Source organism: Grus americana, chromosome 3 (genome assembly GCF_028858705.1).
Source record: "Grus americana isolate bGruAme1 chromosome 3, bGruAme1.mat, whole genome shotgun sequence".
Lineage (NCBI taxonomy): Eukaryota > Metazoa > Chordata > Aves > Gruiformes > Gruidae > Grus > Grus americana.
In genome coordinates this window covers 53,172,856-53,244,944 of record NC_072854.1, presented here as the reverse complement: position 1 = coordinate 53,244,944, position 72,089 = coordinate 53,172,856, and the positions used below count along the sequence as shown (strand labels likewise).

The 72,089-nt window shown below is 40.5% G+C and overlaps 1 protein-coding gene across 1 annotated transcript; it reads left to right on the top strand.

Annotated features, from left to right (window-relative positions):
- The first annotated feature begins 39,248 nt into the window (after window positions 1-39,248).
- On the top strand, window positions 39,249-64,005 carry HDAC2 (histone deacetylase 2). The gene is made up of 14 exons (XM_054821466.1): window positions 39,249-39,446; window positions 46,793-46,905; window positions 47,383-47,500; window positions 48,470-48,544; window positions 48,847-48,985; window positions 50,991-51,132; window positions 54,803-54,895; window positions 55,010-55,118; window positions 56,522-56,662; window positions 59,217-59,325; window positions 61,461-61,591; window positions 62,490-62,645; window positions 63,394-63,451; window positions 63,667-64,005. Exons 1-14 carry the CDS (start codon window positions 39,395-39,397, stop codon window positions 63,695-63,697), a joined length of 1,467 nt encoding a protein of 488 aa, XP_054677441.1. The 5' UTR covers window positions 39,249-39,394; the 3' UTR covers window positions 63,698-64,005.
- The last annotated feature ends 8,084 nt before the right edge of the window (window positions 64,006-72,089 follow it).

Here is a 72,089-nt window from a genome sequence, read left to right as displayed (position 1 = left end):
CTTTTATCCTCACACTCCACTGCAGAAATGCACTGTAATGCTCTAGGATAAAGAGAAACTTGTTTGACCCATTAGCTGCCACAGAGCTTCAGATCATTCCTTGTCATGCAAACTTGAATACTTTGAAAGTTAGAATTTCAGTTAGCAACATAAATCCTAAGAACAGTAGCTGTGATGGGGTACTGCTGTGTATCTGCTTCAAGCCATCAAATCTACCTAGAGAAAAGGATGGATGTCTCCTTAAATATCGGTCCAAAAATTATAAGAAGGCAAAGTAGCATGGCAGCTGATGGTTTTGTCCAAGGGCATTTCTGCTGGAAAACTCATAAAATTGAAACATAACTTCAGTGGTGCATCTTTTTAATACGATATTTTAAATACACTGTTATTTAATAATGAATTACATTTTTAAACACAGAAAGTTCAATGGCTCCTTGATATTTAATATTTTACCAACATTGATGAGCACAGAAGTCTTTCCCCAGCCATTTCCAGATAACATAAAAATTGGTGAGAGAGTAAATAATCAGGAAGTCAGCTACTGTTACCCAATGATTGTATTTTATTGTCATTTTGACCAAAAATATATCATTGGTTTATTGAACCTGACAAAAAAAGAAGATCAAGATCAGTTTCTATGCAGAATTGCTCCATCAGTGTCAAGACCATTTACATTATGTCTCCTTCAGTATCACCGTCCCTCCTTCCAATTTTGTTATCCGATAGCGCACGAGTCCCTTTTGTGTCATCTGCAGGATGAGTTATCAGGATGCAAGGTAGTTTTCATAGCTGTCTGGGGGTTACTATATTTCTGTTCTTTTGCAAATGTCTTCAGTGTATGAGATATCTCCATTGTGCACAGCAGTTATGCTGACAAGGCTAGGATTTCCAAACATCTGGCGGCTCAACTGGCTTAGGAACAACAGTTCCACTTGAAATGCTGGGTATCCAGAAACCCCGACCCAATGGGCAGGGCCCTTAAATCTTGGCTGGGTCAGAATTGCTTGCACTGGGTTGAAATTTCTAGGCCAAAAAAAAAAGTGCATATGCTCTAGGATAATAGCGAGTTCATCTTTTTTCATGAAGAAGCCTCAGAATTTATCCAACAGTGCACGAGAGAAGTTTTTTTGACAGCCCCGTTGACTGAAAGCTGCCATGAATATCCCCAAATAGCCAAGAGCAGCATGAATTTCTCTATAGTTACCACTAAGTGCAGGACAAAGCAGGACAAGAGGAGAGAGACTGATCCAGTCTTCATGCCAATTTCAGTCCTTTGCTTTTCAGCTGATTCATGTGACAGGGTCTCCTGTTCATAGACAATAAAACTTTAGATTCTCAAACAATGTATTTCAGTAAAATGAGCCCAGGGATAAGGGCACAAGCTGTCATAGCCCAGGTTTCTACAGGTAATGGTAGCTACTAACTGGTGAAAATCTGAGTGGTAGTTTTCAGAAAAAGATAGCTGAATAAAAGTTCAACAGAGACCCCTGAAGACTGGAAATGGACCAGTTTAATGTCATAATTAAGACAAAATCCTATGGGTATTCCAGAGATTACAGAACAGTTAGTCTAACTTCTTTTTTAGTAAAGCATTAGATACCATTTTTTAGAGATCAGATGGGAACACTTTAAAAAAAACCAAAAATGTCTTGATTTAAGGGTAGGTAACCTTCCTGAAGAGAAGCATAATCATGTTTCACTTAGAAAGGTAATAAGAGGCAGTTGACTCCCATTAATCCTAAGTAGATCAAAAGGATACAGATAGCATAATTAAAATTTCAGAGAGTGCATAAAGAAGTTTCACAGTGGTTGTGAAGGGCTAAGAGTTGTGAGAAAAATGAAAGAAATTTGTCTGGAATTAATGTAGTATAAGCTTTTGGCAACAGTGATACTTCTATCAATACCCGTATGGGTTTGCCTATTTAAAGCTAGAAAACAAACCGTTCCACAAGATTAATATTAGTGCCAGTTTCTAAATTGCAAATGAAAATATAGGAGGACTATTTTTACAGGTGGCTTTCCCGCTTTCAAGAATACATTTTACAACTTAGAGCAAACATCAACAAAAATCTCTAAAGAAGCAGCAAGTCAGCAGCTGAAGAAGCAGCTGAAAGCAAGATATTTATGAAAGTACACACAAATATAGATTTATGTTTCTAACCTTAGGCATTCAAGCTAGAAATTATTGGCTTTTGAGAAACGTGTATGATCTGATAAAAAGGAAGGCTCATCTTACTATTAAGGCTCTGCCTGAAAATGCGGGTGCTCTGGGTTGAATTTCTGGCTCTGCCTCACTCTCCCTGGATGACCTTTGGCAGGTCACTTGTGTCTCGATTTCTTCTCAACAAAGTGGGAATCACGTTTCTCTGCTGTGCAGAGGTTATACCAGGTATATTTATTAACATCTGAGCCTGACAATGCACAGCAATAAGGAGCAAATAAATTAGACGTGTATCAGAGAAGTCAGCAGCAAGAAAAATCTGTGTTCATGTGACAGAAGAACAATTTCACAAATAAATTTTATGAATTTTTTTTCCCTTGACATTTAGAGTTGCTGGACTTTTACCAAGCTGCAAAACGTCTTCAAGCTTCAGTAGCTTAGCTTCAGCCTGATAAGGTAGCAGATGCCACATGAGAGAAGGCACCTGTTCTGCACCCTTGCTGCATTAGGTAATTATGTGCAAAACAACTTAGATATACAATCTCTAAAAGTCAAACCATTGCGTCTATCAACATCTTGATCTACTCATGGAGGCAGTGAGAGTGTGTTGAATGAATTTACAGCGAAGTGCACCTCCCCAATTAAATTTGTGCGTGTGTCTACAAGTGTGTGCATATGTTTCTGTGTGAATCTATAGATACATAGATACAATTTTTTTCCTCAAGAAACTGGTGGATAAAGCATAACAGAAAGCTCATGTTTGTGTAAATGGATTGGAGCCAGATGGTGAAATATTATAAACTGAAAAGTTCACAAGGTCAAACAGACATATGGTTGAAAGGCCAAAATGTCACATTAGGTCAGAAAGTGTCACCACAAAAAGAAATACGCAGGAGCATTTCTGCTACTTTGGAAAAGGGATAGGAAAGAGATAATGATCCATCACTGATACCTTCTGCTTTCTGTTCTTACAGGTCCCAAATTACAATGATAGCATTGATTTAGCTAGTGGGTGTGACTGGGACAGCTCATGCCTCAGAATGGAGAAGTTAACACTTCTATTTTTTAGCTGAGCATTTACACTCCTGCTAACTTCGTAGTAGCCTCAACTTTCCTTCTTATCAGTTTGTTTTACTAATGGCAACTTTTCAGTCACTTGTCTATCAAATGCATCTGGCTTCCCCGAGGTAGCATGCCATAAACTACACGAATGTCATGATTTCCTCTGCAGGTGATTCTACTTTAAAAATTGAGGAACATATTCTTGTATTCTCAGTCACGGTGGTCAGTGCTTTAGAAGAATGAGATCTGAAGTGTATCAGGGTCAAGAGAAACTCCACTGGTGCTAAGAGGTCTCTTCCCCACCAGGCTCCTTTTCCATGTATAACTAACTGCAAATGCAACAGAGTTTTTTTCTATGGTAACTCTACAACCACATCAGTAGTAGGGGAAAGTAAGGAATGACAATATAAAGTTTTCATATCTGCAACTAAGAACTTGAAAATTCTTTCAGATTCCAAAGATTTTATGGCTCCTCCCAAGCAAAGATGACTTTGTCATTATTGTGCCATTTAAAGCAGATAACTTGAACCAAAGCAATGAGCAAGGTGATACATGACAAAACATGAATGAAAGGAAATCTGGAGAACAGAGTATAATCATTAGCAAAAGAACATGCAGAATGCAAAGTGTTGCTCTGATACAGCAAAAACATTTTAGCAGTTGCAATTGTGAGATCTATCCCGATATCTTCTTCCATAATGAAAGGAATGAAGGAAAATGCCTGGAAACCATTCTGTGGACCAAACTGGGAGAAATACAAGAGTAAAGGTACGAATGTCTCAGTAAAAGGATGCCAAAGTCAAATGTTGACAAAAATCAACAGTAGAACTGGTCAAAATGGGGTTTTTTATTCTAAAATAAAAGGGTTTGTAACAAACATAAAAACACAGTAATAAAAAAATCCAACCCAGAAGTGTTCTAGCTTAAGTTATAGCATAGGTAATCTCTGCAAAGTGGGTCTGGGAAGAAATAACTAACATACATTATAAAGAAAGTTGCACATATATTCTAAAAAATAAGTGATCTTTTTATTGAATGAATCATGTCTGAATATACTGGCATCACCTACCTGAACCACAATAATGCATCCAGAAGTATCAGGAAAATCAAGCTAAACGTTTCCACTCTATTCTGTGTACCATTATGAAACCTGCTGTTTCCACTCATTTTTGAACAGCATGCTAATAGATAAATCTGAAGACTGGCAGCAGTCATAACACATGGAAAAACAGCTCAAATATTGTTAGAAGTCTTCTGCAGTATGACCAGTGCTTATTTTCAGGAGGAAAGTACTAATCCACAGAAAGAATATACGTTTATACTGAAAGTAAAAGCAAAGAAGTATTTAAGTTTTTCGTATTTGCACATTTAAATCTAATTTGTACAGTATGCCTAATAAACCATACATTTGCAGAGAAAAGCAACAATTTGCTGCCTTTTGTTTCCATTTGATTTATGTTTGTTTGCAAGTGATGCTAGATTCCCAATTGCTAGGTTTATTGTTTATTGATTTTCAGTATTATTGGGCTCTACATACGTACAGAAATTCATAGTCCAGAGATTTTTACTAATTGTGCAGCGAGAACTGTGCACAGGGACCTTTTTCGTCAAAGTCAGTGAAATACCAAGGAGGTAGGGCCAGATCCTAGGTACGCCTTGCACTCTGGGACTGAAGGTGCTCAAAGGTCTCACAGGTCGGGTTGTCAAGGTATAATTATACAGAAGCATGGAAATGAAGCTGAAATCTTGTCCATGCAGCATATGTGCCATAGGATAAAAGCTCGCAGATTTCTGAACGCTGTAGCCAGCCCTACTAGTCTGAGCACTTAGTCAGCATTAACATGCTATTCTGTCTTCCAGTCTGTACCGCAGACAGCCAGGAGCAGACTAGGTCTGGCTTTGTGTTGCAAGGACAGTAGCGCTGTCATCACAGAATGATTTCGTGCTTTTACTTGTAGAGAGCTGTCAGGAAACTTTTCTGGCCTGTTATAGTTGTGGAAAGAAATGTCCTAAGCCTGCAAAACGTATCCCCAGTATAAGGGCTCTCAAGGGCATGGTTCTCAAGATCTTTCATTAAAACTTGATACTTTCAACAGAGCTCATGTTACTTCTCCAATAACCTGCAGAAAAGGCATTGAGGATTTTGAGGCTGGAGAAGACTAACTTGTCGGTTTTTACAGCCTAGTAGTCAAATGAAAAGTCTCGGAAAGATTCATAAGTGAGGAACATGGAAAGATTTAGGTTACTGATAATAAAGTCTTCAAGAGTTGTATCACGCACCTACTTAAGATGATAGTTATAGAGCAAGCTCGACAAGCAATTTATCATTTCTGAGTTGTTCGTCAAGGTAATAACTGATGCCAGGAAATACTGACAAATGTAGAAGAGCACCAGGTTCAGCAAGATACATCCTTTACAAGCAACATCCTATCCTTGTGTGAAGTAAAGGGCAGTTATCAGAAAAAGTCATATAGGAAAAGGTGAAAAACAACCAAGACAGACTGAATACCATTTAAATACAGTTTAAGGAAATAATAAACCATTATACCTTTATACTTTATTTTTTTTTTTGTATCCTATAAATCTAAAGAATAAGACTGGGGAACTAGAATGCCTCATTTAAACAAGGATATTGACACTATAATAGGTGTGTCAGGAATTTGTTAGAAGGAAAACAACCTATTGAGCACTTATGGCTACATCTCTGTCAGTAATCTAATCAGGGTCAGGTCTTAGTCTAGAGCACTGCCTCACCGTGGTCCATACTGCTACCACTCCTCATGGCAAGGCAGTTATTTGTGGTGACAAGCACTCTCCAGACACCTTATTTATTAGTATATATGTAGCCTCTAATACCAGGATATGAAGCATATAAAAAAGCTAGAACATGCTTAAGTTAAGATATATGTCACATATACAAGTAAGGACATGTCACATATACAAGTAAGGACACTCTCGGGCCATTTTCTCAGGTCTAAGCCAAACGGATTATCCCTTTGCTTTTGCTAACTGTAACTTTGCCACTTTACATTCCCTAAGAGATGAAGTAGAGAGGTCTCAGCCTTCTTCCACACTCCAGACACAGGAGTCTGTTGGGTATGCCCAGAGGGAACATCAGAAGCCTCTTTGTAATTAAGAGAAGTTCAACATAAAACAGATGGCAGAGCTAATGGAAGGAGCTGCTTTGGAGATGGGAAAACAAGAATCCCTTGGTGGAGCCATCCTGTGCTGAAAAACTGGGATAAGCAACAATAAGGCTACCTTCATTTAATACCACGTTCACAGATCTGTGAGAGCCACTTTGTCCCAGATTTCAAGCCTCAGCACTTTACTAAGAGATGAACAAAGCCTAGAAACATGCTGATATTTATTACTCAATGCAAAACATCAAGCCCAGGCAGCTACAGATCAGTCTGGGGCTATAAAATCTACACAAAGCTGTCTTCAAGGTTTTCATTTCAATTAATGCTGTGCTGTCCCTCTACTTGTCAACACTGGCAATATCCATCACACTTGGAGCGTGTGCTGTCCCTTAGCTGCATGGGTACAACTGGCCAAGACTTACCTTCTGAAAGCAAACGGCTGCGTTCAAAACACTTGCAGGACCTCGGCAGCAACCATTGCCACCACTGCAGCAAGGAACTGATGATGAGCTGTTCTCCTTTGGGCAGTGGCTTCTGCTCCCACCAAGCTCTGGCTGGCAGGAGGAGGTGAGCTGCAAGCTTGTCCAGAGAGGAAATTCTTGCTGTAGTACAGGGCAGCCTGCTCCATGATGAACTTCACAAATCCAGTGGGAGCTGGAAACTGCTGCCCTGGCTATACGTGGTGCCTGTGAAAGGCTGCCGCTGAGCAGGTGGGTAGCTTTTGATTTGCACATAGGCAAAAGAGCATTTTGCTTTTCTTTTTCTCCTCTTTTTGAGAACGTTTGCCTGAGACGCAAGATTCATGATGCTGGGTAGTCCTGTAAGTCTGGCCTGTTTCAGCCCTCTGTCCTTCGTGGTAAAGTCTTCCTCATGGTGGTGAACAATGGCTGTGTCTGACTATGTGCTCTGCAATGAAAGAATGGTGGTGAAGCACATCTTTAGATTAATGACTCGCCTATCACTGCACAACTTCCTTATGTTTGTATATGGAAAGCAAGTGAAAAAGGATAAGAGAGTAATACAGCATATTCAGGTTGTCATAAGGTAAATTCATCTTGTTGCTTTTATTCACATAGGAATAGGTATATCTCAAAGAAATAAAGATTCCTTTCTTCCCAGCTTTACTGAAGCTCACTGATGCCTAAAGACTGTCCAAAACAATATTACAGCAACCATGTGACTAAACAAGGCCATAAAATTATTAAAATACTTGTTGCTTCTGTTGTATTGCAGAGGATGTAGAAGCAAGTCAATGGTATGGTGGTTCATGGTTTTCTTATCCAAATACTAGGATTTTTTGTTATTTTGAAATACAGGATAAAAAGGATGGGAATGTTGGAGATCTCAATTTTTAGCAAATTAATATTTCTGGTGCCTGTTCCTAAGCATAAAAGGTAAAATTGATGCCCAGGCATACCTATGAGGGTAGTATATTTTCATTTGGCAAATGCAGTAAGCTTTCTTTAATTATCTTGGATGTCAATAATTTTGTAGCAGTTAACTCTTAGAGTGCAATTATAATTCCATGTTAAAATGAATCTTAAAGTAGAAAACAAAAAGAAAGGGGGGGAGGGGGGGAGCAGAAAATCTCCCTCAGTAAAAGAGAAATACGTTCCATGAAGAAAAGTCACAGCTGGAAAATTCTACCTTACTATGAGAACCTCTGAACCTGCAGCTTAAAATGCAGTACTACATTCAAAAAGAAGGGTGTTAATACTGCATACAGAATTTGTAGCACTTTTGTACCTTTTTCTCAAGGGCTGAGAATAATAACATTCCTTAAAATATAAAAGATTTAACTGATTTCTCTTTGTGTGCCATAAAATAATTTTTTTTTTTTTTTAAATTTAACTTAGTGGAAACTTTTATTCCCTGGAGAATAGCTGGGAACTCACAGAAATAGTAATATATTTGCTCTGGGTTGGGAGAGGCTGAGAAATTCTGTGCACACAAGGATGAGCTGAGAGCACAGGAGCTGATTGCACCACTGTTCTCCCCTGAAGATGACACAGAAATCCTGGTTACAAAACTTTACTGCATACTAAATGAAGGGGGTCAGCTGGAAAAGCAGTGTATCAGCTAGAAAATTAAGCTTGTTACATCCGAGTGAGAGATTCGTTCCATCAATTGGCTTATTAGCATCCTTAGAAAATATTCCTTTACTTTGTAGGTTTTTTTCTTCAGTGGATTTCACCGAGTCGTTTTCATTAACTGGAGCTCCCCCTCAAGGAATACAACGGGAAACTAGTTTTGCAATAAAAGAGACAGATTTCTCTTTTTGACTAAAACAATCCTGATATCCTAACCTACAAAATCTTAGAGATTTTCTTCAGGGTATTCCCTCGCTTACGGCTGATATATAGTTTGCTAAGCAATTTCATGTAGAAGTGAGGCTGTTCTTAAATAAAGAAACCTACGCCAGAAAAGATCAGAACATTGATCTGAGTGACTTTGGGGACTTAGGTATGATTCTACTCAAACTACAATTTTTGTACCATAAAATGGCTGATACCCACATTCTGCTGTAGTACAAAAAGCCTGTGTTTTGGCTCAGCCCTATCCCTCATACTTCAGCAAAACTTAAATGAGACCTTCTAGATGGGTCACAGCACGGAGCTCTCAGCAGAGCACCCTTCCAACACTGCCCACTGTCTGCCAACGCAATACATGACGAAGAGATGATGGGCCAGAAAACATCCAGTGGTAAAAAGGGAGGACACGGGAGAACAAGTCACTCACGATCTGTCAGGAAGGTCTAGGCCATGGTGTCCAGAAATATAACCTAGGTTTGCTCAAAGCCATGGAAGGAATTCTTCCCAAGACATGAAGACCCTCATAAATCTTACAGCCTTAAGTTTTGCATCTTGACTTCTCTGATGTAGACATTTTGCAGTGTAGATAAAAAAGCGCAAATTCTATCAAAACAATGGTATATATCAAACAAAACACAGCAAATAATAATTATTTTGGGGTGGAGGAGAGGAATGAGTCATATATGACAAATGTGTTCACTTGGCTGAATTCATTATATAGTGTGATGAGACCCGAACAGGGAGGGCTGAGGGAGAGAAGAATGAATACCCAGTACCAACCAGCTACTAGTGTCCTTAGTACTAAGCAGGTGAGCATGGGTGAGAAGATCATCAGCATCAGCAGGAATGGAACTTTACTTTGTTCCCTTCTCAGCGCCTTTAGTATCTCCACTGTCCCCTTGCCTTGACCCATTATAGGACTAGTCACACACCTATATAACTACCTTAGATGGGAAAAGGTGTCCACGCTTCTCAGGATTCGAAAAAAATACCATCTGCAATGGTTTTGGTGGCACTACAGCTTTTTCTGCCTGTCCACATTCAGTCATACTGTGGTGGTAAAACTATTAACATTTAAGAGGTTTGGCTAAGAACTTTATCTTAACTAAAAGAACACTCCTTTCAACTAAAAGCAAACAGTCTGCGATTGTCCACCTGCCTACCCTGAGCTAAGATAATACTGGGTGTGCCACTCCTATAGGCTCCACCAAGATCCATCTCTCCATATTGTCCCATTATTTACTAATTCCTTCTTCAAATTGCAGCAGTTAGCAAGATGCTTAAGGAGTCCATCCCTCCCAGGGATGGATACCTGGCTTTATTAACTTTATTTTCCTCACCTCTCTTTTTTCTTTTTTTTTCTTTTTTTCTTTTTTTCTTTTTTTTTTCTTTTTTCTGAAACAGCATATAGATTGCGTCTCTGCAACCACTTGGCAGAGAACAGGGGAGCAGAGGGGGAGATGTTGGCCAAATGTTCGCTCACTATGGTCAGACTTAAAGCTTCTGTCTGATCTGTGCATTATTATGCACTTGGAGACCCCCAGATCTATGACAACACCTTAGGAATTATCATTTTTCAGGTTCTCCGGGGACCCCATCCCACTCTTAGTACTCTGTTGGACAGAGCTCAGCACAGCATCATTAGCTGCTCCAGAATGTGTTTTTAGTTTCACTTCCTCCAGAAAGTGGATGAAGTCACAAAGCTTCACCTGACGCAGTATCTAGCACTTGTTTTTCTTTTCAACGTTATACAGTAGACAGAGAGCAAAACGCCACATGCTATTTGCCCCAGTACTGTCGCTCTGCCATTCATCCCACAAACCCCTTAAACGCTACAGCTCCACGTTATGTTTATTGCACAATAATTAGATTTTGCATTTTGCAGGCCCTCACAGTTTTGCTGCAGCTGCACATACAGCCATGCCGAGAGAGAGGTGGCCGCCTGTCCCCTGCCCTGGTTGCTCAATACGGAACCCTTGCTGTAGGGTGGTAGCCCCTTATATCTCCTCAGCAGCCAGAGAGAACGCTCACTCATTCAAGAGCCAGGTTGCCAGAGATCCAACAGTTAATCCTGGTAAGTTATGCTTTATTCAACCGAAACAGCAGGGAGGACACAGCCAGTGTAACCAGAGGGTTTCCTGGGACCTGCTGTACCTGCCTACCTGTAAATACGATACAGCTGTAGGGCCTGCAGAGACAGACAAGTTGCTTTTGCTCAGTTTAAAAAAACATGAGTAGCAACTGTTTGAAAGTGAAATAAGCGGCAGTTAAGTGGACAGAAGGGATTTAATTGACTTAATTATGTCAAATTTAGTTAATTATTGTTCAGCTGGTGCAAACAAAGCTACTGTTCTATCTTACTACAACAAAGTCTTTAGAACTTAAATACATTTCCCAACTCTTCCAAGAATTAACTTAATGCTTAATATGACTCTCCACCAAAGTCAAGGCCCCAGTCTATTTTCCAGCTGTAATGTTAGCCCTTTTCTATAATCACCCAGCACAAAAACCTCTTGCCCAGTCCTTCAGCAACTCTTTCTCTTTGTGGTAGTATGGACCTACAGGCTCCTGGTTAAATTTTAAGTGGCAAATATACCACTTTGAGGGGACAGTAGAAGCTATACCTCTCCAGAGCTGATAGTCTGCTCCTGCCCACCCACACTTTTCTGAGCAAAAATCAGTGTTGCGTGGCTTTTCTCAATGCTATGACCTCCGGGACATGACCTGAGAAGTCCCAATGCTTCAACCTGTGCAAGGAGAGCCGGAGGGAACGCTCAGCAGCCAGGCATGTCTCTACTCACAGCCGCATGAAGCCATACGTCATACTTTGCAAACAGTGCAATTGCAGCAGGATTTTTTTTTTTTTTAATGTAAATAAATTTCCTCAAGTAAAGGGATCCATGTCTGGTCTTAAAACAGTAGAAATAGCCTATACACAGCAACACTATATATATATATGTACACATTTTTTTTCTAGAGAATATTTGCTCTGATTCTTCTTACTATCTTCCTGTTAGCTAACTAAACCTTTCCTTCATGACCTACAGCTTTATTCCCATGGATATGCAACACACAGGCTTTGCAAAGAGTTCAGTTACGCTGTCATTATATTTATCCCATCTCCTCATTACTGCTAGCCTCTTTGATTTGTCACAAACAATGTGCGATGAAGCAAATGCAAGCTTGTAACATCCAGGCTGCATCACCAATTTCTGTTCACGCAAGAAGGAATAATTCTGTGCCCCGTGTCAGCTGGCGCTGTGGTTTGCAAAGGCTGTGGTATCACGGGTTGGTCAGAGAAGAAAGGAAGAATGCAGAAAGTGCGATTGGTTTTGCTGCTGCTACCCCTGCTGAAGCGAGCACTTTTCATCTGTCTCTGTAATGAGAGGGAGCCTTCCCCAGCCCCGGGTACATTAAGAAAGAATGTGTGCATAGGGGGTCCCCACCGTGCGGTTAACCTCATGTTTTCAGGATTCTTCAGATGGCTCCTGCTGAATTAGACGCATAAAGGAAGAACTAATACTGCTGAATCAGGAAATGAGACGATGGGGATATTTCACATGATTCCCATTCCCTTTATATTATAGTCTGCAAAGGCTACAGGTTTGAATATATTTTATTTGTCTAATTCCCACTGAGTCAATAGGATTTTGGGGTACAACTTCAAATAAACTGCATGGGGAATGTGGAGGACCCTGGTGACCAGAAAAGGAACATTTTCTGTATCATTCAAGTATTTATAGTGTCTGTATCAGTGCTTTGAGTCTCATCTATAAAATGAGATTATCTAGGCTTCAGAATAAAACTGAGAAACAATTTACAACCTTGTTCCCTAATATGCCTTAAGCTTCTTGCGGTGTACCATTAAAATTAAGAAACACAAGGAAAAAGTTCCATTATAGAGCAACAAAGTTCATTTTAACTGCAGACCATATGTTCCAATATCACCTATCTTTCCATATTGTTAACTAAACTACTGGCATCAGCTTGATTTGTTGAATAAATAGATTAATTAATCTAAGAGAGACATGGTACACATCCCCATTATCTTCCATTCTGTGAACAAAAAAGAGCAATCATGATGTGCACTTACATTAAATTTTGTCAGTAAAATATGCTTGCTTGATATTGCAGGCATTTGCATTTTATATACTTCAGTTACCATCTGCTAATGGCAATTTAATCATTCAATAAATAACACTAAAGAGAGCAACATTAATGAAGATTGGAGAATTTTTTAATATAATGAATAATTTTTGGTTTATTTCTGAGAACTGCAACTGCAGCCAGCAATAAAAAGGATAATCCATTAAAACTAGAGCAGAATAATGAAAGCTGTTGTTATGGTTCTGGCATAGTGGACGACCAAAGGGGATTGTAAATTCCCAGAGTGATGACTTTCCCTACCCTTTACTAAGGAACAATGCGTGAATCATTATGCTATAGACAGATGGGACTACTCCAGAGAGGCTGTGATTGCACGCCAGCCTAGCAGAAGTTCCAGGAGGCATTCACAGCTTAGATAACCACAATGTCTCCAGCAGGGCAGGAGGAACCTGGGTATGGCCAAACCCCTTTAAAGAGTGCAGGCTTTAGATCCCAGCTCAAGAAAGAACGCCTCTTAGGGAGGGCACTTCAGGCCTGCTGAATAGTTAAGTCAGCTTGACTAACACACAAGTTGAAATATAAACATTTGTTTATAGGCTTTTCTTAATAAATGTATGTTGAGATATGCTTATAGGCATTTCTATGCTACCTAAAATTTTAATTCTATTCTTAGCTCAACCCACCAAAGCATGAAAAACCTTTTGCAAAGTTTTAAATGTACATTGATTTTGATCCTGTTTTGTGGCTCAGGACAGAGGTAGAGCCCAGAGTTCTTCTTAACTAAGACTGCAAGCTATTTTCTTATTAAGATGGACACAGGTTTAATCCCAAAATACTGAGCTTCGATGTCCTCCAGTAAGTTCCGGTCTGCCTGTATCTCCATGCTCACATCTTCTGCACTGAACATCATTTGTAATTCTGCATGTGATGAGTTCATATTGTAGGTCTCTATTGCATAGGGCCTCCTCCATTTCTGCATTCAAATAGCTCAAATGTAGCTTTCTGGCAGCTTCATATCTGAGTACATTGATAACCAGCAGAGGCCCATAGTGAAGTATCTTGGATACTTTGGTGTGATGTCAGATGAGTCCATGATTCAAAATCATCCTCAGAGTCACAACCAGTACCATAATATTTCCAGAGCACTAGCAGAGGGCAGTAAGTGTGTGGTGGTTTAACCTCAGCTGGATGCCAGGTTCCCACCAAGCCGCTCTATCACTCCCCTCATCAGCAGGACAGGGAGGAGAGAAAAATAAGATGGAAAAAACAATCCCAAACTCATGGGTCAAGATAAAGGCAGTTTAATGCAGCTAAAGGCTCTGCATGGAAGCAGAGCAAAACCTAAAGATTATTCTCTACTTCCCATCAGCAGGCGATGTCTGGCCACTTCCCAGGAAGCAGGGCTTCAGTACGCATAGTGGTTGCTCCAGAAGACAAACGTTGTAAAAACGAATGCGCCTGCTTCCTCCCGCTTTCTCTCAGCTTCTGATTGCTGAGCAGACGTCATATGGTACGGAATATCCCTTTGGTCAGTGTGGGTCAGCTGTCCTGGCTGTGTCCCCTCCCAAGACCTTGCCCACCCCCAGCCTGCTGCTGAGGGGAAAAAATGTTGGCGAGACAGCCTTGATGTGTGCCAGCACCGCTCAGCACTAGCCACAGCACCGGTGTGTTATCGACAGTTTGCTGGCTACCAATACACAGCACAGCACCATGAGGGCTGCCATGGGGAAAATTAACCCCATCTCAGCCAGACCCAATACAAAGTGGTAGTTATTCAATGCAAGGAGAAGTTGGTTTTAAAAAAAAAAGGCACCTTGATTATCATGAGACCAAAGACAGCACAGATGAATCCGTCAGCTCTCCTTTTTCTGTGACAAATTTTTCAATATAGTCAGATTTTATAGGCTTTTTAAGACACTTGGGCCTAGTTTTCATTAGAGGTTTTTGGGAAAACTGGAAGAGATTTAGGAAACAGAGGGATCAAAGGACTTAAAACAAGTCATAGGAGCTGAAGGACTACCGTGAAGGATACAGGAAATGTATCAGACACACAGCAGCAGTAGTGTTGCAGCCAAGAAATAAGTTAAACAAGAATTACTGTTAAAAAGATATGTCCTGTGGATCAGACCAACTGTTCATTTGTCAAGTATTTTCCCCTTGGCTGTGTCAGTAGGAGGTGATACTTAGGGAGACATCATGAGCATAGTGTTATCCACTATTCCCTTCCTTCACACCCAGCATCCGTAATCATCAGGGATGTTAGAGGGCACTTCCCTGCCTGTTTCTTTACTATCTGTTTTGGACACACTGTCAATGGATTTGTCTAATCCCCTTTTGAATTTGCTGATATGGTCTGCATCCCTCAACCCCCTTCAGCAACAAATTCCAGAATCAGAGAGTGTTGCAGATGGGTCAGGATGTCTGGAGGTTACCTAGTCCAACATCCTGCTCGTTGTAGGGTTAACTCCAATGTTAGATCAGGTTGCTGAGGCCCTTGTCCACCTGAGCTTTGGAAATCTCCAAGGATGGAGATTCTGCAGCCTCTCTGGGTAACATATTCCTAGATTGAGCCACACTTACTGTGAAAAATACTTTCCTAATTGGAATTTCTTGTTTCCCTTTCCTCACTCCAGTTTGTCAACCTTCCTCTTATATTTTTCTATCCAATGTGTAAAAACTACTTATTTAATTTATTTGAAAACAATCTCCTCCTAATTTCAGAGTTGCCCCCTAGTTATAGTATTGCCATGTGGTGAGAGGTGCCATTAGTCTTTTTTTTTTTTACATTATGAGTGAAATTTCCGCAAAAGTGAGAGGATTTTCTGTCTTATGAATATTAAATACAGTGAAGTGGTCTTTGCTTCCACTGAGGTGGACTGTATCTTAGCTTTGGGATTATCTACAATCCAAGATGAACTATGACAGTAAAATTAAATATGTAACCAGTGATTTATTCTTGATTGAATGTGACTGATTACTGCTAAATAATTTATTCAAAATCAAGTTTGCAGATTGAGCAATGTCTGCAGGTACAGGAATATGTAACATTAGCAAACATTTTGTATGAGTGTCCTTCTTTTGTACAATTCCTGAACAACCTGTGGTTGTAGCAAGTACAGAATACTCAAAAAAGACCTTGGGTCTGGTCAGTATGTTCAGTACTGATGGTCAGTTGTCTCAGACTGGAGTGGCTATGCCCATGACAGGTGATTCTAGCTCAGCATCCTACCTATGCCAGTCCCACCTGCTTTATTTTGTTTGAAATGTTTTCATACAAATAAGCTTTCTCGGGGGAAGGTTATATTTTCTCTGTAACTTTTTGGTTTTTCATCAAAGACCTGCTAAGTAATTGCTTGTCAATGAAATGACTCTTTCCCATTGATTGATGCCAGTCTTCTATAAACCCTGAAAACGATTCCTCATCCATTCTGGAATCTTCAGAGGTAAATAATTTCCTGCATCAACTACTGCACTAAATAATCCATGGTTTATGAACTTGAAGCACCTCTGGGCTGAGGCACCATTTCTTCGTTATAATTTTAAAATAAAACACAATAAAATATTTTATCATTGTCTTGAGTAAATTATGACCTCTCAGACATGTGTTTCTGAGACACAGCAGAGAAAAGATACAGACAATAAATATAGACAATAGTAGGTAGTTTAGAGTGCAATGATAATGCCAAATGCTGTTGAAGAGAACCTTGCCATTCTTTCCAGTGGCAAAGACAAAAGAAACAAGAAAAAAAAAGAAAAAAAAAAAAGATATGAAATTATATGGTGCAGGAAGCATGCTTAGGTTTTGGCTCACATGTCAGACCAGAGGTGGACAAGGATGGAAAGAGCAATTGCATTAATGGCCAAGAAATTCTGCCTGGGTGCACGTAGCACGGTCAGGTACCTGAAGGCCTGAGGCTACTCAGGATAACTGTGTCTGTGGTGGGTGAAGGGGGGTGTTGAGGGAGGAGCAGCTGCAGGAATTGTACAACTCCTCACTGCAGTCTGTGCTGGTAGCAAAATCCAAGTCCATCCTGGACTGCCTTGGGCAGACGTGCGATGGCTGTGGTGACACACTGACTTCTCAGGGCTCATTGCTGTGGTGTTCCTGCTTTTGACCCCATGATCCTTGCTGTAGCTGCAGCGTCTGGTTTCTCCTTGGCTTCAGGTGATTGTGGTGGGTTGACCCTGGCTGGAGACCAGGTGCCCACCAAAGCTGCTCTATCACTGCCCTTTCTCAGCTGGACAGGGGAGAGAAAATATAACGAGAGGCTCGTGGGTTGAGATAAGGACAGGGAGAGATCACTCGCCGATTACCATCATGGGCAAAACAGACTCAACTTAGTAAAAATTCATCTAATTTATTACCAAGAAAACAGAGTAGAGGAATGAGAAATAAAATCAAATCTTAAAAACACCTCCCCCACCCCTCCCTGCTCCCCAGGCTCAACTTCACTCCCAATTTCTCTCCCTCCTCCCCACCAGAGAGCAGAGGGACGGGAAATGGGGGTTGTGGTCAGTTCATCACACATTGTGTCTGCTGCTCCTTCCTCCTCAGGGGGAGGGCTCCTCACGCTCTTCCCTACTCCAACATGGGGTCCCTCTCACAGGAGACAGTCCTCCATAAACTTCTCCAATGTGAGTCCTTCCCACAGGCTGCAGTTCTTCACAAACTGCTCCAGCGTGGGTCTCTCCCACGGGGTGCAGACCTTCAGGAGCAAACTGCTCCAGCATGGGTCCCCCATGGGGTCACAAGTCCTGTCAGCAAACCTGCTCCAGTGTGGACTCCTCTCTCCACAGGTCCACAGGTCCTGCCAGGAACTTGTTCCAGCATGGGCTTCCCACAGGGTCACAGCCTCCTTCAGGTGCCTCCACCTGCTCCGGCGTGGGGTCCTCCACGGGCTGCAGGTGGAATCTCTGCTCCCCATCATCCTCCATGGGCTGCAGGGGGACAGCCTGCCTCACCATGGCCTTCACCATGGGCTGCAGGGGGATCTCTGCTCTGGTGCCTGGAGCACCTCCTCCCACTCATTCTGCACTGACCTTGGTGTCTGCAAAGTTTCTCACATCTTCTCATTCTGGCTGCAAAAGCTGCTGCTAGTTTTGTTTTTTTTCTTCCTTCTTAAATATGTTATCACAGAGGCCCTACCACTGTTGCTGATGGGCTCGGTCTTGGCCAGCGGCAGGTCCGTCTTGGAGCCGGCTGGCATTGGCTCTGTCAGACATGGGGTAAGCTTCTAGCAGCTTCTCGCAGAAGCCACCCCTGTAGCCCCCCTGCTACCAAAACTTTGCCACACAAACCCAAACCAGTGTTGTTCGGTACCTGACACCTAAAGCCTCCTGCTCTAGTGTTGGCTACTGGCCAGTTCAGAGGGTCCTGCTGGACGTGCAGACCTCCAGCCTAGTGCTGCTGCCCCTTCCTTTTGCATGGCTCAGCTCGCAGTCTGGTTGTTATGCGTGTGGATCAGTGGCACTAGTGTACGTGGGGTGAACACACGCATCTCCATCCAGTGTGCTTTGTCTCCTGTGCTAGCATCCAGGTGAACCCAGAGGGCTGCACTCAGGATATCCTGAATTTCCTTCTTCTGAATTCAGGCCAGAGGCATTTTGGAGACAAAAAGAGCTCCACTGGACAATGCCTCCCTCTTATAATTTTTTAGCCTATTTCCCAGTCTTTTAGCTCCCACAGAACTGCTTTGGCAGTAAATGGCCTCTGCAGTTTTCACGACTTCTAAACAAAACGGATTTAAAGTTTTTCCCAGTAGGCTGAAGAGAAGATGGTGGTTGCCCTCAACAGGCTAATTTGCCTGAACCCAGCAGAGGAGTGAAGCCAGCTATTCAGACATAGGTGAAAAGAAGCAGAGCCACCCCTGCTATTTCTTACAGTCCATTTTAGTGAATTTAGTTCTCATTGGAGGCAGAAAGCAGGTGACAGCAGCTATAGCCTGCTTTGTTCTGATTGCTTCTGGCTTGCTCTAAAAGTAATTTACTATAGAATAACCCACATTAGAAGCTGTGGCTCTGCAGTTTTACACAAAGCAAGTATAGCTTGAGCATCCTTCCTACATTGTCCTGACAAAGAAGAGCCCTCTCCCATGTTGAGAGGGTGGTTTGCTCACCCCGCTCCTCCAGCACCTGGTCTGTCTGCTAAAACAGCCAATGAGGTTGCCACTGGTAACTGTGTTATTTTGGATACAGAATGGCATTTTTTTTTCTAGGTCTAAATGTCTGGCAAAACTATTAATTGTGCCTGTTCCAGCAAGAAGCTGCAGAGATGTAATTGTAACACTTTACATCCAAATAGCCATTAATTTAAAAAAAAAAAAAAAACAAACCAAAAAACCCCAACCAACCAACCAAAAAAAAAAGAAAAAACAATCCTTGAAAAATCAGTTTTATGCTTAGCACTAGAATCGTGCTTAGTTCTTTCAAATCCATTAGACTGGAATATTGATAGACTGAGAAAATGCAATTTGGAGCTACACAGGCAGCCTGAATGTAGGGTAAGTATTGGACAGTTTGTCACTTTACCATTATTCTCCTAAAATCAAAGGGGCTGTATCAGTTTAGGATGAGTCAAGGATTTGCCTCATGGCCCTATCAGAATGCCAAGCCATAAACCAGGTAGGGAAGTATTGGTGATGCTTGAGCTACCCAAGCAGCCATGTGAATGCTGAAATCACCCGAAATAATCCAACAGGCTCCCTTAGCCCTGTGGAGCTGGACTCAGCCATCTCAAGCAGAATCCCAGTGGTGCTGGAAGGCTAATCTACGCATAAGCTGTCCAAACCACTTACCAGGAAGAGAGAAGGAAATATTCTATTACACCTACTTCAGGAGTTCATTTGGATGATGAACAATCCTTGGAGAGTCAAGAGCGAACAATAAGCAAAAGCAAATGCATAACCTGAACAACCTAAGGGACTATGTATTTTAAGTTCTGAGGATAAGGTGCATACTGCTGGGCAGATCATTTCACTCTTTGAATTAAACCTGGAGACATTTAACAGGCAGATGCCTTCCTTACATTCCCAAGGGCAACGCTGAACATTTATTCCTTATGCCCTCTTCATTGCAAACTGCTCAAACAATTGCAGCAGGCCTCCACCGCAGAGCCAGCTGAACCAAAAGATGATAAAAAGCAATTTTTCTGGACATCCATTCAGAGACCCAGGAGTTCTCCTGCTGGCGAAAATAGCCGTGTGTGGCATTTGGACTCTGCCAAGCTGGTGCTCCGTGAAAAGACAACAGGCGACAAACTCGGAGCTTGTGAACGACGAGGAGACAAAGGCAAGAAAACAGCACCCACTGCCCTCCTCAAAAGCCGGGGAGGAAGTGTTGCCTTCACCATTTTTTGCTGTCTGCACTTTATGCTATTGGAGTTTTTTTGTTACTTAGTAACATAAATGCAGGGTTAGCCTATATGGGGAAAAATGTTAGGCTAGGATTGCTGCCTCAGCCAGCGTGAATCAAATACTTGTTTCATCTTCTGAGAATAAAGGAAAGCGTGTAGTGATAGGGAACCTTTTAGAGGCCAAACACAGAAAGAAAAAGAGCTGCTGCATTTACTAGTGCTGCAAAAGATACAAAAGTAATTCATCAGCTCAGACCGAGCGTTGTATACACACCTTGCATGGAAAGAAAAGGATTCAAATGTGATCAAATTAGGTTTATTACAAAGTAATAATGTATTTCTGCCATGGAATTGGCCAGTTATAGATACTCAGTAATTTCTCCTGTTGGTTCAAGGTTTGCCTTTGACAAAACTCATTTCTCATGACAGTCAACAACATTTCACCTGAGATTAATGCAAGCCATTTTATTTCTGTTTTCCTGACTTTACAAATGTCCAGCTCTGTATTCTGGCATATTCATGCATTAAGGAACAGAAAATTCCCTAAGAGAACTGGGGTTTTGTTTGTTTCTTTGATTGGGAGGTGGTGAAGAAATTCACAGCAAAGTCACAGGTAAGAAGAAATGACATGTCTCTTGGTAAGCATGCAGGTAAACTGAAACGCTACCACAGCTTCCTCCACAGAAAGTCTGTGAAATTGTAATTTTGTGTTTTGTAATTATCCCAAATACTACTGGATAAGATGGCCTTTGAACATCATCATCTTTGTAGGGTATTGACGTGGCCTCCCTCCCAGGAGGCCTGACGTGGGGCTGTCTGTACGTACCGCTTGTCCCAGGGAATAGCTGGGTGATGGGAGAACATCGCACCTGATTCGCAGCTGCACGAACTACATCAGCTCATGAAGCTGAAAGGTATTACACTGGCAGAGAATGGCCATGATGTAGGTTGCAGAAGAAGTGGTGATCTAAAGGACTACATCCAAATCCTTAGGATTAAGGATCATAATTGAATCCTTTTCATGTAAGATGTACATAAAGTGCCCAGTCTGACCTGACGAATTACTTACATCTTTTAAAACACTAGTAAATGCATTTACTAGCAAATATATTGTTATCCGGGGATGCCAAAATGCCTCAGCTCACTTTCTCCCCTCCCTACGGTTCTCATGGGGAAGAAGCCCAGACACCCAGACCTCCAGTACCTGGTATCACGCTGCTGGCTGCTGCGATGGGAGACGTGCCAGCGCTCTGTGCCGTGCACTCCCTGCTTGGGCAAAATGCAGTTGCAGTGATCCCTCAGCTTCGGGTGTCCCTTCCTTCACTAAAAGCTTGAGCTTTCTCTATTTCTCACTGAAATAACTCCAATGAGGCTCAACTTTTGTGAAAAGATTGTGTACAGGAATAAAGAATCCAATCTAGACGTTAAGTCAGTGAAATTGCTGCAGACTTAGTTCGATGTAAGTGGGAGCAGAAATTGGGGTATAATAATTTGACAACATTTTTGAGAGTATCATTTTCCCCAGAACTCCTTTATCAATGTCACTTGGTGCGTTATTTATTCACCACACATTATACTGCAGTTTCCTGACCAGACTGTGACACTTTCCAACATCCTTTCAGCATTATTGTCAAAATTGTCTAAACTAAAAGCTAAAACTTTAAAATAATCGATTTTTGCCAGTTTGTTTTAGTCCTATCTTTGCCTCTGGAATCTTTCCAAAATCTATAAGAGACTGAAATCAGTCCAAATTGCCTTCTCTGAATTCCAAAAGAAAGGGAGAAGAAAAGAAGCTTTTGGAAGAAAGCTTAGCAAGTCAATTAAAAAGAAGTACAGTCTAAAGAAGTGGTTGCATGGTCTAGGGAAAAAAATCATTAGCGGAGTCTTATGGAAGACAGTGACTTTAAAGTCAGAATTGACACTAAGGACAACAAAGAGAATAAAAAATAATGAAATAATGTTTCTTCCTCCTAGTGAAAAACAACGGAGAGAGCTTTAACATTTTCTGGTTTGTATGGCTTTCAAAAAAAAATCCCCAAAATACACCATTTTGTGCCCCACTGTCATGAAACTTTTTGCTCAATTGTGTTGTCAAGTCAATTAAAAAACGTCCCTTGTAGTGCATGAAGCAGCAACATACTAAACTTTCAGTGTGACTCTTCTGAAACAAAACCTGCAAACGGATAGACTTCATGCATGAGTGTGGTGGGTTGAGCCTGGCTGGGGGCCAGGTGCCCACCAGAGCCGCTCTCTCACTCCCCTTATTCACCAAACAGGGGAGAAAAGGCATAATGAAATGCTTGCGGGTCGAGATAAGGACAGGGAGAGATCACTCTCTAATTGTTGTCACGAGCAAAACAGACCAAACTTAGAGAGGGAATTCATCTAATTTATTACTAGGCAAAACAGAGTAGAGGAAAGAGAAAATAAAATCAACTCTTAAAACACCTCCCCCCACCCCTCCCATCTTCCCGGGCTCAACTTCACTCCCGGCTTCAACCTTCCCCCCCTCAGCGGCACAGGGGGACGGGGAATGGGGGTTACGGTCAGTTCAGCACACATTGTCTCTGCCGCTTCTTTGTCCTCAGGGGGAGGACTCCTCTCATCGTTCCCCTGCTCCAGCATGGAGTCCCTCTCACGGGGTGCAGACCTTCAGGAGCAAACTGCTCCAGCGTGGGGTCCCCCACGGGGCCACAAGTCCTGCCAGCAAACCTGCCCTGGCGTGGGCTCCCCTCTTCACGGGTCCACCGGTCCGGCCAGGAGCTTGCTCCAGCATGGGCTTCCCACGGGCCACAGCCTCCTTCAGGTGCCTCCACCTGCTCCGGCGTGGGGTCCTCCACGGGCTGCAGGTGGAATCTCTACACCCCCTCATCCTTCCTCCATGGGCTGCAGGGGGACAGCCTGCTTCACCATGGCCTTCACCACGGGCTGCAGGGGGATCTCTGCTCCGGCGCCTGGAGCTCCTCCTCCCCCTCCATCTGCACTGACCTTGGTGTCTGCAGAGTTTCTTACATCTTCTCACTCCTCTCTCCGGCTGCAAAAGCTCTCTCTCTCTAAGTGTTTTTCTACTTCTTAAATATGTTATCACAGAGGCGCTGATTGGCTTGGCCTTGGCCAGCGGCGGGCCCGTCTTAGAGCCACCTGGCATTGGCTCTGTCAGACACAGGGGGAGCTTCTAGCAGCTTCTCACAGAAGCCACCCCTGTAGCCCCCCCGCTACCAAAACCCTGCCACGCAAACCCAACACAATGAGGGACCTTTATTTAGGCTTGGTTCAGTCCAAATTAGGCACTAATACTAAACACTGTGCATTAACACAGGCAGCCCAAAACACACTCAATTTTTTCCCGTGTCTCTCTGCTAGTCAGTTAAACCAGCCCAGGACAGCTCTGTGACATGGAAGTCAACTGGAACAGTACAGCCCACGTTCATAACATAAAATTACTTTACCCTTCCAAACTGGACAGCTTCATCCAAACTGCCTATTGGAAATGGTCCATAACCATATTAACTTCTGACCCATGCCCAAGGCCTATGTTTGGAAGACTGATGACCAGCCTGGGTCAAAAACAGCAACCACTGGCAGTCATACAGCACAGACACTTGAGCTGCAGTGTCTGCGAACACACCCTTGAACTGTTGAGTTCGCTGCCACAGACGCAGACTTTGCAGACATTAATCCTATAGCAAACACAAAAGGCTTGCCATGCAGTTCCGGTGTGTCTACAACACAGCTCAGAAGCTCAGAAGAGGTTTGGAAAACCAGAACCTTGAGTAAGTCTTGCTTCACTGTGAGTCAGGGAAATAAGGTAGCTGGGATGGGGATTAATATTAGGTTGTATCGTGAACGGGGGCTGTCTCTAAGGCATGTCTGGAGCTGCCTTTCTCCGTCTGTATGATAGCTTAGCAGGTAGAATGCTTACAGGGGAGAAAATTTTTTATGGCAATGCAAATGTAAGCTGCTCTTGCCCCTGATTGTTTGCCCAACAATGCTCCCTTACAGAGTTCAGCTTTGTGATTTCTTCTTTCATCCCAGAAATGGTGAAATTAGAAACAGATTCTGCAGCAGCTGGTCATGGTCGGTGGTGAGCTGTGCCACAGGGTATTATCTCCTTGCTGGGAACCTATAATTCACTGCATGTGGACAGGCAGAGAAGGCTCTAACACCACTAAAAATCACTGAAGAGGGTACCTGGCTCAAATCCTGAGACATAAAACTTTTCCTATGCAAGACAGATTTACAGGTGTGCGACCATTCCTGAAATTAGTAAAGGCGAGGGAGCACTTGGGATACTGGAGACATTGATAAGGGAAGGCAGTAAGGTCCCATTCCTGATGATCGTCTTACCCATGCTGACCTGTTTAGTAGTTAGCACACTAACTTGTCACTAGGTCTCACAACCTCTCCCTTTCTCCTTCCTCTTCTATCTCCTGATCTCCTCCATTACTCTCTTCTCATGCCACCTGACCGTGCTCCTCTCCCCATTCATGGGCACGTGGTGTGACCCCACCTTTTGTGTCAGTTCAGACACAGGAGTGTCCTATGAGTGAATTCAATTCACAAATCCAACACGAAATTACCCGCTGCCTTTGCAAGCTTGCTTTTCTGCTAAGCGATTTGACTCAGCTTGTGGAGGAGTCCAGGGGCAGCTCAAGACAATCAGCATGTCCTGAGGCTGTGAGGAGAAGGAGGAGGAGGTGGTGGCCGCAGCCTTTGGTAGGGGTGACCTGTCTTTGGAGCTGTATGAAGTAGAAGGCTTCTCTCCCACGTCTTCCCAGCCACCTAAATTATAGACACAGGAAGGGTCTGGAGGAGAGAAAAGCAACATTGTTCAAGTCTTTTGTTGTGGCTCTGCAGAAGGCAAGTCAGGATTTCCCGAACCTGAAAGAGCGAGTACAAGGAGGAGCCCTGTGCTGTGCCTATTCTTGTCTCTGTAGTCCAATCTCCCTTTTTTAGATTTAATTGCTTGCTTTCTTGGTGTTCATACCTTGCTTTAAAGGAATTAAACAGGGAGGTATTGCTCAGTGTGTAAATATGAAATAAGCGTTCCCTTCCCCAGGCTCTCCTGGGTCCCCTGACTCCTAACAGAGCTTCTTGGGGACTTTTATAACAGATTCTCTGATATTTGGCACTTAAGTAACTGTCTGTAAACACTGTGCTGATTTTATTCCATTGGCTGCAACACAGAATTTATTCTGTTGGGATTTACTGTAGTATCAATGCTACGAAAGGAAAAAGAGAGAACTTGTGCAGCCATTGAAAATTATTGCCTTGATAAATCAACATCAGCAACAGAACTTAAATATTACTTTAAATTATGATTCACAGCTCTTAGGCCCTAATTCTGTATGTTCTAAGCATATGATGATGATAAGAACAATGCTATTAACAGATATATAGAAATAGTTCAAAGCCAGGAAAATGAATTCAACATGCTAAACAAATATATATGTAAAAAATGGCTGAATTACTTCTACAAAATAAATAACAAAGCACACATAACATTTCTGGTTATGAATGACCTATAACTATTCCATAATTGCGAGCAGTATTATGAAGAAATGCTGCTTCCTATTTAGTCATTTACTGCTTGTTTTCTTTGCTATTCTCTTTGTGAAACTGGGCATATAAACCATGTAATGCATTTTGTCCCTTATGTTTCTCACGTAGGAGAACAGCTTTTTCCTTAGGTCTCTCAGCCACATTGTTGTCAGCACATACATTTTCAGCCATTTACCCAAAATGTATTAAAATAAGTTTCTCCTGCATTACCTGTGTAAATACTAATAGTTAACATACGCGGTTTGGATTTGGCAAGTAAGCTGTAAGGTATATTGGCATCTTTTAAATGCTATTTCTTTTTTTTTTCCAGATCCTAAAGGCTTGGAAAGGGAAATATCTGTGTTTGTTGCTGTTTTCCTCAGACTGAAATCTCCAGATAACATGGGTGGAGAGATGCGCTCAAACACGGGAAGAGGATGTAACAGATGTAGTGGCATCTGCTTGCACTTTCAGAACCTTAACTAAAAATGTTCTGAGGAACGATTTCCTGCATCCTTCTCAGTGAGAACCAACTTAGCTACCCATTGATAATGCTTTAAATGTCAACACCCTTCTATCACTGCTTATCAGAGATAGAAAAGGAATGACTGCAATATACCATCAAATTTCCCCAACCCCCAGCCCAGAAAGAACCGTAATATATTTACCAATGATATTCTGTCTTTGCAAGCTGAAGCTGAGACAAGGACAAATGAAGCTTAGACAGCAGGACTGGGCTCAGGAACCCCAACATTGGAGGGTGGGGGTGTATTCACAAGACCATGCATGCATCGTTCACATGCCTAGTCATCTGATCATCAGACACTACTGTGTCTGGGGAACTATTTTTTAATGAAAGCTTTTTTGTGTTATAAGTAACAAATACTATCAATTATTAGCATAGCTATTTCTCACATAAGGACAAATTCTCTCAAGCAGAGCTGTGGAGGCAAATATTTAGCAACTATTGTTACGGGTAGAAGAAAAAATACGGACTGTTTTGTTTTGGTATTTTTTAATGATTTTTTAATTTGGGGGTATTTTCTAATTTCCTCTCTTTTTTATTCCTTCTTTCTCTCACTCTCGGAAGAACCAGGAATCCAATAAATTTGCAACCTCAGGTTTTGTATGAAACACAAACAAATGTCCTTTGTTTCTATTCTACATGTCTGTTAACAGCAAAAGTACTGCCAGAAGTTTACTTCAAAGACTCTCTTGCAATAGCTTCTTTCAGAGCTTTTCCTTCTTACTCCAAGGGTATTATCGAAATCAAGAAACTATGTTAGACAGGAGAGTTGTGGTGGTTAATCTAATGATGAATACAGCTCTCTAAAAGTCCCCTTATGATGGCTTCAAGACTAAATATCTAACTTCTGGAAAACAATTTGGGAAAATCATAGAGTTTTTCTTTATTATATTTTATTATCCATTTATTATCCATTTATTATCTGCAGGGCAAACTTGATGGTCACCTAGTCCTCACAGTGCTTTTAGAAACCCCTAGATATGTTCTGAAAGTATAGTCTCCTTCTCCAGAAAGGCCTCAAATTCACCATTATAAATCTCACAAGGCACTGTAATGCGGTCACTGCATCCTCACACCCAGCTCCACTGCGAGCATAAGACATTGCTCTTAAAAAAAACCCACACCTCACTTGGTATTGAGCCACATGTGCGGAAAGTCTTCAGCCTGCTGCTCAGATTGAAATGCTCTAACAGGAGCCTCTTTCTAGAGGAGATTTTTATAAGACCCTGGCTGTCCCAAAGTAGACCTGAGTTGGTTCATTCCTGAGTTTATGGATGTGTAGATGTCCCAGTCAGGTATACACAAACGTGGAGGTAGTGCTCATGGAAGGAGAAAAAGGCTGTAATGAGACTAAGGACAAAAATAGCTGCTCAGGGTACTTCAGATGAAGTCTTTCAGGAGAGCCACAACAGACAGCAATTTGTGCAGCCTCTGAGTGAGCATGAGAGCAGGGAAAAAGAAGGAAAAGTGTCAGTGATAAACTCTGGGCTGGGTGGCAGAGAAAATCACTTGGCGTTGCTACAGAGCAGTGGATGGGGCACTAAATTTATACCATAGGGACCTTCCCGAGCCATGGCCTTAACCACAGAAACCCTAAAGATGACAACAGGGAGCAAGCAATGAGATCCCTTTCCCCAGAGAGCCCAATCCTCCAAGTTCTTCTCCATGAGAGTCAGCAGGCAACACTGTGTCTCCTGCCACCAGCTGTCCTGCATCATCTCCTCCCACCCAGTTATCAGCCAGGCTTCTTGACTTAGCAGTAAGTCAAGACCATCTGGAAATTAACTCTTGTTGGTCATCACGCAGTATGTACTTTCAGAAACATCAAAGATAGTGAACCAAGTCTTGACAGCAAGGACTTCATTATATTCTTATTATGTCAGAGCAGCTGACCTGAGAGTATGACTGGTATCTGACAGGGTGACATGGTCCTTGAAATGAGCTTGAGTAGTTTGGGTGTGAGTATGCTGCTCCCTCCTTTGAGGTTTTTGAATTCTTTTGTTCCTTTCTCATCTTTCCCACCATCATGTGTGTCGTGGTTTTACCCCAGCCAGCAGCTGAGCACCACGCAGCTGCTCGCTCACTCCCCACTGTCAGGATGGGGGAGAGAATCGGAAGAATGAAAATGAGAAAACTCGTGGGTTGAGATACTGACAGTTTAATAGGTAAAGCAAAAGCCGTGCACACAAGCAAAGTGAATCAAGGAATTCATTCCCCACTCCCCATGGGCAGGCAGGTGTTCAGCCATCTCCAGGAAAGCAGGGCTCCGTCATGCGTAACAGTTACTTGGGAAGACAAATGTCATCACTTTGAACACTGCTGCCCCCCATCCTTCCTCTTCCCCAAGCCCCGTATAAACTGAGCATGACGTCATATGGTATGGAATATCCCTGTTGTCAGTTTGGGTCAGCTGTCCTGGCTGTGTCCCCTCCCAACTCCTTGTGCACCCCCAGCCACCCCCCTGGCAGGGCCATGCAAGAAGCAGAAAAGGCCTTGACTGTGTAAGCACTGCTCAACAACAACAAAAACATGTCTATATAACGAAAACATCTGTGTATTATCAACACTGTTTCCAGCACAAATCCAAAATATAGCCCCATACTAGCTACTATGAAGAAAATTAACTCTCTCTCAGCTGAAACCAGGACAATGTGCTACCACACATATCATATCAGTGTGCTTGCTAGAAGATATTAATGCATTGAGACTGGAGTAGGTGCTGAGGAGCTGCATGAAGGGGAGGCACTGTACAGAGGGGTCACAGTGCATGTGTGGGAAAAGAAGGGCTGAGGAAAGTCTTTCCAGACACATTGATAGAGCTCCTCTCTCACGATACCTGTACACTAAGTTACCTACTCATAAATAAAGTGTTTTGTACCATCCGTTGGGGCTACAGCATGGAAGCAAGCAAGGTTTTATGGCCTGTAGCACTCTCATTTGGACATGCCCCAGGAGCAATCTAGCAAAGGAGTCCAAACGTGTCAACATTTTATCTGCTCATGATGCTATGGTATTAAGTAAAAGGAAACATAATTTGTAGAGACCATATCACAACCACCACTTTTTACTCATCAGAGCAGTAAGGCAGGGATTTGAAAAAAAGGCATGAATTAGTTCACACGGCTCCTTGGGCAAATTCTAACACAAAATATAATTTTCCAGATCTCTCTAAATAGAAAGAAGAAGGTTAGTGGAGTGGATAATCTTCATGAAGCCTACTGGCCTTTCATCCTGTCTTCTGACTCTGAGAAACTATAAGTCTCTACCAGTAGTTTCCTTCTCTCTCCTTTTTCAGCCGCAGACTTTTGGGGGAACATCTATCAAATTTGCTTAGTAGCACCTAACTGGTGACTGCATTTTCTCTTTTTTGGAAGATGACTCAGCTAGTTGTCTATACTGCTTCAAGAGTTGGCAGGGACAGAAGTACAGCGAGTTCTTCCTGTACTTCAGAATGCACATTGAACACTGAAACAGACTTCACCATGGCTAAAAACAGCACAATAATTAAAACCCCCAACACTTCCCACCGATAAAATTTCAGTTATGTATATATTCACTTGATGTGAAATATATCCCCCTGAGAAAGTAACTTCAAAGCTTAGAGTAACAGCTTAAAATGAGACTGGACTTGTCTTCAGATGCAAAGGCAGTAAATATTTTTCTTCTACAAAAGCACAAAGAAATGTGACTTGACTTGGTTTTCTTCTCTTGAAAAACATCAGGTTTTGGCCTAAGTCTTTATCAGTCTTCGGAAACTCCTTGAACATTAGACAATGTAGAGAATCTGCCAGTTGTCCAAAACACAGCAACTGCAGTGGGTGGATTCTCCTAACTAGCAAATTCACTATTTCGTCTTTTTAAGTTGCAAATTTGAAAACACTTGTTTCCTTTGCCTTTTGCTAAACAAATCTGTAGGTACTTCTTTCCCGTCCCTGGAATAGATGGGCAGGCATATGCAGCTTCGTATGTTTATCCTATGGTTCAATAATACGGTTCACAACATTGTGAAGGCTGCATATCAATACCTCAGGAAGCTTAATCATTGCCACTTGAAAATCTGAATCAAGGGACACTTCTTGGTCAGTATCAAATCCTGCTTTAATTCAGGACTCTGCAACAAGCAAAGTTGTGGAGAATTAGGCCATTAAGTTACGTATGACAGAGTAACCTCAAGTTTTCATACTGTCCATGACAGAGTATTAAATACCTGAGGTGAAAAAAAGATATAAGATTTAGTTCTGCTATTTGCTTTTCATGTCAGAACATGTCAGAAGTTATTTGATTTCTGCTATATTTTGCTTTTAAAACCTAAGTCTCTTGCGAGACTGAAGATATATTTAGAATTGTTAAAACTTTTGACATAAATACAGTAGCGGAAATAAGTACTCAGTGCTCTCAAAATAGGTTTGGCTATTTAAGTAAGCTGCAGTGAAAGTAAGTAGTCTGGGAATCACTTGGAATGTTACTTGTCCAGATCCTCAGCTGGTATAATTAGCTTAGGTGCTAAACTAGCTGTTTGTGTAGACATTTAGGCTTAAGTAAATGACATTTGAAGAAAAGGAGAAAAAACATGCTTGATATAAGCTAGCTAAAGCTTGGAATTTACTAATTCATTCTCAGGCCCTGAATCACCTTTCTCCCTCTGTGTCTCTCATCTTATAAATGCATCTTTTTGAAATGTCTCATCTCTTCAGGCAGAAAGTATCACAGAAAACCTAAAATACAGAAGTGACTGGCTACCAGGAGACTTTTGAAATCGTGATGCTGGGAAAAGAGTGAGGGAACCCACTTGGGGCTGGAGATATGAAAGAATCAGGCTAAATTTAGAGCTGGGGTATATGTAAGATGCAACTAGTCACAGCCTCTTTCTTGGCTATGATCTTGCTAAAGCACGCTGCTTCCTTGTCATTCCTTCTGGGCATTTTAGAGGGCAGTCTTGCTATTATGCTGTCTTATGCCATTACATTTCATATTCCTCTTTTTCTTAGCATTCAGCCTAATGGACACTATTTATTACTGTAATGCCATAGAATCATAGAATTGCAGAGTACCTCGAGTTGGAAGGGACCCATAAGGATCACCGAGTCCAACTCCCTGCTCCTCACAGGACTACCTGACACTAAAACAATATGACTAAGAGCATCATCCAGATGCTCCGTGAACAGTCTTGGTGCTGTGACCACTTTCCTGGGGAGCCTGTTCCGGTGACAAACCACCCTCTCAGTGAAGAACCTTTTCCTAACGTCCAATCTGAACTTCCCCTGATGCAGCTTCATTCCATTTCCATGTGTCCTATCAATGCATAATACCATATGAGTACTCAGCAAACCTGACTCATCGTAATGCTTTTCCCTGTGGAGAAGACTGGTCCCCACAGTCCTCCCACTGGTGAAGCAGCACTTCCCACACCCCTGCCTGTCTGATCTTTGCCCAGAATGGCATTCTGATGGATGTGCCGAGGGACCCACTGACCTGCACAGAAACCAAGGAAGGGACTGAGGGGATGAGGATGGTGCATGGAAGAGACACTTTTCTTGGTCCAGTTGGCCTGCTGTTGGGGTGCACAGCCAGATCTGGAAACAAGAAAATGCTATAGGAGCCAGTAAGACAGATGTGGCCATGCCAGCCCTCAGCCAGCCTTATAAGATGTCCTTTATTTAACCCTCATATCAAATATATCATGAGCTCAAACCGATTACAAAGCAAATAAAATGGCATGGAAAATTTAATGGGAATAAAAATGTAACAGGGACTTTCTTTCTTTTTTCTTCTGCAAGAACCTAAAAACTCTGTTTTAGTTTGCTCCTTGATCACTTCAGTGCCAGAAACGTGCTTCAGCCTGCCCTTCAGATGCTTTGATCTCCCAGCCACCACCTGCGTAAATGTGATATTCCTGAAGGAATCTGCTTATCAAGTGGGGTGAGGTGAGGAAACAGGAATCTTGGCAGAGATGTCAGCGTATAGCCAGCACATCAACATCAGCGGCTCCATGCAAAATGATGGCAGAAGGGGTAGGGAAGAACTTGCTTCCTTTTCTAAAGGCAGTGTCGCTAGTAAAGTGACTGTATATGCACAGTATACACAATGCTGTATTTTCATCTCAGTACAATATGATACATTATTACAGACAGCTACCAATAAATCGCAGGTCTTAAAATGTGAATTTAATATGGTTTCTAGAATGTAATAATAAGCTGGGGTAAAATGGGTATTTTGGTATTTGGGAGAGAAAATTATTTTTTTTTTCAGTGTGCTTCCTGAAAAAAAATCATAGTTGCCCAAAAACTTCTAAATGACAACCTTTTTGACTAGATTTACGAGAAGCAACAAGAAAATCTTTCTTCGGGACCGGTTTTGTAAAAATGCTGTTTCTCACCTTTGCTTCTGTTCTTTGACAGTCAGGTTTGCTGTGCTACAAAGAAATGCTGTGGTACATTGCACCTGTGATATATCCACGCTAAGAACAGATGAGGAGAGAAGGAACATTCATGACTTTGCAATAATGAGACTGCTGATCCACAGCCTGCTGGTAATTCCTGCACAGCGGAAATAAAGCTAAAGAGAATTGCCAAGGATCTCATCTGCATGCTGACAACTGCGCGTCTCCTCAGACGCATCCATCCTCAGGTCACCCTTTCTGTTCTTTAACCTTGCGCTGGTATGGCTAACGGAGTGGCGAGCAGGCTTGTCCTGCGAGCACTGGACTGTCTACAGACTCCAGAATTCCATTTATTTTGTCTGGTTTTATTCATTGGCAATTTATTCATTGCCAAGACTGAATCAGATAGGAAATTCAAACTGATAGGTGCCAGTTATATGGGAAGTTTGCCCCTGTTTACCTTAAATTGTTTTCTAATTGATACAAATGACTATGTGGATGCTGCTTTATATCAGATTAGTCTCCGAAGATTAGAATCAGTTTAAATTGAAGCTAACCTGCCGCTGTCAAATTGAAATAGCGTTCATACAGTGCCTCACTACAATTGAAATTGATTTTAAATTTAAGTTAAATTGGTACATTTTCCTTATGCAGATACACCTTTATTTTAATAACACTTCACATGGTACACCTGATGTGCAAAAACTAGCACTGGCAGGCAGTTTGCATAGATGGCCAGTGGGTCACTGGTTTTTGTTTACTTGAGATATCAAGGGTTAATCAAGGAATCAGGATGGAGAGTGAATCACGCAGGGACCAGAATGTCTTATCAGCTGTGACCTGTTCAGCCCCTGAGACAGAGAAGAAATAAGGAAGTGATGTATAGGTTATAGCAGACTGGGACTCACTCTTCGGGAGCTGCTGGAGAAGAGTGGTGCTCTGCACACTGCTCTCCCATGGCCTGACGTGCTCCTCATCTGGGGACTTTCTACCAGCAGACTGCTTCCTACTACAAGGGTATAAGTTTCCCACTACTTACTGAAAACAAAAACTTACCTGTGCCTGTCCATACCAATTTCTGTAAATGAGACTTCTGCTAAGTAAATTTAACCCTAGCAATTTGTAAGCATACAAAGCTATGAAAACATCATTTAAAGGTTGAGAAGACCTGACTGCTACTTTACACAAGTTTATATTCCAGCCAAGTTCAGTGTTTAGCTCAGAAGTAGATAGGATAAGGCAAAGTACAGCAGATATCAGTAAGTGACAAGTACTGTGCTTGATACAGAGATCTGTGGCTCTGGGAAATATCTTGTGATGGATGGTTACTTTTTTATCTATACTTTTTGAATGTCATAACTATCTGCGAGATTTTTTTTTTTAAAGATGTCTATCTTTCTTCATGCATTACTAGATACAAAGAATATAATTCAGTCATCTCACTGAAAGCTAGCACAATATAAACTGATCTCTCTTTGCAAACAAAGAACATTGGAATACTGTGTATACTGGGCACTCTAGCAGTCACCAAGAAACAGTATTTTAACTGCAAACCCAAGTACTAGCCATCTAAGTTCTTAAAGAGGTGAATGTATACTATTTTCTTTAAGTCTGTCAAAGTTTTCAATGCAAATAGGAAAGGTGAATTACATTACTCTCATTATACTATACCTAGCATTGTATATTTCTTCTGATCTACCTTCTTACTCCTACCAACTTTAGAAAAAGTTTTTAAAAGAAAATATTTGAATATTGATGATTATGTGCTTTAAAAGTACTACATAGCCATTTTTTTAAAAGAGAAAGACAAGCATTAGATCTATTGCATTATATCATGCTGCTTTGCATAAACACTGCATCTGTGTTTACGTGCTACACACTGAAGACAGACTTTTCCTGGCTATCAAACTGCCAGACACAGAACTGAACAGGGAACCAGTTTCAGGCAATTACAGAAGAGATTAAATGGGTGGGTATAGCTGCCCCAGGCAGAATATACTACTGATGTATTATGTTTACACACTTCACATAGAGATGAAGACGCTACACAGAGAAATGATAGGCATGTAAGAGAATATACTGGACTAACACTTAAACTGAAATCACTGCCATGTTTTACTATTGACATGAGCATCCAGGAGCAGGGCAAGTTCCCTTAGCGCCCAGACCGACAGTAAGGACTATTCCTTAGTGTCAATACAAAAACACTAGGAGTCTTTGCATTTTCCAGCAATGATTAAGGAAGAATATTCAGCAGTCTAGCTTCTTGAAATTCAAAAGCAATTAGCAGATAGCAATAGTGCCAGTGCTTATTGCATAAATAACCAAGAGAGAAAACCTGAATCTCACAGTTAGGTTTCTGTTTACTCTCTTTATCTATTTGTTCTTTAATGACTTTGACATACTGCATAAAGTGATTTCATTAGCAAGGTATCTACATGATGAAAGCTGTGTTTCCTTCTCAGGAAAGCAGGCCCAAAGCCCTATGTACTCTTATGCTTTCTAGAACTCTTGTAAAATCTATGAATATCTTGAGAAAACTACTTTTTCCATGTTAACGCTCTCCTTTGCTGTCAGGAGATTGTTAGCATTACTGGACAATAGGGCAGGTCAATAGTATTGTCTGCGACTTTCTCCTCGCATTTATGTATGCGTGATTACAAATTTGTGACTGTGAATGCTGCTAATAGGTAGCACCTCAAAATACTTTCACAAATAAAAAAGTGTGGAGGTGGGTGGGAAGGGAATGAGGAGAAATACGACTATGGCTAGGGTTAAAGAAGGATATGGAGGTTGGTTGTACTGTACTTAATGGTTTAAGGGATAACTATTCTATGAAGAGGCAAACTAATGAAAAGACTTTATGTGTATCTCTAAGTTAAATTTGTTTTTTCTGAGTGTATGGCTTGGAGTGAGGTAGTTTAAAAGGCTCTCTTTGGCCTTTGATAACGAGGAGGCTCATTAATTGTTAGGTGAACAATTTCCTTTGCTCTTTAAAGGCTTTTTGGTTGTGGGATTTTTGGTTTTGTTTTGTTTTTGTTTTGTTTTTCAACTTGATTAGTTATGGAGTTCTGCTAAAATGAACTGAGGTGGCTGTATGTACATGGGGTTGCACAGTTGGAGTAAGTAATGAGCTAGGTGATGGCTAGTTTTCCAGCTGTATTGTTCTGCTTCTAGACTATGCAAGAGACAGAAGGAAGGTGATCTGGTCATGATTTCTGTGCTATATGAGAAATGCCACTTTTCTATAGCAGCTGCTAGGAGGAAAAAAAAATAGGTGCTATAAATCCTTCATTTAAGCCCTCTGTTTTAAAACAGTCTGCTTTGCTTTTACCAGTGGGAGGGTACTCTGGATTTGGAATGCTGTCCTGATCACTTTTCAATTAAAAGAAAAAAAAAAGTTTAAACTTTTACCTATAGAGATTTCTCACTCACTGCTTGCATAAACATTCACTCAGCTTTCATAGTAGACACACTTTAGGAGAGATAGGTAAGAAATAGTAATACTTTCTATTGCAATGCTGGTTGCAAATGCTGAAGCTGAAAGTTATTCTTCTGTTTAAAAGCTCCTTACTGCTCCTTTTTTTCTTGTCACTTACTAAATAAACATGAAGGCACAACATAAATACTGTTTGAAAGAACAAGCTAATGCTAGTTTAATGATGCAGAGAAAGTGTGAAATAAAGCTAAAAGTCATCCAGTAACAGCAACAATTACAGAAGTTATAAAAATATCTCCATTATGTTGTAAAATCATGTCTGTATGTAGCTACACATTAAAATGGAATAGTCACCTTTCCCACTAATGCTCTGTTACATACTCTCTTCTGTCTCAGAACCGGCCTGGGACTCAAGCAGCTGATGTTGATGTGTGCTTACTGTGGGGAGTGACCGCTCTCGTTTCTTCCATGTCATTCCCTTTTGTGTAGCATGGCTGCCATACTGTCCCCTTAACAAGTGGGTTTGAATGTATCTGTAGAACTTGCATTTCTAGAAGTAAGACCGGGCTAGGAAATCAACCTTGTATACATACCTTTGAAACTTGATATTTAAGCTTTACTGACCTGTTAAATCTAATAGTGTCCGTATTGTAATACTGGATTACAGCAAATTCAGTGAATGAATTCTTATCTCTCAGGCTAAAGGATAACTTTGTATGCTTGTTTGCACTTGCTTGATTCAGGTATGAGTTACTACTCTAGGAGCTTCTCTAAATGAGAACTACACTTACGTAAATTCAGGTGTGAGAACATGTACAGTCATTTTTACTCTGAAAGTAAAGCAACTTCTCTTGATTTAGCTAATGTCACTTCAGTCTCATTTAAATAAAAATAAGCTATTTCTTTATGAGGTTGAGTACCCATCTGAAACTAATTGTGTAACTTATTAATGTAATTATGAACTTTTATCTTTAGATAAAGTCCCTAAAAAGAATTTAACAATGTGTCACTGCTTAAATTGAATTCCCTTCATGGTGTGAGTAAAACTATTCCTCATATGGAGTATGCTGTTATATTGTTTGGATACAAATGCTTATCAGGCAACTACAAAACACTGAGTAACTTCATAAACTCATTGAATTTCAGTGGTCAAATAAGTGTGTAATACTTTATTTTGTATTTGGTAACCAATGATGGAGCTTCTGGAGTCAAATCTAACTGTTCAAGCAGTGACAGCATTAAGCAGGCTGAGACTAAAGTTAGTGGTAAGTGAATAATATCATACATATTATAGCTTATAATGTCATGCAGGTATTTTGCTGCAGTTTGCAGCAAGAAGCACTTATCAGCTGTATGATAAGCTGTAGACATCAATTTTGTATGTCATTTCTAAGAGAGAAATTTCCAAGTGGAATATGGCAAATGCTTCTTAAATATGCTATACCACCTGGCTACATGAAAAAATAGTATCCTTTTGTTACAACATGAAGAGGAAGGAAAAAAATCCAGAACCCGTTTTTATTTCAGCATGTCCTAGGTTTATCCTCAGAATGTTGTGTGTATACACATGGTCAACAGATGTATTTTACAGTTGGTTCTATCTAGCAATATAAAGACAATTTTTATCAGCTAGAAGGACCCAGCTTCCTGTTAGGTATCTCTAGGAATAAAAATAACCTAATTCTGGGAATAAAGATCTAACCTGTGTTTGGGCATGTACTGGTTTTGATGAGTGACACTGATAACAAGTAGACATTTATATAATCTAATATAAAAGTACATGTGGCAACAATCAGTTTTCTAGGTATTTTTAGAGTCTCCAATAAACTGAGAAACCTGGATCAAGACTTCTACAATGAGTGAAAGTCCCTAAATATTGGATTTTCATGTCAGCTGAAGAAACAGTAATCTTTTGTGTAACTGATACGCATCCCCAGACTCATATCAGGCCTCAAGTTCTAACAACTGTGAACCTCTATATAAATGCAAATACAAGAAAGCTGTAGTTACTCGGTTAGTACAAATGTGATCGTGTTAACTTTCTGTATTTCCTCATCCTCTGAGAAAACTGCTGGTAGATATTAAACTCGATTCAGACATCAAGCCCTTTATATAAAACCCCAACTACTCTCAACTTGCATAGCACAGCCATAATTTTGGAAGAAGCAATTGCTATGCATACTGTGAACTATGCTTTGAACTTCCAGGATAGAGATACCGAGCAGCAACTCTGTCGGTAGGGCGCAGTGCTAGCAGGAGTACTCCCAGCTCTGCTGCTGCCGGTACCTGGGGGATGGGATGGGGTGCAGCTGAGCTCTTCTCAAAAAACGGTAAAATGGCAGCTCTTCCGTAAACCTTCAGAAATTTATTAATTCACAAAAGGAGGGGGGAAAAAAAAAAAAAAAAGTCGTACATGGCTCCAGAAGCGGAAAAAAACCCAACCAACCGAAACTCCAACTGAAACTGCTTTTGTTGTAGAAACCAGCAGACGGCGTGACTTCTCACTTGGGGGGGGGGCACACGACACTACACGACACGACACGACACCCACACCACACCAGCATGTCGAGCATCTGCACCCGCCCCGTACTCTTGCCCCAGGGAGACGGGCCGAGGGTGAGGTACAGGCCACCGACCCCAAGGCGGCGGGAGGCGCTCCCCCGTCACGAGTGGGGCAGACCCCCGGCCTCGGCCGGTCCCAGCGGGGAGGCGAGGGGAGTCGCCGTGACTTACTCCCGCGCTGACATGGGGAAGGGCCCGCTGTCTTCCGGGCACGGGGGCCGGCCGGTGAAGTAAGAGTTTCCCGCTCGCCGCCAGCCGCCCCGCCACAGCCCCGAGTCAGGCTCAGGCTCAGGCACAGCCCCTACCACCCGGCCGCCATCCGGTGCCGGGCCCGCACAGGGCTCGACGGGGTGGACACTCCGCGCATGCGCCGGAAGGCACCGCCGAGGGGCGGGGACAGAGCCCGACGCCCGCCGACGGACCGTACCACTGCGCGGTGTGGGGGTGGACGGAGAAAGAGCTTCCTCCAAGAGTTCACTTAGGAGGACTCGCCGCTTGCTCCTGTCCAGACTGTGTGTGTGAGTAATCCACAAGGGCAGAGACGAGCAGAGGAGAGCGCACGCTCCCTCGCACACGTCCTTTTCGCCACCCTTTCTCCCTTGCCTCCCCCAGCGGCGGCAGATTGGGCGCGCCCCGCTTGCTCCCCCCTCCCGCTGCCGATGGTCCGGCCCGCTCGCGCTGCCCGTGGCCCGGCGTCGCGAGTTCCCGCTCTCCCGCGTCCGCCTTCTCCCGCCCCCTCCCTCCCTCCGTGCCGGCTCGGCGCTCGCCTCAGCCTCCCGCTCCCTCCCCCCGGCCCCGGCGCGGCGGCCCTATGGCGTACAGTCAGGGCGGCGGCAAGAAGAAAGTCTGCTACTATTATGACGGTGAGCGGGGCCGGCGCGGGAGCGCGCGTGTGTGTCTGTGTCTGTGTGTGTGAGCGGGGGAGCCCCTGTAACGGCCGCCTGGGGCGGCCTGCCCCCAGCCCCCGCCATTATGGGCGCCCCCTCTCCCGCGGAACGAGCCCCCCTCCTGGCTCTATGGCGGCCCCGGCCAGGAGGTCCCCGCCGCCTCCACCTGCGCCGCCGCGCCCCGCTCCCGCCATCGGCCCTGCGCTCTCGCGCCCCGCCGTGGGGCTGAGCCCCGGGGGCCGCCGGGCCAGGGGGAAGGGGGGTGTTGGGGTTGCAGCCGGGCGAGGTGCGGCTCGGGAAGCTGCCTGACCTGCAGCAGAGCGGCTGTCGGGCCCGGCGGTGGATGCTGTGTCTATTGTTCACCCCCACTGCCCCCCCCCCTCCAAAAAAAAAAAAAAAGAAAAAAAAGAAAAGAAAAGTTGAGACACTCCCCTTCATCCGCTAAGCGTAGAGGCGTTGGAGTCGCTGCCGTGTCTGGCTCCTCCCCTGCAAAAAAGTCTAGGCCATGTGTAGCTTCGGCACCTGGTGATTCTTGCGCGGAGGCCTTCCCCTTCCTCTGGCTTTCGTCCTTTCCTGGTGTGCGGAGGGGGCAGGGGGATTCTGTCCTGCCCCCTCCCCAACCGAACATGCATCAGAGTGGAGGTTTGGCTTCCACGAGCTTCTCTGCTAGCAAAACACGAAAAGTTGCATGCGTAGGTGTTTAATAATAGTGAAATTTGAGTTGCTTGTAGGCCTTCTAAGTTTGCACGCTTGCCTGATGAGGACAGGGTGGCTTGTGATCTGCATTGTCACTCACGTCGAGAAAGTACATAAAACTGGTGCTTAGTTTCAGATATTTGCAGCAACTTGTTTGTGGTTCTCTCTGGCCACAACAACGAGAAGTTTTTGTTTTCTTCTTGAGTTTGCTTTTTTTTTTTTTTGACTGGGAGGGTAAACTCGTTGGTCAGATTAGTTAAGAGATTTGATTCTTTTTTTTTTTTTTTTTTAAATTGCTTCCTATTGCAACAATCCTTTAAGTTGGCATCTGAGACCGGTGTTGGTAGTAGCCAGGAAACAGGTTGAGGCTGTTTTCCCGTTTTTTCGGTGTTTTCACCATTTTGGAAATGAAGATGGATGGCTAAACCCACTAAGATATCAAAGATTGCTGCTGCTGTAGCAAATCTGCCATTCTTTAGAAATGGCAGATCTTGTGGGGCCTGTCTTGGTTTTTTTACCACACTAAAGGAGGCAGAGTGGTGGTTGCCGCCCCCTTCTCTTTGTTGCTAGCTCTGGTTCTTTGTTCAGCCTAAAGGGGAAAGGAGGCCCCTGTTAGGGATAATTTTGGTGAGGCTGGGATCTTACTTTTCCTGGGGAAGAGGAGTCACTTTTTGTCTTGTTGAAAGGAAGACTGCAAGGATAGTTTAGTAGGTTTCTCTCTGCAAATGTTTGTGTGTTTGGTTGGGGTTTTTTTTGTTTTATCAATATGCTTTTTTATTTTTATTTTTTAATTAAAGTCAGGTGGTTATAGTTTACTAGGTGCTGATATCTTCATTTTTTCTATGATCCCTGGATTTTTGGTACTTAGTGCTAGTGTTAAGCTCCCTTAACAGCCAAAAAGCTATACTAGTGAAGAGGGGGAGAAACTGGAGAAGGAAGAAGTTTTGAGGTGGCAGGATAATGGCAACTTAAAAGCAGTTGTAGCTCATATCTAGATAGAATACTTAGAGTAGGATAAATGCAGATAACAATAATGTAGAGAAAGGAGTATCTGTTGTAAAAGTTATTTTTTAAAAAATGCATTCTCTGTGACCAGAAATGAACAGCTTTGGAATGTTTTTTGATGTCTTTTTTTATTGCCAAAGCCAACAGTTCTTTAACACTTCTTTTGGAAGTAGAGTTCTTAGAAGAAATTTTAGACTTAATACCTGCAGTAAATATAATGATAATTTGCGGTTCATCTGGCAATTCTGAGTGTTTTGTAACTGTATTGTACCATCAAAGTCTTGAATCAAAGTGAAGGGAGTGTTTGAAGCCTTAAATAACCCAAAATCAAAAAATACTAAGATACCTCAAGCGCACAACTGAGGTAGTGGTGTATCTCCAAGCATGTCATAACTGAAGTAAATTACCATTTTTTGTCATAGTTGTTCCTCCAGACATACCTTCACTCTGTTTCTTTAAAAGTATACACTAAAAAGTGTTGAAAAGTGCTAGAAGTGTATATGCAGATCTTTTGAGATGCAATAAACTCCTACATGCTGTTTGTGAAACAGTGACTGTCGTCTAAAGTTGCTTTTTTAAATTAGCCTGTCACTTACCAAGTTTTCTTGGAGTGTATTGCTGTTGACATTTTTTGATGATTAAGAGTTTCAATAGCCTTCACACTGTACCTGGAACCTATAAACTTTGGATAAAAGAAGCTTGATTTCGTTTTCTGCAGTTTGTTTGTAATAGACTGTCAGCCGCATCCAGTTTGCAGAATTTGCATTGTTCGTGGTCAAGTCAGAAATGTTACTTAAATTTGAGCCAGTATACTGTGGGAAGAACTAAAAACGTACAAATTAATATACTTTAATTGTCTTACCTGAAATATTTTGAATAAATGCTTCTAGTCTTCACATATATATATATATATATATATGGCCATAGCTTAGCGAAGTCTGTTGCTCACACTGCTTAGAACCATGCTAGATATGGAAGGATTTTGTAACTTTTATTTTAGCCTCTTACCATTGGTCTTGGGGTTGTTGCCACCGTCTTGCAGCATGTAGCTCAGGTCATTCAGTGGCCTCTTCCAAAATAGGTGTGTGTTATACAGTTGCCTGTAGCAATGAGGACAGGACCCAGATGGTCTTTCCAACTCTGTGCTCCTGTACAGCAAAGCACAGTTCTAGAGAATCACGCAGCAAGTAGCATGGTTACAGTTAATAAGTGTGTTTATTCCATGCCAGTGCGCTAGCAATATTGTTTGGATTGCTTGTTGTGCATAATTTAGTGTGGGTGTTCAAAAGGCTCTACCTTCGTGAAAAATTTGAGAGATCTGCATCAGAACGTGGTTGGTTCCACCCATAAAGATGAGATGCAGTATGCTACTATATTCAGACATTGTTTAAGTACAGTAGCACTTCTAGTTTAAGTTCATCTGATCTGCAGATGTGAGCTTTAACTGAAGCACGTTTCACGGAAATTCATCAGTGCTTTGCACAGTGGCTTCCAAACACAGCGGTGGTGTCCAACCTCTGCTTGGGGCTCAAAAGCCAGAACTTTGCTAGTCTTCTGCTGTCTGCTAAAACACAGGCCAAACCCCTCAACCCTTCTGATGCTAGTGCAGTAACTTTAGGCCTGTTTGAATAGCTGTTTGTTGGACTGATCAAGCATTGATGATATTTTTTTATATTCATCTTCACATGAATTCACCCATTAGTATTGCAGAAGTCAATACAAATGTAACTACTGCTATTAAGATATCTTTTTTTTCATGTGGTTTCCAGTGCACTGGTTAGGTTTCTGTACTTCGTGCAGTTCTGAAATACCTCATGATTTCGTAGTAACTGTACTTAAAATAAGCAGAGATATGGTCAGTGTACATAACAATTCATCTGTATCAAAGTTACAAAGTAAGCTAACTTACAAGTTAGAGTATCAAAAAAGATCAGTAAATATATCTTGCCTCTTTGTTTAGGCCATTGAGACTGTTTAGTAATGAGTTAATTTAAAGGTGTTATTTTTCTGTATATCTTAGTAAGCAGAGAGACTAACATACTTTTTGGGGGACATAGCAGCTTTTGTTAGTTGGCTTTGTGTTTGTCAGACATAATTGAAGTTCCTTTAGGGCACGTAGCTTCTTGTGTTTTTCTATGTGTTAGAATGTTTAACATCTGTAGACCTTGCTGAAGTCTCGGATAGAGAACTGAGTGTCTAAAATTTATGTTCATCAAAGGAATTGTGGGTTTATTTTTATTTGATATCTCTCTTCAGAATTTAGGTAACTTGTATGAATTGAGAGATTATTTTTATTTGTTTTAATACATTTGAAACAGGAACATGACATTGTATGTAACAATTTTCAGGTAGATCTTCAGGTCATTTGTTGGTATCACATTTTGCATCACGTGGCGAACACTGCAAGACAGTAAACTTGTGCTAGGATTAAATTGGGCGCTTGGTTCATCCCTTTTATTAAGGACTCAACTTTTCAGAGATTATGGTGTTACTTCTCAATGAGAGCCATTTAGCTGATATTTTTACTGGTATAAAACTAAATTTCAGTCTTTGAAGCCTTGCTGTGAAAAATTAATAGATTTGCCAATTTTCCAAATGTACAACTTTGCATTTTTTCCCTCTGCTTCCTCTTTCAGTTATGTTCTTTTCTCTTGTGCTTCCCATGTGCGCCCACACTGGTGAGCAATATAAAATATGCTCATAACACTTCTGTATGATTTTTTTCCTTACTATTGACAAATTTAGGATCAAATACTCGTACTACTTGCAATACTAGTCTTGTGTCCTTGGCCTCACTGTACCTGTTTCTCATATATATGCATGCTCTAGCCAGAGTTAGTCTGGCACTAAATGCAGAGCTTTTTAGCCCCATCAGTGGGGAGATGTCGCATCCCTGCGTGCACTAGCTCTTGATACACCTTGCTGTTCTCCCCAAAGTACTCCCGTAAGGCTGTGATATAGGAGGAAGAGATATATAGGTTAGTGGATGAAGTACCAGGAAGGGCACCTTCTACTTCACTGGCTAAAGGAGGAGAGACTTCTGATGCCTTTGCCTTCTCCACAGATGAGTCCCCCTTGTAATGTGATGTTGGCTGGAAATGAAGGTGCTAATGAAGAAGGAGGAACCTCTTGTGTACCTTTTCCTTCCTCAACCCTGCCAACATACACATTGCAACAGTCCCTTGAAATTTAATGGGCTTTTTGTCCATACGTTTGAATTTTTTGAGGCTAATGCCAAAAACCTTTTTTGTTGGTGATGCAAAGACCTGAAAGATGTAAATGGTATTGCCTGTCGCTAAGGTGTATTATATTGATACCTATTGTTAGTCATTACTGCTGACCTCTAATATGGAAGGAACAATATGCTTCTGCCAGATACTTGTCCACAGATCTTCTATTTGATTAAATAAGCTCCCATTAAATTTATCAGCTTACCAATTCTTTTAAAAGTTCTCCTTGTTGGTAAAAAATAAAGCGAAAGTTAAAAAGTATCCTTAATTTATTGAATTTTTAAGTGTACACTGCAGTGTATGTTATGTAGAATATGCTTAATTTTGAATGTTCGATTAATTACAATATATAGAAGGATATATTGCAAGTATATTTGGAAAGCTTGTTATTTTTTTCTTTTTTCTTTTACATTAGGGAAAATAACATCTTAAATTTTACATAAGATAAAAATCATTCTTAATTGTCTGCTCCCTCATCCATCAGCATTGTGAGTAAAATATCAGTGATAATGACTATACAAGCTGAAGCAGTTAAAATTGAAATGACCTGTTTTTTTTAAAAAAAAAGTTAAAAAATGCATACGCGTTCTGTAAGCCACAAATGCATTTCGAGTGAAGTTTCCTCAAAAGCATCGTGTTACTGAAAGTCACAATTGTCTTAAACTTCAACATTTTAAGCTCTTATTAGCTTGAAGCTTTGTAAATCTGGGACTTAACAGTAACTTCACAAAACAAAGTAGGGCTAGTAAATGGTTGGTTTCCATCTTCCAGTCATTACTTTCAAAGCGATGTGATAGATCTTTCCTAAACACAAAATTTGTAAGGTAGCATTTTGTAAAATGTATGGAAGTATTTTGCTGATTTTTTTTTTTTTTTCGACCTGCACATGACCGAAAGTGCAGGCTTGCAATAATTATCTGCAAGACTCCAGGTCATAGTAACTGACAAGAAGTGCTAATCTTCAGTCAAATACCTAAGTTAGGATTAGGTCCAAGTTCTTCAAAGTTGTTAACTTAATGCTAAAACTTGGTATTTCCATTGTTAGAGGATGGCTAAGAGCTAGGTGTTAAGTGATTGTTTTTCTAGGTAACTTCATCTTGCATTACATGAGATTATATCTATTTTCTTAAGTGTCTTTATTCTTGTCACTTTGAAAGCTGAAAGCTGGATTTCAGAAAGCTTTGAGACTTAGAATCTTACTGTAATGCTTGCTTTTCTTGGTAGCTGGTGACGCTACTGCAAGCTGATGTTTTCCCTTCCTTCTGAGCTGGACCTCATGTTGAAGAGGTGAAGCTGAAGCTGTTTTGTAGCGGTGCTGCTTCTTACCTCTGACTACCACTATTTGTGAAATAGTATGACGTTGTGAAAATAGTATTTATTTCTTTCTTTGCAAGTGGACGAGACAGGGGATGTGCAAGAAAAGTAAAAATTTCAAGAAGGTAAAGTTCACTAATCCTATCAGGAAATTTGGTCAAAAAGAAGAGAGGTGCTGTTGCGAAGAGTTGTTATGGTATTCTCCAGCTGAAAGCCATTAACAACTAGACATATCTTTTTAGGCTTGTCTGTGTTTCCAGAAACATATGGACCACTAGTTCTGTTTAAAATGATATGTGTCTTGGGAATGTCAGTGTTCACAGTGGAGGCGTGTATGTTCTAACAGTACCTGAGCTGGGGAGAAAACTTAACTAGCCCATGATAGCATCCATTCTTTTCTTGGAAGTGAGTGTCAAATTTACTCTCCAATTTGACAGACCCAGGCTAGTCTGGATTACAAGGTTCTACTAAACTACTGTGGATTCCTAGCAGCAGGTGGCTGGGGAGCGTTTGTGCACGTGGTTGCAGCGATGGATCTGAAGCTACTTCTGGAACGTAACTGCTAGGTAGGGTTAGCAGTTAAGGGCAGGCTGAGGATTGTATCTTGAAATCAGCTCCTGCAAAATGGTAGGTTTTACTGCAGCCTCTGTTGTGGTATAATGTGGCTATGTCATCAATATTTTCTGCTCCCCTCTTAATTCCAGTTTTGTTTCCCATTGCTTTATTCTTCAGTTCCTGCCAACTATTTTCTTGACTCTTGATTTGAAATCACTACTTGTAGGCATCTTTGCTCCCCCACTACTGTCTGCTTGTAGTAAAGGTATTAGATTTGGCCTCCTTTTTGCCCTCTGCTTCTGACATATGACCTTTTACGGGCAGTTAGTTTTCCTCATGGCCTTTTTGAAATAGGTAGTAGTCCCTTTATCAGTTTGTGTGTTGTTTTTTGTTTGTGGGGTTTTTTGTTGTTGTTTTTTTTTTAATCATCATACCTGCTTTCTTCTGGGAATGATTCTTTTAAGTAGCAATGAAAAGTTGTTTTGTAATATGACTAGCTATTCATTTGCGTAATATTGACAGGTGATATTGGAAACTATTACTATGGACAAGGGCATCCAATGAAACCTCATAGGATCCGAATGACCCACAACTTGCTGCTAAATTATGGCTTGTACAGAAAAATGGAAATTTACGTGAGTATAAGCAATAGAATGTCCACTGAAGCATTTTAAGTTATTTTTAAAGGGCTTCAAGTATTCTCACACAAACAAATGGAGAGAAGTGGAAGTGGAAATAGAAAATACTTAAATAGTGTATTCAAAGATCACTTACTTAGAAATGAAGCAGTATTTTATACCTGGTGAGGATTGCAGATTGTTGTCCATGTCTGGAAGAAGTGAGGTAGAGCCCCAGTAGAGACATTTCACCGGTATTTTTATGATTGGGGGGGTGCGGGCGTGAGGTATTAGGGGGACATTGGGGTAACTGCACAAAGACTTAATTGAGTTGTATGCTAACGACAGAGTAGTCATTGCTTTATGTAGAACAGCACTACTATCAGTTTCACTGTTCTTCCTTCAAAGTAGATTAGATTTCTTTCGAGTTGTCTGTTTTAGCCAATTGTTAGCTGATTTTGCAGAGCACTGATTATTTCTATAACTTGTTATCAGCGACCCCACAAAGCTACTGCTGAGGAAATGACCAAGTACCATAGTGATGAATACATCAAATTTCTCCGATCAATAAGGCCTGACAATATGTCCGAGTACAGCAAGCAAATGCAGAGATGTAAGTGTTAACATTAGGCTAAATCTATGTGTATGTGCTTCAATGGTTAGCATTGTTTAAAGCTAAATATTCACCAATACAGAGGTATGAACATGGCTTAATGGTGCGGGTGGGTTAGAGAAATAATGTAATAAGAGTAACATGTGCCTGCCTTTAGTTACACTCGCTAGTTGTGGGACTTTTCTATTAAAAGCACCCATCTTGGCAACAATGTTCTCTAAGCTTATGGCAGGATTTTTTGCCTCTCCTTTCACAGGGTGCATTCTACATGTGAAATAATACTTTCTGTAGGCTTAATGCACAGATTAAACTTTAGTTGCATATTACTTGCAAAAGTGTCTTAAAAATCTGTTCTCATGCAAAATTCTTCTGAAAAAGAATGGCTTTTAGAAGAGAAGTAAAAATCAATGTGTGAAAATGTATTTAAGTCAAGAAAAGGAGTTACTCATTCCTGTTAGGAGATGGTAAAAATTGTACATTATTCAGTGCTCACCCTTTCTGTTAATTTTTTTCTTTAATTATAGGAATAGGCTCAAAGTACTGTTAGGAATGCAATTTGACAGCTATTATATCAATTTAAAAGGCAGTATTGTAGCCTCTTTATGATGCCTTATTCTCAGCAAATTTTTTCCAAGTAATTGTGCATTTCTTAACATGATCTATGTTAATCAGCACTTCTTCAAAAATCTAAAGTGATCTAACTTCTTGTTAATGAGGAGACAAAGCTTCCCATGGAAACTAAAAAGAAAAAAAAACCAACAACCAAAACCAAAGATAGTTTGGAGTTGTCTTAGATTACAAAGACTTTACATTGTTTTCACTGTTTAAAATTTGACCTGACAAAGATGAGGCGGGGAGGGAGTAGTTAAAATGCTGAATGAACTACGCATTGCATCTGTAAGTGTTATCCATGCATATAGCAATGCTGTCAGAATGGTGTTTTTGAAAAGCAATACATTTCTTACACAGTTAATGTTGGAGAAGATTGTCCTGTATTTGATGGCCTGTTTGAGTTTTGTCAGCTGTCAACTGGAGGCTCTGTTGGTAAGTATTGGTTGTTTACCAGCAATTTTGTTTCTTTATTATGTCTATGTCGGCAACTTAAAACTTCTATAGTATATTTAAAACTGAAGCAAATACAACTTTTTTTTAAATAAAGAAATAATAATTGTGGATCAGTTACTTGATATATCTCATATTTGACAGTCTATCTTGGTATTGGTAAGAGATCAGATCTAGGATCAACTTATTTAAAAAAATAAGATACTATTTCATGTAACAGATTTAAAGGCCTTCAGAAGTTTCTGACTGCATTTTCTTTCATTTTTGTGTATGCATTTTTACAGCTGGGGCGGTAAAACTGAACAGACAACAGACAGACATGGCTGTTAATTGGGCTGGAGGACTTCACCATGCCAAGAAATCGGAGGCATCTGGTTTCTGTTATGTCAATGATATCGTGCTTGCCATCCTTGAGTTACTGAAGTAAGTTTATGATGGGAACAAGGTAAAATTATAGAAAGTGTCAAATTCAAGTATTTAAATGTTTGAAGATATGAATTGTAATTATTATTTCAGTGAGTTTTCATAGCCCATGTTGAACTCATACAGTTCCAATTAAGAAAACTCCAAGCTCTGCCTGGTTTGGCTTGAGCAAGAAGTTTAAGCTAAAATACAGGCAAGCTGAAAAGGAGATAGGCTTAAAACAGGTATTTAGAAGTACCTCTTTACACAGAGGATAGTGAACTTTTGGAACTTGCTGCTGCAGGAGGCTGAAGGAAGCAGACAGCAACAACAGATTCAAAAAAGAGGGTCTGTAAATGGATGTAAAAAATCCAAGCAATGATACACCTTTAAAACGCCATATGCTGTAATTCTAGATGATGGGGAAGTACTAGAGTAGCAGATTTCAGAAGCTTTCTGTAAATGTTAATCTCTTGTTGCTACTCATGGGGACAGAATAGCGGACTAGATGGATCACTGCCCTGACTCCTTAGGGCAGTCACTATGCTCACAATCATACACGTATTTGGTTTCTCAATATGCCTGCTTGTTTCCTATCATTTGAGTTGTTACTAAACCAAATGGGAGTATTGAGGGAAGATCATGCACTGAGCTTCCTTGGATTGTTACCTGAATTAATGTGGCTGTTATGAATAAATAATGAAATAACAGCTGTGCTGCTGTGACTGCAAAATAAAAAATGAGGGGAGTAATGAAAAAGTGATCATATAATTAACTTCAAGCAGTAATGCTTCACTAAAATTTCAGATCCTGAGTGTTACTTGTACTGCTTCAGGGGACTGTATCCCTTCTAATAACACATAAATCTCATATTTTACAAAGAATGTTCTAGGTATTTGCCTGTTGTGAATGGAGCAGCTGAGTTTGCTGGTGAGGAGTGGGGGAAGCAGCTGTAATCTGGAAGTGGTTTTTAAATACAGAAAAAGTTTTGAAATACACTAACAAATAGTTAAGATTAACATATTAAGATATTAATTTTAATGTACAGCGTGTATTCAGGCTCTGTCTCTGCAGTCTAAGAAAAGCAATATGATTTTCTGTTGTCCAGTCTTGAATTTCTTAGCTTAATGTGCATGTGAAGGAAGGAAACTTTCAAATAGCTATGGGTTATGTAACTGTAGGAAACTGTCCTGTTCAGTGTCTTGTTAAGCGAAAAATCTTAGCCCACCTGAAATTATGGCTGCTCAGACTGACATTCTATGGCACTAAGCAAAGCACAATGAAAATGCATGTTCTGATGTTGATAGACTTGTTCTTTACTGAGCAACGTAGAATTTAAGGGCTACGTACTGTTGTTTTCAGTGCTCTGAGGCTTAAAACAACTGGTATCTTTATCCATCTCAATCTCATCTGAAACTTGCAGTATTTAAGGAAATACTAAGTAGTCGTAATAATTTCACGCTAATAGTATGATGCACTTGGAAATAAGAATGTACCCATCTTTACAAGTTGCAGAGATGAAGAAGAAAAGTTGATGGAAAATAAGTATTTAAATTTCTTTTTTGCACGCTTATGGAACATGGGTTATTCCTGCTCCTGGCACTATGCTATTTGAAGCATGTGCTAAGAGATGTTTCAGTGCAGACTGTGTTGGTAATTACTAAGAAGGCAGAAAGAAATGCCCTGTGAAAGGGGCAAATTCAGCACATGTTAACAACAGAAAGTGGTGTGAACACAAACACAAGGTATAGCTTCTACGGAGTGAGACAACTTGGGGTAAATAATAAATACATTACATATTTACTTATTCTTTACTTATTAAGATAAACTTATTTTCATTTTTATCCAAACTATACTGAGAATTCTAAGAGTATATGGTCACTTGATCCAAAATCATCAAAATGATCATAATCTTGGATTTTAGTGTTTGGGTTGGGTTTTTTTATTATGTTTTTTCTTGTTAGGTATCAGTATATTATGAACATAACAGATAATGATGATTTCTCATACATGATTTTCTTTCTAGGTATCACCAAAGAGTGTTGTATATTGATATTGATATCCATCATGGTGATGGTGTTGAAGAAGCATTTTATACCACAGATCGTGTCATGACAGTATCATTCCATAAGTATGGTGAATATTTTCCGGGCACAGGGGACCTTAGGGTAAGGTTGAACATGAAATTTCATTAGGTGATAAATTCCCTCTTAATATCTTCCTTGTAGATACTGGTTTAGCACCAGGTTACAATAACTATGTCCAGTAATAATATACAGCAGTAAGTTTTCAGAAAATATACTAGAGTGATAGATTTGTTGAAGAACTGTAGAAAATAAAATACAGGATAGTGGGGAAGTAAATTATTCACTTCTACAGGAAATCAACACCTTCAGTTCTTGGTAAATTGTCTGAATTTTTAGCTCAAATGTATAATTAGTTTAGTTCAGTTAGATTTTGGAAATGTCTCTAGGAAGACAATGTGGTGTATTTATAATGATTATCTGTACATTTCAGTTCTGCACATACAGTGAAAAGTAGCTGTTTGGAGATCACATGGCTTCAAAACTTATTCCAAATCTTAGAATAACTTTATACCGGAGCTTTAATAGTCACAAAGCTTCAGTTGCAACTTGAATTTACTGTATTCTATTTGCCTGGTAATACGTTTGGCTCGGTTTTGGAATATTTCTTAAGTCATAAAGTGTGTTTTGAGTTCTCATGGTGCTCACAGCTGAAGAATTTTAGCATGCCCCACAGACAATTGTGTACTAAGCCTTATAGCTAGCTTGAGGGGAGGGAGCATTGGCCTGTGCAGAATTATCATTTAAGCTGTTGTAGAATCTGTGGCAAAGCTGAGAATGGAAACCAATTTTCCTGGCCCTTCATATTAAGTAAGTTAGTCATTCCTCATGTTAGACTCTTGTTCCACTTCACAACTTGAAAGAATATTTCAAGTACTAGGATTAATATATTCCTAGCTTCAAACTCTTACATTAAACCTTTTTTTTTATCAGAGGCACTCCCAGAATAAGTCACTCCTCTGGTACTAGCAACTTTACGTACATTAGTTTGTATGTACAGTTAGTAATTTTTTTAAAAATTGTAAACGTTTCTAAAAAGTTGACCTACAAAAATGCTGTGTTGGGAAAGAATTCACTGTTTTCCCTACTATCTTTAAATTGATTCAAGAGATCGAGATATTTGTGTTTCTGCTAATATTCCTGGAACGTGTGCTCCCCAGTGTGCTGATGATACCCAGAGGACACAAGAGTGAATGAAAGTTGAGCTTTAAATCAGTGGGGTGCTAAGCATTCATTTCAGTGTGGTTGTTGGAGCTGAATGTTATTATGGTTGCTAGATTTTGTTAAACTGCATTCTAAATTGATTTAGGTAGAAATCAGATTAGGCGTTGTTTTTATCCATGTGGTTTAACTTGACTGGCCACAAGGTGGTAGTGGTGCTTCAAACAAAAAGCAGCTCAGACCAGGATGTTTATAAAGACAAGCTGTTGTTGCTGAATTTGGCTAGAATTTTTTTTTGAGGGGTTAGATATCTTGACTTTTTAAAAACAGCATCACTTCCCGTCGACGGAGAAGTTTATGGATTCTTAACCTTGCCACACCCAGGACAAAGAATTTAAAGATACACAGTTGAAACAAGTAGAAGAATATTGTATGTTATTGGGATTTTTTAAAACAGTGTCAGTGACAAACAGCACCTCAGGCACAGTAACTTTTATTCTGTGCTGCTAGCTAGTATTTTGAAATGAGCATTGTTCGCATACAGACTTCAGCAGGTTTTATTGCAATTATTACATCCCCATAGGAAAAAAAATATTAGCTTTTTCCTATTTCCAGAGCTTGCAAACCTAATTGAACTAAAGGGAGAACAAATTCTCTGAAAAGTCAGTGTTCCTTCTGGAGACCAGCATTGTGCTGCTTGCTTTTGCTCAACTTGATCTGCCATTGCTGGTTATTTGCATCAACTTTAACAGCCAAATCTTATCCTTGTTTTTATCAGTGGGCTCCATTCAAGCTTGTTTCTGTAATTCTTTGGTTATTTGCTATAGTTTACTGATCAGGTCATGCTTATTTGATGCAGGAACAAATTGTGCATCAGCTGGTGATTTTGTGATTGCTGCTCCATCAATGTAGCTGAATCTCACAGATTGTCTAGTTCAGCTGTATTCATCCCTTTTCTACTGAAGGTATTGTGCAGTCTGAACTGACTTTCTACACATCTTAGATGATAGCATTAATCTTGACTTCTATATACGTAGATAGGTCAGTTGAGACTGTAGTGCTACATAGAGGCACAGGTTCTGTGAGAAAATTTGATCTGTTGACAAATGGGCAACTTACAAGAATGCTATATTGTTTCTCTAGTGTTTATAACCGATGCAATTTTCAGTTACAAAAAAACATCTGTTGAGCAGCTCAGGCTGGTAAGCAATTATCCTGTTTAGTGCGAAATTGTGTAAACGTTTGGCTTAGCTATGTTTTCGGATGAGGTAGATTTAATGTTTGCTTGCTTGCTTTTTTTTTTTTTTTTTAAATCTGTAAAGGGAGGCATTATCACCTCAGAAAAATCAGCATCTGAAAGCCTAGGTGATTCACTTTGAGAGATTCTGGATAACTCTCATGCTCCAAATCAGCCAGAGTTGGGTTCAGCAACGGTCTTAAGTATCACTAATCTTGCAATACTATGAAATGTTAATAATGTGTTGTGCCTATGCTGCATTGGCAGTTTGTCCCCGTGTTGGTGTCCCGTCCCATCTCCCCCTTTCCACCCCAAAAGATAGTTGCTGGAAGCGACGCATTACTGTTGCATTTACTGCTAAAGAGGCTTTGTTCAGGAAGAGGGAAAAAGTCGATGAATATTTCAAAAGCTAGGGTGAGAAGTTTAGTATTTGTATTGCTGGGCCATTCAACTGGTGACTTGTAGTTTTTCAAGGCTGTTGGACTTGAAGTGTGCTCTTTCTGCAGAGCTGCTGTTTGATAATAATTTACAGCCAAAGTGAACAGGTTAAATCTTACTGCCTTTGCAACTGCACCTTTATTAGTGGCAGAGAACTAACTGCTCTTTAAACTGGATCGGTTTCTGTCTGTCTTGGTGATGAGCTGAAGGGAAGAAATGGGAATGTGTGGCAAGCAGGGATTTTAAACTGATCATCAAAACAGAAATGGATGGATTCATGGTTTATTCACTCGATTTTTTTGCAAAGAGTTTTTTCTTGTAATACATATGTTGTCCAGGAAAACTGCTAAGATAGACTGCTATGGTTCCTGCCTTGTCACCTGATGGAGCTGAGAATAATCTACAAGGGGTTTTGGGGGGTTTTTTGGTTTTGTTTTGTTCAAAAAGTTTCAGTTTCTTCAAGGGCACCTATAGGTGGCTTCTGTTTCATTTTCTTCTCTCCCTTCTGCTGCAGCTAGTTCTTCATCATATGTTTGGCGCAGAGAATACAGTTTTAAAAACCTTCCTAAATCCAAATCTTCTGTACAGTACTGAAAAAATGCATATCACCTTGCTCTTCTCAATTTTCTTGCTTATTTTTGCTTAACTACTTTTACCAGGCTAAACTGATCAGTTATGTTTTGTCTTTGTCTTAAATCTTTGAATAAAAAATCAAGTGTATTTACTGCAAAATTAAAATTCCTACACTCCAAAATGATTTTATGGGAGAATGGGAATCAAGTAAGGTACTGTGCCTTTTTATCCCTCACAGACATGAATAATGGTACAAAATAGCTCAGCAGACTTGTGTACACTTTTCCATGATACCATCATGTGCTTCTGTATTTGTAATAAAGCATTTATTATCTTTGCTTATAGGACATTGGTGCTGGAAAAGGCAAATACTATGCTGTCAACTTTCCAATGAGGGATGGTATAGATGATGAATCATATGGACAGATATTCAAACCAGTGAGTTTGGTTGTTTGGGGTTTTTTTTAAGCTCTCTAGAAAGATACTAGATTCATTTTGTGGATTTATTTTCATAATGCGAATTAACGGCTTGCTGTTTTATATTGATTATAGATTATATCCAAAGTAATGGAGATGTACCAGCCCAGTGCTGTGGTATTACAGTGTGGAGCAGATTCACTTTCTGGTGACAGGCTGGGATGCTTTAATCTTACCGTTAAAGGTAAGCAGAAAAGTGTTTGTGTTTGTTGTCTGTAACTTTTTATTTAATAGAAACCTCTATCCTTCATACTATTTTCAAGACACTTGCATGATGAGGACTGGAGTCACAAAGATTTTGTTCATTACTATGATTAATCACCTCTTTCTTTGCTGTACAGGGATGACCAAAAGAAAGCCTGAAGTTGCCTCTTTCTTTCTGTCCATCTAAAAAAGTTAAGAAGCTTGATTTTCCATGTTCTTCCTAGCCACTCAAGTGATTCCCTTTCTTCTATGCCCATGCTTTCTGTAGCTTTAAAGCAACACTCTGGAATGACAGGATGACAACGATCACCCTGCTGCAACACTATGATGGGCAAATCACAAAACTAGTGGTTCACTTAGTAGGACTACAGAAACTAAACATCAAACACATTGTTGGGCATAAATAGGTATTACTGAAATGAGAATACTCACTGTATTGTTAAATTCATAGTGGTGTTTGTTATACTGAGCCTTACGTTAACATTCATTTTTATTTTTTATAGAATTAATTTATTTTAGTATTACATTTCTACCCAAAAATGTGATTCTCAAAATTGAGATGAAATGTTAATTTAGCAAACGTTGTTGTTATTATTATTATTAAGTGATAAAATGTTAAAAGTATGTTGAACTTCTGCTAAGCCTTGAATCCAGCCTGTTTGAATCATTCATTTCCTGGGTCTTGGTTTTGTGTTTTCTTAATGAGGCAATTAGAGTTTTATAGGCAACAAAATGCAGTATAGTATCTGTCAGGTCTGCAGTGTTTCAGGGTTCCTTTTCTTGATTTGCACCAGGTGGCAAAGCTACTTCAGTTGCCCATACAGCTCAGATTTTTTTCCATCTTGCATATCTTGGAAACCAAGAGAGCTGCTGCCTCCTACAGATGCCTTTCAGTATGCTGTGTATCCCTGGAGTGTGTATTGTCTTGGCACCAGTTCACTCTGTAAGCAAGACTTAGCAACCTCTAATACAGGTTCAAATTTAGAAGTAGAAAGGACCGAGTACTGACTTGCTGTTTTCCCTTCCTCCCCCTTTGCATTGGACTGAGAAATTGTCCCTAGGTGTGTGTTGACATCAGTTATGAAAAGACAAAACGCTAGACATTCTAAGAGCATTTCAGAACAGCAGCAATAGACCATCATGCAAAGTCTCTGAAGACTGGGGTGGATAATGTTTGATGTATTTTGTACATGTCTTATCTGTAGGTCTTTGATTTCTTGTGAGGTTGTGCTTGGCTTTTGGGGGACACAGTTCTGTTTTACTTGAATCAATTCAGTTATCACTTGATAAGTGTGACTGCATATGTCTGATTAAATAGTTCATTATATATTTTTCTGTTTAATAGATATTTTGCATGTATTGTCAACTCTTTTTGTTTCACAGGTCATGCTAAATGCGTGGAAGTTGTAAAGACTTTTAACTTGCCATTGCTGATGTTAGGAGGAGGAGGATATACTATTCGTAATGTTGCTCGATGCTGGACGTATGAAACTGCTGTTGCCTTAGATTGTGAAATTCCTAATGGTAAATATTTAAATACCCAAATTAATATTGTATTAAGAAATAATCATGGGAGGGTTTAAGTGAACAGATAGCAAATATTTCTATAGCTAACTGTAATGCATCAGTTTAGAATAAACTATGCAGAAAGTTAATTAGGATTTAGCCAATAAATTTTCAGTAGCTTATGCACTAAATAGACTTGAGCATTTGAGGCTTTTTTTGTGCTTCAGCAAAAGCTTTAAATGTTTAGAAATCACTTTTGGAAAATTCAAAACATGTAAAGGTACCTTACTTGTAACTATTGTTAATATGAACATTATCAGTATGATTGGAGAAGAGTGGCTGAAAAGCTGCGTGGCGGAAAAATGCCTGGATGTGTTGGTCGACAGCTGGCTGAATATGAGCCAGCAGTGTGCCCAGGTGGCCAAGAAGGCCAACAGCATCCTGGCTTGTATCAGCAATAGTGTGGCCAGCAGGACTAGGGAAGTGATCATCCCCCCTGTACTTGGCATTGGTGAGACCGAGTACTGTGTTCAGTTTTGGGCCCCTCACTACAAGAAGGACATGGAGGTGCTGGAGCATGTCCAGAGAAGGGCAATGAAGCTGCTGAAGGGTCTGGAGCACAAGTCCTCTGAGGAGTGGCTGAGAGAACTGTGGTTGAAGGAGGCTGAGGGGAGACCTGATCGCTCTCTACAACTACCTGAAAGGAGGTTGTAGCCACGTGGGTGTTGGTCTCTTCTCCCAAGTAACAAGTGATAGGACCAGAGGAAATGGCCTCAAGTTACACCAGGGGAGGTTTAAATTCAATATTAGGAACAATTTCTTCACCGAAAGTGTTACCAAGCACAGGAACAGGCTGCCCAGGGAAGTGGTTGAGTCACCATCCCTGGAAGTATTTAAAAGATGTGTAGATGTGGTGCTTAGGGACATGGCTTAGTGGTGGGTTTGGCAGTGCTAGGTTAACGGTTGGACTCGATCTTAAAGGTTGGACTCTTCCAACCTAAATGATTCTGTGATAGAATATATACTGTGTTTTGATTGTGACAGTGTAGGCCTGTGTAAGTTGGGTACCATGGACATGGTAGTCATAAGAAATTGAGTATGCAAGCATCCATTTTACATAGTAAAACATAACTGTTTCTTCATTGTATCCTTGATTTAAATGTAACTCAAAGTATATTGACTTCCACTCTTCCATTTGACTTAGTTTTGGTTATACAAGCTGTCTTAAAAAAATTTAAAAATAGTAAAAAAAAACCCAATAGTGTACTTCAAATAGTTGAATAGTGAAGTAATTTCTCTGAGGAAGATCCCCAAAGATCCTGCACTCCCTTTATTTCTGACCAAATATGCTTCTGGACATGAATTTGGAATGCCTTTTTAAAAAATTGGTATTTGGACTGGTTTGCTCATCAGTCATTGGCAATTTTCATGTTGGACTGCAACTTTTGCTGATAACCTTTTGCTGTTCATGTATCTCTTGCTGGATTTATATTGTTTCTGTCTGACTTCAGTGGAATGCTGCTGTCAGTGAGAAAGGAATATTTGGACAGTGCTTTTCAAGATGTACATTTTCCATCTTGCACATCAATATATATTCTTTGCCAGCCAAAGCTTTTGAAGAGCTTATCTTGGGACTTTTTTCTATTAGCATGTCCCATTCAATGGATATATGTGAAGTTTTTTCGATTTTTTTTTTTTTTAACATTCCTCTCAACTTTGTGAGACCCTGTCATCTTTAATCTGTTCTAAGAAAGAACAGTGCATTTCTAAATGTTGCAATAGCAAGCTAATCTTCCTGTCTCCTTTCTATCCACCTAACAAGGTCGCTTATCCTGTAATAATAATAAATGAAGAAACAAGACAGAGTTCAATAAGGGGATTTCAGGGTCTTGTTAAGGGTTCTAGGTTTTTCAGATTTCTGTTACTTTAACCAGGAATATATAGTCATAGTCAATATAATGTACTGCCGTTTTCCTGGATATGAAGTCGTCATTGACTTCATTTTTGCAATTAGATGTTCCAGTTAGGGCACAATTATCTGTGAAAATACAAAAAGCAGGGGAGGAGAGGACCAGACAGACATGGGCATCACTGAACCACTGTACTGCTCTTCCCATGGATATTGAACTAGCTGAAACCTTCAGCCTAATAATATATATTTTGTGTTTTACTGAAGGAATATTTTTGAATGGCTCACTTAAAGTTAGTCCAGTTTGAAAAGTTTGAGTACAGCTCTAAGAACTCATCAGTTGATTTTCCCTTTTCTGCAGAAGTAGCATTTTTAATTATTTTATCAAATTTATTACTTATCTTGTTCCAGTGTACATTCTAGCATGATTACAGTAGAACTTTCTCATGCTCTTTGTATATTGGCAACAAATTTAAGTTCATCTATTGAATAATTTAGAGGAAAAACACTAAACAATTCAGGCAGTACTTAAGCGTTACTGCTTACCTGAATGCTTTAGGTTTGATAGACTAAGTAAAATCCTGTCAAAACTGCGATCATATTTAAAATGTTTAAAATCTTTTTTTTGGGTCACAAAGTTGTCTCTTGTGTTTTGATTTATAGAGTTGCCATACAATGACTACTTTGAGTATTTTGGACCAGATTTCAAGCTTCATATTAGTCCTTCGAATATGACTAATCAGAATACACCAGAATATATGGAGAAGATCAAGTAAGTAGTGATTACCTGATCTGTCAAGTAGGTCACATGGATCACATTTCTCCAGAGGTTTAATTGTTAGGCAGTTTTGCAAACTGTATGCCTTTCTCATTGACACTAAAAATAAGTACTGAATAGATTTGACATATTTTTCATTTCTGTTAGAAGAGGGACTTCTTAAAAGTCTGTTCTTACAACAGTATGTATGCTTATGAAGTCCTGTGACTATAAATATGAAAACTTAATACCCAGCTTGGATTTTTACTTTTTCCAGCAACTATAGAGGTGACTGTTTTATTTGGCTTTCCATTCTAATTTTCTAGAAAGTTTATCCCGTTAGGAAAGAAGCTGGTATGCTGTGATGATTAGGTTTTCTAATTCTCAACTCTGTGTCTAAACATGAACTGAGATTGTCATTCTTTGTAGCTGTCAGCTGTGAAAACAAAAAGTCACATGTAAACTCGGACATCCAAAAATGTGGAAGGATAGTGATATGTGTGCAGGCAATTGCATGACTGTGGTTTGACAAATTCACAAGGTTTGAGAAGTGCTCGTTGCCAAGCTATAGCGGGTATGTGATTTTTAGTCTGTGCCACTTTTGATGCTTAGTTTATTCCCCTCACATCCTGAAGGTTTGATTGTAAACAAATATTTTACTTCAGGGATGGAGTAATGCATACATACAATCAATTCTGTACTCAACTGGTAAGAGATAATTGGTTAGCCTGAAGTACTCTTTGCTTACTGTGGCTTGCCTCTCCTCTGGCTTTAAAAGAATAAACCCCCATCCCTGCCCCAAGTTTAACAGTCTGTTAACAGTGCACAATAATTTTTTTGGTTACTAAAAATAGCTGAATAAAGATGTGAAATTAGCTGTGTAAGTTTGCCAGTACTATTATAACCTGTAAAACTGTCAAATTGCAAAATTCACCAAAGTAGTTAAAATACCAATTTTTGAAGTGGTTGGTCTATAGACTGTGATTGGTGTTCATAGCACAAATACATAAATCACAATCAAGTGAAAGGGTTTTAGTTTTTAATAATGTGCAAGGGGGAAAAAAAACCCACCTATTTTTCATTGATGTAATTCTACAAAATTTCTCCGTAGTAATATAGTGCTCCAGCTGGTGATATGCCAGGCTACTTGCTGTATATTGTGTATTGCTGAGCATTTGTGGGGCGAGTAGGCTGCAAAACTTGTTCTTTAATACATCCTGGGACACAGATTGTGTGTGTTCTATTGACAGAGACACAATCTCACATCCACATAGTAGCACCCACAAGAAGAGCAATGACCCATCATTCCAGAGAAGCCTCCTTCAGTTAGTTGTATACTTTTCCAGAGACCAAATTTTAGGGAACTCCCTGCATTGGCAAAACTGTTTTGCCAGGTCACGTTATTTGAACAGAGGCAAGGACCATAAGGATTCCCAGAAAGCACCAGTTGCCATTTAACTCTTGAAATTGGGCAGAAGGATACTGAGATAGTTGTTACAAGTGCTGATATTTGATGCTTGCCACACCTTTCTCTCTACTTGGACTTCTTTGGAACCATAGTTTTAAGTCCTGGGAGAAGTCTACTGTTCCTCCTCTTCCTGCACATGGTGCTTTGCAGTGTGGGGTCCATCGCATCAGGTTGCTTAGATAGGAGAGACCTTGGCTCTGTTCTCCCTGAAACAGCCAATAAGGAATCCTACCCAGATGGATCGCTTTTGACCCTGAAGTCGTTGCCACACACAGTGTGGAAGTCTAAATGCTTTAAGTGTCTGGCTTTCTTTTTAAGAAACTAGAGGATAGTTTATTATCCTACTTGATACAGTATTACTCTGTTTATAATAAGCTAGAGTCACTCAGTTCAGCCCAAGTGGGCAGTACTTGGGCTGACCCTGCGGGAACTGAAGATTGAAGTTGACCAAAAGAAGTGTTTAAAAAGCTCAAAGAAAATTATGTTCAAGTATGCTGTGGATACTAATGATCTGTTAGGGATGGAAAGCTTTATGAACTTGGTGTGCCTACTTTTTTTTTTTTTTAATGAAGCAATGACTCTAAAGCAGAGCAAATTAACTTTGGACGCAGACTTTTCAGAATTAAATACAAAATCCAAGGAAATACTACTGTGTAGTAATAACTAACTTTGTTACTTGCAGGCAACGCTTATTTGAAAACTTGCGCATGTTACCTCATGCACCTGGTGTACAGATGCAGGCCATTCCTGAAGATGCTGTTCATGAAGATAGTGGAGATGAGGATGGAGAAGATCCAGACAAACGCATTTCTAGTAAGAAATATCTTTCATGATAGAGCAAGTCCAAGTAGAGTCTTTTTAGATTTAACTGATCAGAACCTTAGTCCTAGTAGTGCAGTACTGGAAGATTGGCAGTTTTGTTTCCTGAGGGAAAAATTTTGCCACTGGTCTGCCAGTTTTGCTGTTCTTAAGGTGGCATCTGTGCACAAATCTCAACCTGTTAAAGGGGTCTAAAGAATGGTGAAAGAATGTGGTTTTTTGCATTTTATGAAACAGTCTGGCTATTTCAAATCTAAAATAGATACTCCGGAAGTCTCAGATGAATCGTAACTAAAGGAATCCAGGACTTGGCTTCTATCTTTTGCTATTCACAAAAAAATAATGTTCCCCACTGAAGTGAAGCGAGATACTGTGTTTTCAAAAAAAAAAAAAATTTGCTTTTTTGTTGAGAAAGAGAGGTTTTTTTCCATACTTAAAACCGCCCTTTATTACCATTAGCCTTTGTATGGAAGATGACTTGTTCTTCAGCTATAGCTAAGGGTTTCCTGCTACATTTAACCTTTTTTGATGGTGATTGGAGTAATTCTCTTATTGGTGCACTGTCCATTTTCTGAACTGTTGAAACTGTAATGTTTTCTCCTGTGATTTAGTTTCCAGTATTTGAACTTCATTTGATACATGTTAAAATACTCCCACGCTTCCCTTGTGTCTTCGTAAAGCTATTTTTGGAAGTCATTGTGAGAATGTCCCAGCATATCTTGAAAGATAGTATTTTTATCCATGAAAGACAGTATTTTTATCCATAATTTAGTTTATCAGCATTAAATGATTATAGTATTTTATTACTCATTCTTAATTTGATAATTCTTTTTTATTAGACCTATTGTAGTTGGACTTTATGCTCAATTAATTTCTTAACTCTGAATCCTAGTTCGAGCATCTGATAAGCGCATAGCCTGTGATGAAGAATTTTCAGATTCTGAAGATGAAGGGGAAGGTGGACGACGAAATGTTGCAGATCATAAGAAAGGAGCAAAGAAGGCCAGGATAGAGGAAGACAAAAAAGAGACGGAGGACAAAAAAGCAGGTAGGACTCTGGTGGGATTTCATCCTATGTTTTAGAATTGCAAATGTCACTTCTGCCAGGAGAAAGATGCATTTTCTGCTAACAGTTAAATAGTTGTTGAGATGATGATTTATTTTTTCCATCATATTTAAAACATCTATTTTAAATTAATCAGTTTCAAGATACAGCTATTCACACTAGAACAGTATTTTCAGCCAAGGGTGGTTGTTGCTTCCCCACAAGCTTGAAATCTTAGAGCCAGCAATTTGTATAGCTTAATGAAAATAGGGATAAAAAAGGTTCTTGCTTTAAATATGTTAAGACAAAGAGTTTGTTCCTGTTTGCTTTTGTGGAGTGAGCCAACTAGTTTTCTCTGAAGCAGAAGCTGCATAAGGTTCTGGGGATAGTGTAATTCCAAGCACTCTTGACTTTTCTGAGAACAGGCTACATCTTAAGGCTGCAGGACTACCACATGGAGCTCAGGGGAAATCCAGGTCTCGTTACTGCACACCAGCATTATGACTGGTCAGGAGAGACTTGCCTTGAGGTATTTTGAATCACTTGGCTTTGTGCCCAGATCACTCCTGTGGATGAATGCTTTTAACACTGTATGTTAATATATAACCAGTTACTTTTAAAAGCTAGTTCCCCCTGGCTAGGAGTATATACAAAACAAACCCAAAAAACTTGGTCGTGCTTTTTTTTCTTCTGAAGTCTTTTAATGTTTTCTTGCATCTTTTGGTTTATTTAAAATGTTTTTATTTTTCAGATGTTAAGGAGGAGGATAAATCCAAGGACAGCAGTGGTGAAAAGACAGACGCCAAAGGGTAAACCCTATTTAATTAAGAATGAATGTCACCTTTTTAAAGAGTGTTTATGAATTTAAAATATTATAAAGTATTGATTTCTGTAGAGATCACTTTTAATTCCTCATAATACTAAATATTTTAGACTCGTGACAGTAGTAATTCAAAATTGCATTTCTAAAACAGTTACTCAAAAAAATTAAACAACTTAACAGTTTATTTTTGCCTTTGTACAGAGCAAAATCAGAACAGCTCAGCAATCCTTGAACAAAAGATAGCCTCTCATCAGTTGCAGACGTAATACTAGAGTTGGAGAATACCTAAAAGAAGGAAAGTTTTCGTATTGGGAGAGACTGCTGATTTCATTTTGTACTATTTGGCATGGACTGTATTTATTTTCAAACGGCTTTGTTCTGGTTTTTGGCAAGTTGTATTGTGAGTTTTCTAATTATGAGGCAGAAATTCCTTTCTTCACCATGCTTTATGTAATAGTATTTAAAAATGGATGTGAGTTGTTATGTTAAATGTCCAAACTGATCTATTAAAGTAATTTGCCTTTCCTGAGCTGATTTTACCTTTTTTGTAATTTTATCTTTATTAAAAAAAAAAAAATTGTACTTGGTTGTCTTTGTCCATCATTGAACTACAAAGGGGAAGAACTCCATATAAATTAAGCAGCCTTAGGCTTAGCTGTGAGCAGCTAGTGGATTTAAATGGACAGCTGGCGAACACACGAGTTGCACTGTGGTGCTTTCATCGACTGCACACGTTTCAGTGGCTTCTGCACAGGTGCAAGCAAATGTACTGGAACATGAGTGCGTGAGATTTGAACAGGCTGAATAAATGGGTGAAGAGGTATTGGAATAAGGTGATTGTATGAACTTGCATTTTAACGTAAAGGTTTAAAACTCTGCAGTCACATGCCTCGTACTGTCCAAGAACCTTTCCCACCATCAGAATCTACCCAAAAGACAGATTGATTCTGCTGTTGGTGAAATTTGCATATGGTCATCTTTCAAAGCTTGCAAGATAGGAAGTGAAAGTTTGGTTTTAACTTTAACCCATTCTGATTTTTTACAACTATGAGCAACATAAAACTTGTGCCCCTTAAAAAGAAAGGGAATTATTGTCTGTTGTCATCTTTGATTTATTAGTTAGTTCTGGTGCCTGAATTGAAAGAGAGACCTGAGTGCACACATTGCTTTGGTATGAAGATTTCAGAGCAATGAGCACAAAAGTCTGCAGCACTGCATTGCTACCCAATCTTTTTTTTTTTTAATAAAAACAAATCTTTTTTTTTTACGTATTCTCCTTTCCATAAAATTCTAGGATTGCAATCCATGGCTGAAGTGATTCATTTGTGTTAAAATTCCAATATGCTACTTTGAATTTTTTTGCATTTATTCTACCCAAATGGTATATTCACTGAAGGCTCTTCTGAAGGCATGTCGTATATTGACTGATTTTTTTTTTTTTTCCCCAACGAGAATAACTTTAACTAAAACTAGGACTACTTGAACATGTGGGAAAGTAAAAGTTTTGTTTTCTTAATGCCTTTTTAGAATTTTTATTTTTTCATCTTTGATCTTCCTGAACATTTCATCTTGGATTCTTCTCTTGCATTTGAACTCTTGGGTAAACTTAGTAAGGGTTAGATCCTGAATTGTGCGGCTCTAGGGCAAAGAGGATAAAAGTTGTGTTTGGGGAAGTGGTAGAAAGGCTGTAGGACTGTACTGAGAGGGTGGGAAGGGGTCAATGATACCATAACGGCACTGATGTTTGTAAAGAGTTTAGCACTCTAAATTTTGTTAAGAGAAGTTTTGACTTTATAGAACTGAAGGTAATGTGTCTATATTTGCAGTGTATATACAACTTAGTGTATATATATCTTTAAAGTTGTTGTATACCTTGTTCATGTCTATTGCAGAGTTCTTGTTCAAGTAACTGATCTCTTCCAGCATTACAAGTAGATCAAGAACTGGAGAGAGTCCAGAGGAGGGCCATGAAGATGATCAGAGGAGGGCCATGAAGATGATCAGAGGGCTGGAGAACCTCTCCTATGAGGACAGGCTGAGAGAGTTGGGGTTGTTCAGCCTGGAGAAAAGAAGGCTCCAGGGAGATCTGACTGCGGCCTTCCAGTACCTGAAGGGGCCTACAGGAAAGCTGGGGAGGGACTGTTTATCAGGGAGTGGAGTGACAGGACAAGGGGGAATGGGTTTAAGCTGAAGGAGGGTCGATTTAGATTAGATGTTAGAAAGAAATTCTTTACTGTTGGAGTGGTGAGGCACTGGAACAGGTTGCCCAGAGAGGTTGTGGAGGCCCCCTCCCTGGAAGTGTTCAAGGCCAGGTTGGATGGGGCTTTGGGCAACGTGGTCTAGTGGAGGGTGTCCCTGCCCATGGCAGGGGGGTTGGAACTGGATGATCTTTAAGGTCCCTTCCAACCCAAACCATTCTATGATTCTATGAACTTGTTCTTCATTAGCTGGATTTCCCAGATACAGGTATTGAAAAGATCCAAGTTTGTGACTTTGGCTCAGCACAAAGCAGTAGGATGTAGTGACATTAATATATGAATGAAATCCAAGAATATGTGTAAGTGAAACTAACCCTCAACTAACTCAAGATAAGCAAAACCATTAACCTTTTTGCCTCATCTTCAATCATGTATTGAAAATGACAATGCTGCTCACATTCTGCTGGGGATTGATGAATATCTCTTCTATTATTAAAGGGAAGTGTAATAGATAACTATGTCTGTACGTAGCCTCACTAAGGCAACTTTCCTTGAATTAACTATGCAAGTTTTCTGAACGCTAAATTTTTTAATTTTCATTTTTAATAGGGTTTTTTCCCCTCTTAAGCTGTTGTTCATGCTTCTACAGCTTGTGCAGACCTATTCCGCAAGATTTCACTCTCTCTAGTGCCTTGTGTAAAGTTACTTTATGCTTTGTATTTATGTCCAGAGGAGGGAAGTATTCTTCCCTTGTCCCTAAAGACTTGATCCATATTTCAAGCATAATTTGCCTTTAGCTTTACCTAGCCAAGAAAAGATTTTTGCTTATTCCAAGCACTGACAGTCACCATCCAATTTTTAAAAACCTGAAAGCTAAGAATAACAATAGATAACTTAAATGTTCATGCCGGCTATCAATGCTGAAGGGCTTTTTATTAATTTTTTTCTTGTATTTCATTTATTACTACTATCTTTGCCTTTCATGAAATGAAAGATCTTGTAAAACATTTGATGTTGTTGTCACTTCATGAGGAGTTTGTGAATGGTTTGTCTTAGGAAGAGCTCAGGATACTCAAGAGTATTTCCAAAATGCAGTGTTCAGATATTTTGCAGGCTGTTTTCTGGTGTAAACAACTATTTTCTGCCCAGGTCGGAATGACAGATGTTCCTATTGCATGAGCTGAAGTACTTGTACCAGGTCATTCTTTCAAACACTTGCTGTAGGTCTGCGTACAGACTAGAAATAAATTTTTGTATTGTTAATTTATTTGTTCAACAGGAATATGAATATGCACAGCTGTTTCTTAGCTTGGGAAGGGAGAAGGATCAGTTTCGTTGTTGTTTTGTTTTTTAATTTGGATTCCTTTTTCAGTTCTGTTCCCCATGTAATGCAATGTTTGTCTGGTCTTCCAGGGAGGACAGGAGTAACCAGAGAGGAGTAGTAGCCTTTTTAGCAGAAGAGCTAATTCAAAATGGACTTGAAGTTATGGCCAAAAGCTTGAATTTATATCACAGTTTGCATTTATGTATTTGCAAGCCCCACTGAAAATACATTTCATGTACTCCTAGGTTCCCATTCTTCTAGTAAGTACCATTTTGGGAACATAAGCTTGTGTGTGGGGAGAAAAAAAAAATTCTGAAAGGGAATTCAGAGTCCAGAATTTCTTTTGCCCAGAGCCTAGAACTGACTAGTTCCGTTCACATATATGCTAGTGGTTTAAGATGGATGATGTGGCAGTCTTTAGCCAAATTTTCAGTAGGATTTAGAAATCTGTAAATGGAACCTTATTAGAAAGGTTCCGTTGTTATATGTGGTTAATAGATGCTGCAAACACAGTCTCTTAAGATACTGTTCAGAACATGGCAGCAGAAATAGCACGTATTATCAATAGTGACCAACTATGGGGTTGTGGGTTTTTTTTTCTAAAAAGTAATAATTTGTAATAATTAACTATTTGTGAGGTGAAGATGTCAAAAACTGATACTAATATGTGACCATATTTGGTCATATTATAATTCACTCTAAATGACTGAAAGCTGACTTCAATAAACACAATTGTAAATGCAAATGTAAACATCTGTTCTTGGGTATGGTTGAAGCACAGGCAGGAATGATGGATTTCCAGAGGAAGGGGACTAGGTAAACTACAGCATCGCCCTTGTTCCCTCGGCTGCTCTTTCCTCAGCACCACCAAACACGTTATTTGTTCTCTGTCCCATGGCAAGAGAGTAGCTGCAATCGCTTCCCTCTCTATGGCTGTATCTTGACGTAACCAACTCTCTTTTAATCTTTTTTTTTTTTAATAGCTTTGCATGTGAAAATGGTTCTGTAGCTCACTAAAACTACGAACGGATGCAGCCATTTGAAAACGTTGTCTTCTAAGTGACAATTTAGCTACTTTTTTGCTAGTAAAAGAATCCTTAAAAATATTTACCCTTTTTTGGCTCACTTGTGTCATTCTGTTTAGTCGTATCACCTCCGTAAGAGTACATGCAAATGGCATAGGGAAATATATGAGCTTATTTAAAAAGAGTTTATATGCCAAAGTCAGCGGTAAATTTGGTGAAGTGTTCAATGCTTTTCAACCTACCTTAGAGAATACTGTGTCTTTCTGAAATGGCATTCTTTGTAAATGGACCCGGCAAAACTAGCTATTGAAGCTGGATAGCAGCAAGCAGAAATAAAGAATAACTTCCTAGGTTAGAAACTTGTATTAATAATAGTCTAGGCCTAATCATTTCCATGATCGTGCTGCCAGAAGGAGGGAGGGGGGGGCGGGGAAAGAAAGAGAGCTGTGGGCAAGTTTTAAGTAATTCCATGTTGCAGTTGCCAAACCAGCTCCGCATGGATAATGCATATGCTGAATTGCTCTTTGTTTTTCAAATCTATTTTAAAAACTTACTTTATGTGATGCTGCTTTTAACAATATTTGATTCCATAAAATGCCCCAGAGACTTAGCTGGTGGAGGAAAAAATTCTCTATCATTGCAGATTGTATCATGCTGCTGTATTAAGCCTAGAACAAAATTGACTCACTATTTTAAAAGCAGTTACTCTTTTCTTTTTCAGGCTAGCGAGCAATTGAAGACAGACAAATCAGCATTCGGGCTTGAAGGGAAGATCGGAGTGAGCGAGAAGGGTTATGAGTCAGAAAAGCACGCTGTTGTGTGGCTGACTGAGACCCCATTCGGTCGGAAAGGTTTTTAAACACAATAGCAACATTCTTTTAAAGTTTCTACTTGGTACCTTTCTGTGGAGACCGAAATTGGGGGAGATTTCTCACAGCTCAGGTTGGAAGAAAAAGACTTAAACAGCACGGATTTTTCAATGGAATCTTTTTCTGTGCTAGCAGTCTTCATGTTAACCTTTTCATTAGGCAAATGAAAGGGGCATGCTTCCCTACTTGCATCACTGTGTAGGGCTTTTTGGTTGTTTTCCTTCCCTCCCTTTTTTTTCCTATTTTCTGGCAGTGTTTTTTCATTCCATGGTCACTGAGTGGTAATACTAAAGGAATCTGTGAATAGACAGTACTGCAGATACGTATGTTACCAGTCTAAAAAACTGTGCTATGCACCTGAACATCAAAAACCTAGATGCTCCCCCCCCCCCCCCCTTTTTTTTAAGGAAAAGAAAAAAGGCAGGTATTGCTAGAATCGCCCTGCAGAATTTTACATGCTTCCATCTAAAGGGAAACTGTCAAACCAGTAAAGGTGGCACATTCTCATCAGACCAGAGGTTGGTCTAAACCACTGGCAGCACAGGAATGAAACGTAAATGCCTGTTCCCTCTACTCACAAGCAGCAGGAGCCCTTAATTCCGTGTGCACACAGAGCGGGAGAAAAACAGTGCCTTGGTCACTGGTGCTGAGATCACAGCTTTGTGTTTTGCAGAAGTAAGGACTTGTGCTGTACGTGTTTGATGTACCGGATGAGGAAGAAGCACCACTGCAAGGCCGTGCTGCTCTACAACCCCTAGTGAAGGTCTTGTACGTGATACCTTTAAAGGCCCTTGCTCAGCTTTCAGCAGGCGTCTAAGGGGGACAAAACGGGTCTCAGTTTAGCCTGATTTAAACTTTCCTCGTTTACCCCTCGCAGGCTGGTGTTTCTTAGCCTGGACTGCATGCAGGGGACAGCTCTAAGACTCCCATAAGCTCCTACACTGATTTTGTTTGGAAACCCACTTCTTTCTTCATGCTTATGCCTAAAGCTATGTTTGCCATGTCAGAATGAAGCAGGCTTAGAGGAAGAAAAAAATCCAACCCCTGGTATCTGTAAAGTTTGACAAAAGCATTTTCTGTTCTGTCTACCTTACTAGATGTTTCCTATTCCGAGATGAATGGTGCCTTAAAACAATGGGTTAAATTTAAGATATGAGCTATTTTGAGTGCCTAATCTGAAAGAGCCATTTGGAATTTGATGTTGAGAGGCAGATAAACAGCAGTTCTGCAAATCAGCACCTCCAAACTAAAGTTGCTATGGAGCGCCTGAACATCTTGTAGTTTCTAAATTGATGAACTGAAATTTTGGAACATGAGTTAAGCCTTTGTGTGACAGCAACAATGATTAGTTACTGCATACAGGCCTCTTCTGGTTTCTCTGTGCTGCATGAAGACACGAGAAGTCTCTTTACAAATTTCTATTTTTAATATTAAAAGTATTTCCAGTACTTTTACAAATCCATTTCAGTAAGAGTTTGTTGTTCGTTTTCTAAGATTGCTAAGTTGTCCTCCAAAAGCAGGCTAGAAGAATGGTAATGCAGGTCTTGGCATGTCCCTATCACATTCGTTGTTGGTGCGTGGTAAGCATGTCTAGGCACGCTACAAAGGAGCAGCAGTGCATGGTACCATGACTGGTTTGGCTCTTTGAAGCCCAGAGCGATACAAACCGTGACAAACAGCTGGGGTAGCTCCTGCAGGGACAAGTGTTGAGACAGACCACAACTAAAGGTGGGTCTCTTATAACAAGCAGGCTTGAAATGACCTTGCTCAGCTTTCAGGAGCAGTCTTGCCAGGACAGAGTTCAGCTCAGGTTGATTTAAAATTAGGTCTCAGGTAGGCTGAGCTTGTGTATAAATGAAACAATGCTTTTGAGGTGCTGGCTGAATGCATCCCAGCAGTGGGGAGTTGAACTCTAATGTTAAGACTGAAACTAAGATATGTGATAAAGAGCTAGATAAAGAGATAGAAGGGAAATTTGTTGTTGTTGCTGGTCACGTCAGAGAGTGCAACAATAGGACTCTCACTGTTAGTCCTGAAGACCTTGCATCACCAGAGCCTCCTTCCCCCACAGCAGTCTCATCTGCGCTTGTTTAAAAACAAGAAGGTCCTGCCTGTGTAGTCCCAGCCATGGCATTTCCTACTTGAGCTCTCCAACAAGAGGATATGGGAGTTACCAGGAGTACTGAACCCTGCAAGAAGGGCCTTTGGGTAAGGTATTTATGGAGTTTCAGATGTTGCAAGGTTAGCTACAGTTCACTCCTCTGTTCCCTTTCTTTCAGTGGATCACTTCTGTTTGTGGGCAGCACGCTGCTTAGTTCTGCATGCACTCCATGTACGAGCTGGTGGGCACAGCCAGTTGTCTGTGCCCAAACAGAACCTGGAGTAATTTCTGGGAAGCACAAATCTGTGGCTCTGAGGGGGTGGGAGCCAGCAAAAGAGGAATTGGGGGCTCCACCTCTTCCCTCCTCCCCGTGCAGGAAGTTAACTGGGAGTTTGTTGGGCTGTCACCCTCTCGGGGACACTGCCTCCAGGACAAACAGAGGAGATGTGACCTCACTCAGCTGTCCTCCCTCGCAATGAAACGCTGTAAACAAGGGCTGCCTGCATGTGATAGTTCTTGTTAATCTAAACAGAGCTAATACAAAGATGTGCAAGGCCCTCGAGAAACCGTTCAGCAAAACAGCAGAGCCAAAAGCCTCATTAGTAAGCACTTAACTAACATTCTTCTGATTTCTTTGAAAGAAGCTCAGAAAATACCCAGTGAACTCCTGCAGCTTTTTTCCTGAACTTCTGAATGGTCAGTAAAACCACTGTTGCTCTGTTTAAGGAATTTGAAGTGTGTTTCTTAAGGCTAAAATGTGTTCAGAGTATCCCCATCTCACCCCGGTGGAATAAGACCCATCCCAGAGACTGAGAGCACTGGATGAGCTCTGCTCTCCATAGTGTCAGCTCAAGCTTTGCTTCCTTTCCTTCTCCTTATTCTCTTGCCCTCACACCTCCTCACCTGTGCCAGTAACCCAGTCAAAGGTGACATAACAGGCTGCGTTGGGGAATTGATCTGGGACTTGGAATAACCCAGCAAAAAAGGTTCTGCACATTCATTCCCTCGTGAGGTGGCACCACTGAGAGGCTCATGCAGTGGTGACAGTAGGTGGGAAGAGGTAAAGGTCACTTCATGTGGTACCAGTACTGAGAGAAGGGCTTATCA

Excerpts from the sequence above, each read along its gene's own strand:
- HDAC2 (XM_054821466.1), top strand. The coding sequence starts at position 39,395 with ATGGCGTACAGTCAGGGCGGCGGCAAGAAGAAAGTCTGCTACTATTAT. Across the intron at positions 48,545-48,846 it reads GTCAACTGGAGGCTCTGTTG|CTGGGGCGGTAAAACTGAAC; the intron begins GTAAGTATTGGT and ends GCATTTTTACAG. Across the intron at positions 54,896-55,009 it reads ATGGACAGATATTCAAACCA|ATTATATCCAAAGTAATGGA; the intron begins GTGAGTTTGGTT and ends TATTGATTATAG.